Source organism: Aquila chrysaetos, chromosome 5, assembly GCF_900496995.4.
Source record: "Aquila chrysaetos chrysaetos chromosome 5, bAquChr1.4, whole genome shotgun sequence".
Lineage (NCBI taxonomy): Eukaryota > Metazoa > Chordata > Aves > Accipitriformes > Accipitridae > Aquila > Aquila chrysaetos.
The window spans coordinates 65,373,570-65,439,170 of record NC_044008.1 but is presented as its reverse complement, the minus strand read 5'-3'; the positions used below and the strand labels follow the sequence as shown (position 1 = coordinate 65,439,170).

The following is a 65,601-nucleotide window of genomic DNA, read 5'->3' as shown; positions in this document are numbered from 1 at the left end:
GAGCACGCCCGGGACTCAGCAGCAAAATGCTGCAAGAGGCAGCGATGTCCCTGGGATGTCCCTGAGCACTGGTGTGGTTACAGAACCACATCTGAGGGCTCGAGAGCAGTACGTGGCACTTGGGCTTATGTGCAGAGAGATTGCATAAAGCCCTGGGCACTTTCCTTGCCAGCGGCTGACCTGTTTTGAGTCCCAGTGGTGCTACCCGCAGTCACCCCACTGCCTTTCACCCCCAGGGTAGCCCAGCCTCGCCATTTGGCTCTTTGCAGCTGGGTTGGTCACTGGCTGCCGGTCCAGCAATCCTCACCCACGTAACACTCACTGCAAGCTCTGCCTCCGCGGGTTAATACTAACGCATGCTTTTTTCAGGATAAAATCCCAAATGCTCTGGGCCCTTTTCCCCAGCTCTTACCTCACTATCGTGACATTAATATGAGTCCAGCAGATGTGTGCAGTGATGGAGCTGCTGCAGTACAAAAGGAGAGGAGGCTGCTGACAGACGCACAAGATTTATACATCGGCAATCCTCAGCTCCCTTGTGCTCCGAAATAGCTACAGTCCACCAGACCACAGGGTGCACTCCAAAGGACACACATGACAGAGAGGAAGAGAGGGGACAGCACCGAGGACTTCTTAGGGTGGAAGAAGTAGAATGAAGATATGCGGGATCTCTCATCCTGGGGCCCTGCAAGAGGGCAAGGGCTGGGGACATGGACCCATGACTGAGGAACATCTCAGAGTACTGCAAAAGACCAATAAGAACAAAAAAAAACCATTATAGATATATACGTGTGGCAGAGGACACACGATAGCATGCAGAAGCCCTACATCAAAGCCCTACATCTCAGTGTGCTAGGTGCTGTATGTTCCCAAAAAGGAGGTGGTGTTGGCTGGTCACCTCCTCTCTGGCCAGGTCACTGTATGCCGCAGCACTCCAGGGTTACACGCTCCAGAATGCCTTATTTTCCCATGAACATGCACTTGATTAACATCTTGAAATGGTGAATTTTCTCCAAACAGAACTATGACCGTGTCATGGAAAACACCATCCTGTCTGGATTGCAACCAAGAGCACTCTGGCTTGATTTTGGGTACCTACTCCTATCTCTCACTCTAGCAGGGCTGGCTGTGTCCAGAGCTGTGTGTGCCCTGTCACTGACATACAAGTCTTTGTACTTCAGAAGAAAGGAAGAAGATGCTGAGCATTTCAGAACTGGCCTGTTCAGTGGCAGGAAAATAACGGTTGCTAAAAGGATGTATGGATTTTCTAGTTGGGAAGAGATGAAGCAACAAGGTGAAACTCAGCATCAGACCAACAGGATAGGATCAGCACTGGGAGATGCTGCCTTGTGTCAGACTCCAAGAAGATGCTGGAAAGCACATGACTGCAGCTGCAGGGCACATGGCCTGGCAAGAGTCATCCAGGGTGGATGCTGGCAAGATGAGCCTGCAGATCTGACCCTTCCTCTGTCCTCTCTGGGGACTTTGATCATCTCGGCTTGAAGGTGTGCTGGGCTCTCTGCTTTCTGCCCTGTTTTAACAAGTGTGTTTTGCAGAGCTGGGCACCCTCCAGGCTCATCTCAGCAGTGCTCCACTAAGTGCCACCATGACCCCTTGTCAGGAGCTGCACCTCCCCAGTGCTGTCTGTGTAATGAATCAATCATCAAGAAAAGGGATCCAGAGACCGTACTGATGCAGCTCAATTAGTTTATTGATTAACCAGCTAGCACGACAGCTACTATTATGATTCAAGGGCTCTGCAGCAACAGCACGGAGCAAACCCAGTCTTGCATTTCTGTTTGTGCCCATTTCTGTCCAACCCCGATTTCTTCACAGTCTAGCCCCTGTTGCTCTGTTGCCCTCATCAGTGGGGCACAACACACGTGCTCCTGCCAAAACTGCTGCATGTGAGACATTAAACAAATTACAAGAGCCAAGAGCAAGCGTGCGAGCCTTGCCGGAGCCCTGCTCTCGAGGTGGCAGCAGGTACGGAGGAGACCTGTGCCCTGCCAAGCAGACGTGCAGGCTCCAGCTGGAGGCAGGTGGGTCAGTCTGGAGGATGGAGCCATAACTGGTTCCCAAGCCACTTGCCAAAACCTGCCCCCCTTGTACCCCCTGCTCCAGGGAGAGCTCAGATGAAGCGATCTCAGCCATCCTCCTGACCCACCTTTGCTCGGATGCTGTTTCTGTTCATTTACCTGTTTGCCATTCCTAGTGAAAAAACTCCTCATGTCCAACTGTTGAAGATACAATAAAACCTATATTGGGGTTATTTTTGTTAAAAAGCCAATCCAACTTTTACAAGCTACAGCTGACATATATTAAGGGCTTAAACCAAACTTTCTGTGACATTTTGTTGATGTTATCCTGGCTGGTGCTGGTGGATGTAAGGAACAAGGAGAATTATTCCATCTGAATGGTTTTCCTCTTACCTCGTGGGTGTAGGAACTTGCAATGGAGCAACCTTTGCGCACAAGCAGCAGGTTTTCTGTTTTGAATTGTACAAAACACTGAGTAAAGAGATGAGTAAATCCGGGTCCAGGAGAGCCAGCCTGTGTCACCTGTGCAACAATTGCTGCCCACAACTGTGATTCATGCATTGCCTAGAAGTGTCCTCTGTAATTCTCTTCACAATTACCAGTCTGGGCCAGCTGGCAGAGCTTTACCAGTACACAGAGAGAAACTAGAAAGCAATTCCTCCTGCAACTGCGTTTCTGCTTGGTTGGTATCGCCCTTCATACCACAGAGAGCCCAGCAGTGCCATCTATTTTATCCCACAGCAGAGAAATGCTTTGGAATTGTTCTCTGTTTGATTCCGTAGCTGAAGCACAAAAGATCTCCTTGTGTCATCCCAAAATCTGCTTTGCAAATACCTGGTCCCAGGAAGGATGGGGACCAGTGGCACTGATGGTGGTTTGGGTGGCCCAAGCACTATTCTTAGCGCTGTCTTAACCCACTGAGCAGCTTTTGGAGAAGTCATGCACCTCTCAGGGTCTTATTTCCCCTCTTCAATCTGCCTGGTTTAATTAGTTTGTGAACTCTAGTTTGTCGTTTGTGATTTTACAAGATGCTTACACCACAGCCAGTGTGATTGGAACAAGTCACTTTGGCGCGACACTTTTCATGAATTGATGTAAAGCTGATATATGAAGAAGTCAGCATCATGCTGTCACTTCTGACACACAAGAAAATCAAGGCCCTTGGTGGGGAAAAGATTTGCCTTTTGTTCAGGAGCAGAAGTTTAAAACAAAAGGCAGAGGTTCCAGCAAAACCTGGCTCTGCACTTAAAGCAACAGTGGTCTGAAAGCAGGCTAATTCAGTACAAAAATTTATGCATCTTCTGACAAAAACATGGTAGAAATGCTGCACACATGCATTGAAGCTGCTAAGTTACAGGTTTGCTGGATGAATGCTGACCAAGGTGCTTCCACGGAGTGTGCAAAATCCCCACCATTCCTTGGAAAACACTGGCACGATCCGGTCCTGGAAAGGAGGGTCCCAGAGCTGATGGTGTGGTGGGAAGGGTCTCCTTGGCCAAACACTCTTAATTGGCTTTCACAGGCTGTTGTGTTGTGCTTGGTCTCTACATGTTACTCCCAATACGTGGCCTGTGACAGATCTCACCAGGTATTTGTACAGGCAGGGATTTCAGAAAATGCAGCACTATGAAAGGTGTGGCTCATCAAAAAGCCAACACACATCAAAAGAATAGGTAAATCCAAATACTTTGAGGAGGAGGAGGAGGAAATGACTGAGATGCCCCTAATACAGTGGTGTCCCAGTGCCCAACCCCCACCTGGCAAGTCCCTGCAGCCGTGGGGGGAGCGGGGGGGGTGCGAAATCCCAGCCTGGCTGGGGACAAGGCAGGAGTATGTGGACTTTCTTACTTCTCTTTCTGTCCCGCAGCCTCCAGAGGAGGGACACAGCCATCCCACTGGGCTGTGCAGCTGTAAAGTCTTGGGGGACATGCCTGCCAGGTGGGAAGGTTGGGTTGTCGTCGTCCTAATCTAGCTGAGACACTAAAGGAACCGGGGGAAATGTGGATTGACAGGTATAATGCAGAATTGCATTATCTTGTCTTATGGTTCTCTTTTGTGTCTGTACAGCAGATAGACCTCTGAACCCTTGTCTTTAGTCTAGCAATTAAACTTACTATGTCATCATTAAATCTTGTTTAGTGATAAAGCCGAGTCTGATTAACATTCTCGAGTGGAAACCCTGGGGAATGGACAACACACGGGGTGCCTCAGCCAGAGGCCACAGGAGCCAGGGTGCTCCCCGTGTGAATCCGGGGCCTGGCTCACCCAGGGTGGGGAGAGAAGTGCCCGTTAGCAAACATTAGCCAGAGAGTCTGAGAGCCCAACCGTGGTCTGTAAATGGAAATCCTCACAAATGTCCCTTCCTTTGTGGTTTTACAGCACTAGATGATGCTGGAGACCCACTTTGGTGAGGCGGAATGTACACCTGAGCAAAGTCCGCTTAACATAATGTATTGGGGATTGATAATGCTCCACCGTCACGTTGGATAGATGTGCTGGGCAGGGGACAGCGGCTGACAAAAGCCTCAGCACCACCGCCTCGCCTCTAGACCTTTCATCCCCAAGTACTTTCCCCATCACTTACGGGGATCCCATCACCCATCCCCGAGATGCAGCCACCGATGAGCCAGAAGGTGAGTAGCAAGAACATCTCAAAGGGCTTCTGAGGGCTTCTGAGCTGGCTGAGGACCCTTCCGTGATGGCGTTTTAGCCCGTGTTGGATTAGCGGTGGGTACCGGACAGAGCGGGGCTGAAGAGCTGGAAAAGGGAACGCTGTTCCTCATCCACAGAAGGGCTGGGGGCTCTGATATTTGGGGTCTGCTGTTCAAGAGTGGGAGGACCAGCGCGGCAGAAGGAGATCCCCGCAACACTCACTCAAGCTGAGGGCACTGCTTATGCCTGAGGGGAGGGGAAAGGGTGACGTGGAGAAACGGGGCAGGGGGGGGGCTGTTCATCTCCAAATCCGTGCTTTAGCACCATCGCAGCGTTCCCATCGTCCTCCCTCGCCCCCAGCGCTGCCCGCGGGCCCGTACGGGCCCGCGGGCAGCGCTGGGGGCGAGGGAGGACGATGGAGCCGCGGCCCCGACGGTGCGAGCCCCGAAGCTGTGGTAAATCGGGACGCCCCCCTTCCCGCGCCCGCTGCCGCCTCACCAGCCAATGAGCGCTTCTCCTCCCTCCCTCCGCCCCGCCCCCGCGAGCCGACCGCTTTTCCGATTGGCTCCTCTGCCCGGCTCATTATGCGGCACAGCGCCGTTGTGATAGGTTGGGGGCGCTGCCCGTCGGCCCGGCCCCGCCGCTCCGCCTCCGCCGCTGCTTTTGCCTGCGCTGCCGGCGGCGGGAGAGCGGCGCTGGGGCGGGCAGCGGGCGGGCGGGCAGCGGGGCGGGCAGCGCGGCGCGGCGTTATGGGGCCGTGCTGAGGCTCGGGGGTGCCCATGCGGCGCCGGGCAGAGCCGAAGCGAGCCGGACCAACTCCAGCCATGCATCCCGGCGCGCCCGCGGGCACATGGGGCAGCGCTTGAACCGCTGCCTCGATGTCCCCGTCGCGCTGCCGCCGCTGAGGCGGAGGCTCCTGCTGCTCTTCATCATGCTCTTCCTCTGGCTCTATATGTTTTACTCCTGCGCCGGCTCCTGCGCCGGGCTGGCGACCCGCGGTTCCCCCGCACCGCCCCGCGCCGCCCCGCCGCTTCCCCAGCTGCTACCGCCGGTTCCGGGGGAGCCGGGCGAGGAGAGCAGCCTGGAGGAGCAACGGGCAGCGCCCGACGCCGTCAGCCCCATCTCCACCTTCTTCAACGGCTCCGGCACCAAGCGGCTGCCGCAGGCCATCATCATCGGCGTGAAGAAGGGGGGGACGCGGGCGCTGCTGGAGTTCCTGCGGGTGCACCCCGACGTCCGCGCCGTCGGCGCCGAGCCCCACTTCTTCGACCGCAACTACGAGCGGGGACTCGCCTGGTACAGGTAGCCGCCTCTCCGCCTGCACCGCGGGGCTCCCGGGGAGGAGGAGGGGGGGTGAGGGGGTGGCGGGAGCTGGGGGGGGGGGGGGGGGGGGGGGGGGGTGTCCCCCGTTGCGCCCCGGCGGGGAGGTGCGCGGTGCGGGGGTTGCGCGGGGTGCGCCCGCCCCGGGCTCCGGAGCAGGTCGGGGGAGCGCCCGGGGCGAAATGTGAATGTTCCGCTGAATACACACACACCCCCGCCCTCGAAAAAGCGACCCCGAAAAAACCCACCCAAAAAAACCAAAACCCCAGACCCGGCGCGGAACTTGCTTTCCCCGTTAGCCCAAGCGGCGGCGGGGGGTTTGCAGGCTTTGTGCTAGCCACGGCGTATTTCATCTTGAAATAAAGGTTAAATATTAATTTAATTTTTTTTTTTGTAACACTCTTATTTCGTTGGGCTCCCAGGGCTTTTGGTGGAGCGTATGTTTTTTTCCCTTCGGGTTGGGGTGTTGCTGAGGGATGGCTGGCGTGTCCGAAATCCCCTTCGGGTCGGGGGGCAAGGCTGGGCAGGGTCCTGCCCCCAGCGAAGGCAGGTTTTGGGGGGGTTTGACCCCTTCTGGGAGCGCGGCGGCAGCTCCGCGTTCGAGATGAAACTTCCTCGATCGCTTCGCAGGGCTCTTTCCCCGTTAACTTTCTCCTACCACTATAATCAGCTTTATAGCTGATAAATTGCTCAGGCTTGCAATTTCCAGCTTAGCGCTGGGGATAAGATAGTGGTGCGATGTGCGACGGTGTAACGTGTGCTTTGGGGACGGGATGAAACTTTTTTGGCTGGGGGGGGGGAGAAATTATAAATTACGGGGTTGCATCCTGCAAGGGTGGATGGAGAAGTAATTTTGCGAGGAGCAGCCCCACGCGTGATGGGATGGGTTGTCTGTGTGCGGGAGGCGATGCGTGCTCCTCAGCTCTGGTGGGACGCCGGGCACGGGGTCGAACCGCGTTTATGTTTCTCTTCATCCTTTTATGAGTGAAGTTCCTTTATCAAGAATATTTCGAATATGTCTTTCTGCTGAGTGTTTACAGGAATACTAAACGAGCAGAGCTGGAAACTTTGAAGCTAGATGGGAGCTGTGAAGTTCTGAATTTTAACCGCTTTGTAGTCTTGAAACTCCCACCCTGCAAGTCCGATTAGGTTTATGTCTCTTTTTTTAATGTTGCCATCCCTCAGCAGTTAGTGAAATGAATGCAGGATAAGATGTGGCAAGGAGGAAGTCGTTTTTGAAAGTGCTTTCGTTTTATGAAATTCTAGAATTTTGGTGGAGGATGTAGAGTGTCGTCCCGTAGCAACCAAGATGAAATCTTTATAAATTCAGTTGGTTTTAAAAAAAATATTAAACTTGCGTTTTGAAAGGAGAACTTGCATATAACAGAAGACCTGTCAGGATTTATTAGCAAAATGGTGTGTACGTGTTGAACTCTGTTTTTAATTAGGCACCTAAATTAGACCATAAAATGGTTGATTAATCTTTTACAAGTAAGAGGTGGAAGGGGAGAAGGAGAGAATAATGCTTATGATTATGTTAATCTGTTATCCCAGATGCAGTGGGCGAAAGTCAATATTTAAAGGCTACACGTTATTTTTAAATTTGGAGAAGCTGGCATCAAAGTTGCATGTAACTTCTTAAAGTTTCACCTTATCAGCTGCTTAATTTTAAGTAGTGTGGGCCCTATCCTTGCAAACACACTGCTATGTTACTAGATAGCGTCTTTGCAAAAGGGGTGTTTTAACTGAAATCCGACAAATCTTCAGGTCTGAGTGCTGATGCTCCCAAGCAGTGAGCATTACGTGATGCTGAAGGTCTTGAAATCACTCGGGTACGATTCACCCTGAGGATCGGAGCGTGTTTGTCTGTCTGCGGGACCAGGATCCGGATCGATTGTGGGGGGGGAGGACTAAATAATGCAAAATATATGGGGGGAGGACGTATTTGCTCAAATCAGCAGACAAGTTGTTTGGTAATTGTGCGTTATTTCTAACTTCAATTTGAATTAGATGGCAGAAGTTTGTTCCTGTAAATTTCAGCGCTAGAAATCAGAGACTATATAGCTCAAAACTCCCACTGACTTCAGCGAATCTTGGCTTCTCCACACTCCTCAAGAGTGTGCTTATTTCTCCAAACTCTAATGAGACTTTTATTTATTATCTTAATGTCAATAAGGAGATGTGTTTGTATTTTCTTTTTAATGGCCCAATAAAATCAGATTAAAAATGCTATAAAATATCTGCTGTGCCAGCCGTCGCGCAGTGAGCTGGGCAAGCCTTGTCTGTTTTCAGACGATTTTGCACAAATTGACTGAACTTTGGAACGGGGGAGTTACTTGTGTTCTCAGCACCCGGTCCTTGCAGTTTAAATGCAATTGCCTGGCTTTGAAAAGATGGAGATGCAATTTTTGACCCACGTCTCATTGAAAGTATATTTTATTCGACTGGCTTCTGGCTAAATTTGGTCATATCTGTTAGGAGGTTCTGTTTGTTTGTTTAAGTTGTTCCTGTCATATAATAAAGTGTTCTAATGTAACGTTTTTTCAGATTTCTGAGAGGCACAAGGCATCACAAATTTGCTTATTTAGCTTGATGAAGGCTTATGTTTTGGGCTATTTGCATTTCATCATATTTGTTAACTACTGATCTCTGTCTAAAGTTTTCATCTATAGAAAATAACTTTTGAAGGAGGGAATGCAAACTTTTTTTCTTGCTCCATTTTCTGTCAAGTGAAATGAAATCTGTTTGGTTTTTTTTTTTCCTTTGTGTGAAAGGCAAAATAGCATCAAGTGGTGCTGAATGCAGTTCCTAAAAAGCAGAGGGAAAAGAGGGAAAAATTAAATTGATTTTTCAATAGTGAGATAGCTAGAAATCTAATGGAAATAACTTCTGTACGCACATTGCGGGGTTTTCCCCCCGGTAATGAATACAGCATGTTAACTGCTTCAAGTGAAAATATGTACCATGACAGAGGAGAAACGGGATCCAGCCACTATTGCAAACTAATTTTAAGTAGCGCCTGGAATTTTTGGATAATAAAGAAGTTTCCTCTTTGCAGCAGTAAGGAGCTCAGCTCTGTAGCCTGTGCGCGCATGTGTCTGGCTGCCTGGACAAACAGCCTGCCTGGCAGCCTGTTGGGAAGTTGTTGTTTTCTTATGGGTTTACTATATGGGTTGGGGGGGGGGAAGTGTTTCTTGCAAGCCTAGAAAATCAGTTGTTGAATTTTTTTTATTGCCTTATTTCATGCAACAATGATCCATTTTTAAATGTACTAGAGGCTTGAAAGCCTGTTGTCCTATAATTAATATAAGGTAAGAAAAAAAGATCATGTCATTAGTGTTATGTGTTTGGGGGGGGCGTTCTTTTTTTTTTTTTTTTTTTTTTTTTAATCATTTTAGGCCCAGTGGGCTGTAGTACCCAGTCCCTTGTGCCATGGGCTGAGCATTCCCAGCCCCACTCAACATCATTGATTTATATTTTGAGTCTGAAGCCCTCTGCTATGAAACCCCGTGCCATGGCTACGCCGGCTGTAACCTCGATAGCAGTGCTAGCCTGAGCTCCTCTGCCTCTAGCAGCACAGATGGGAGACCTCTTTTTCTTTTTCCTTTTTTTGGGTGGGGGAATTCTTAAAATGCTGGGGCTCCCATCTTCCTGCTGTTTCCAAGCTGCCTTAATTCATTCTCCATGCTGAGACTGGGTGGTTTGGGTCAGCAGGATCAGGCCCCACGGTGTGGTGGTGTACAATAAACAGCTTCAGACATGCATTTCTTAAACTCCCCAATCACCTAAATAAGCACTGGGGACCTTTATGTGCAAAGTGCTGCTTCACAGCAATTCCTGAATCATGAGAAACTTCCTCATTTTTTTATTTTTCCCCAGGAGCCTCTTTTTTTGCCCCAAACAGTGTGGGGCGGTGCAAGCAGCGCACTGCTGATGCTTCCAGTGGGCCAGGCTGGGAGCAGGGGAACAACAAGGTGATGATGGTTAAAAGTTCAGGGGTGAAAGCCTTGCTGAACCAAGGGCAGATCTTGAGCAAGGCAGGATTTTGCCCCTGCATTTGCCCGTTTTCTCTAAATCCCAACTTTACAGTGGTAGTGAGGGTTTAATGCCTGCCACGTAATTGCCACTGAGCTTCGCAGCCTCCCTGGTGGGACACGGATCCAGCAGCAGGGAGGTGTCGGCACGGACACAACCGGGCGCTTGCAAAACTCGACGTGTTGTTTCCGCCGGGTGTCGCAAGGCTCATTGGCCCCAGGAAGTTTGGGAACGGTCTTGATTCTCCCAACCAGACTTTGAGTGCAAATGACCGTATCTGAGCAAAGACCGGTTCCTCCAGCGCATTCCTGTGAGCTGCGTTGGGTTGGAATGAGCGTATCCTAAAGGACAGTTGCATTCTCTGGGATGGCTTTGCCAAGCAGCTTTCCCGTTGAGATTTTGTTTCCTTGACGTAAAAAAAAATTTAAAAATCAACTACTGACCTTGCATTGTGTCGCACTTAAGCGAGTGGGGACTTTTAATGGTCCCCTTGACACTTGCGCAGGGTTCAGTGCCCCCTTGGCCGTTGCAGCAGCTCCCCATGACGTTGCCTTAGCTGCTGTGCAAAGTTTGGAAGAAAATGGCCCCAAAAAAGAAGGGCTGGGCTGTTATAATCAGTCAGCGAGGCCCTTGTGTTTGCATGGGATCATTCCTTTAGATCTGAGGAGGGTTGAGTTGTTCAAACAGATGGCAAAGATTATTCGTGTTGCTGGGGTTTCAGTGCGCTGCTCCGTTTCAAGCGTGTTGCCCGATATGACGCACGTGACAAGTTCTTCCCAGCACGACGCTGGGGGGGGGACGACATTGTCTGCCGTGATCGGGTTTCATGGCCTCACCTGTTGAGCTGCTGAACTTTTCGAAGTTGACCATGCATTGGGGGTGACTTATGTGGATGGTGGATCTGCCTGGCTAATCGTGTTAGCGCAGCACCGCGCGGCGTGCCGGGGAACGTTGTGCTGCTTCTTGGCATGAAAATGATGGGAATGAAAACCCACGGGCTTGACTCTGGGTTTGGGATTTTTTTTTTTTTTTTTCTTTTCAAGTGGACTATGGCAGATGCCTGTAACACACACCAAGCTTTGGATACCTCAAGGCGCTTCCAGTGAAGGCTTTGTTTTTAAAAGCATCCAGCAAGCCCCGGATGCAGTGGCTATAAAAACTCTACCCGAACCACCGTTCTTTCGAGCTGTATTTCCAACCTGGCCTGATCATGGACTTGTCTTACCATCAGACGTCGGTTGCTAAACTGCTCTGTCTGCTTGAGCCTGGATTCGGTGCTATTAATCCATCCCAAGTAGGAAGAAGTCTAATTTAGTGATCATTCAGCGTGAGCGTTCATGTCTTCTGGTGGTATGACCATGGGTGATCAATGGGTTCAGGGGATAATGAATCAGCCAGGGCCATGCAGGACAGTTAACATATGGGCTCAAAGAACAATAAATAGCAGGGCACATTATTTCAGTGGTGTAATTAGGAGGTCAGGGGCTATCGGCTGCTACCTGTTGTCACCATGTGGTGTGTGAGGAGGGGCTGGAGGAGAGGCTTCTTCCTTGGTTTGTGAAATGACTAAGTGCTGTGTTGGGTCCTGACTTGCTGCTGATGACTGTACCGGGGCTTGCCCACGCCGTTGCAATTTCAGGTCTTTCAGCAGCTCACTGTGTGTTTCTTAATTAGCTCGAGAGAAACACCATGTGCTTTTTAAAGGAGCTCAGCCCAGCAGCCGTCACCAGCAGCAGCTGGAAGGCAACTGAGTAAATGGACCTTATCTTGACTTTCTTAATGGAAACAAGGGCTCCCATGATGAAACATATTGATTATCAGCAGGCTCAGAGGGAAGGGGGGGTTAATTCAGGGTGGGGGGGTTACTGGTGGCATAGCTTTGCCATTACAGAGTTGCTCCTGGACTGGAGGTGGTTGCAAGGAGCCCAGAGGCAAGTTGGGAAGGGCACTGCATCGTGCTGGTGGTCAGATGAGAGGAGGAAGCCAAGGTCAGGACCGCATCTTTCTGCCTGGGGATGGCAGGGACTGCTCAGACATGATGTGCAGTAGACCTTAGTTTGCCCATAAAAGTGATGGGAAGGAGGTAACGTCTCCTGGTACCGCGTTGGCTTCAAGCATTCCCCATGGTGATTTTCCTATTGTAATAGCTCTGTAGATGGAGGAGAAAAATGGACTCAGTGATGGTGATTTTGCATGTGGTGCCCTCATACTGGGAGGGGTCGAGGGCCGTTGAGGGGTGAGGAGGGGTGCGTGGGAAGCTGTGAGCTGGCTTGCTTGGCTACTGACCTGCAACACCTTGCGTCCCGTCTCTGCAACCACGTGTGGTCCTGTCTCGGGAGTCATTCAGAGAGGATCAGAAGCTTGGGTGGTTGGGGGTTTAGATGATGCTGGTGGGAATGTTAGAGGAAAATAAGTGTAGAAGTGCTGCTGGCAGAAGACCTCACTCTGACTTCTAGTAAATGAATTATTCAATTTTTTAAATTTCTTCTGTTAAAATATGTGAGCATGGCAGCGCCCTGCCACATGGTGAGCAGCAGGGAAGAGAGAGCTTTATTTAGAGAAAAATAATGCCGTGTTCTGCTAAATGCTTTACATCTGCGTTAACCTCCTCAGAAATACCCTGGAACTAGCCTGCTTCAAAATCAGTTTTGTTTCCTCCTCTCCCTACAGAAAAGGGACAGAGAAAGAACATCTCTACTGAGGGACGCTGTGACTTAGTGCTGGCTTCAAGGGAGTTGTGGCACTTTATGGCAGCAGAGGATCTGACCCAGAATTTAATTTGCAGCCAGTCTTGGATGCAGGGCCACGCAAAGCTAACCCTGCTCTCGACGTGGCTTTGTACAGCATCACCCAAGGAGCTTGGCTCTGCTAACCTTTGCTGGAGGGGGTCGTCCTCCCTTCTCCTTGCCTTCTTGTAAATCTTGCGCTGCTAAAATTCGTAAGACCAGAGCTGTAGTCTGGCCAGTCGTCTCAGCTAGTACTGCTGGGGACTTCTGCAAATCCACCAAAGTGGTTAGTTTATAATAAAAACGAGCAGTTGTAACCTCTCTCTTGAATTGGCACGGCCTTTCCCCTCCGGTGTGCGTTCCTGGCAGCGCAGCAGGCAGCTCTTCCAGAAGAAAGTGAGAATTGTGCATGGGCTTTCATTTTATATGCTGATGTGTAATATTATAGGTGGATGTATATATTTTATACATCCCTTGCTGAAAGTGAATGCAAGGCCAAATCCTGTGTTACCACAACCACAGTCCGGCAATACTGAGCGCAGCTGGAGTAGAAACACTGATTCTCTTTAAACAATGCACTTTTCACGTGGGAGGTTGGCTCTGATGAGGAGATGAGTCTTCAGCAGCATGCTGGTGGCCAAGAGTGGACAAGGTCCCCAAAGTTGGCTGTGTTTTATGCAGTCCAAAGCCCTGCCTAGGGAAGGCTCCAGGATCAGGCCCTTGGCATCTGTCCATGTGCCTGTGGGTGCAGAAAATGTCTCCACAGAAGCCAAAATCCACTACAATGATTAACTTTGATAAAGCAGCTAGACAACCTTTATATTAAAGCCCCCAGCTTGCAGCCTGTCTCGAGTATTGAATGCAAACTTGTCTTAAAACTTGAAAGTCTACAAAGTACAGGCGAGCGGCACGTGGACGGGTAGGAAATCTTTAGAAAACTGCTGATTTGGTGAAAGAGTGATTAAATGCGGGAGAAGCAGAATGCACTGGCATTGAACTGGGGTTAAATTGCATTAGTATTTTTGATTTGGAGCTGGGTCCGTGGAACTGCAGCAGGCGGCTGAGCCTGGGCGATGCTGTGGCTCGGTGCAGAGATCTTCCCGTCACTAGGGGGAGGACGAAACCCCGGCGTTTTATTAACAAAGTGCTTTGCTGCTTCATTGAGCTATTAAATATTTGTTTTAAAACTGGCAAGGCCTGCAGCTTTGGCATGCCTTTGGTTTGTTTTTTTTTACAGGTGTATTAGACTTGGAATGAAAGCAGGAGGTGCTGGAGTAAACGGCAGGTGTGTCTCAGCCCTTTGGTCCCAGCAGTGGCTGTACGTGGTCCTCAGCTGGTTTATATGCAGGGCTGAGAATGCAGCTGCTAAATGTGAATTGTGGAGGGACCCCATGGCTTTGCTGTGCCCTGTGTCTCTGCGTGTTGGGGTGAAGGCAATGCCGAGATGCCGTGCCTCTCTGCTCTGAACCTCCTGCACCCGCCTCTGGTGCCACATTTAAGGAATTGTGCTGGAACGGAGCTGGATCTGTCTCCATCTTCCACCCTCCATCTCCATCTGTCTCAAGTGGATTGAGATGGGGGAAGTTCCCGAAGGTCTCACCTGGGAGCAGCAGGGCGGTGGGCTTGGTGGGTGCCTGTAGACATCCCCGAACATCTGCCCTGGCTTCACTGCAGCTGGACTGAGCAAAGTGAGCTGCCTAAGAGCCAAACAGGCTGAGCATTGCCCCTTCTTGAGGAAGGGCTTAGCAAGTCTGTCTCCTTCCCTCTTCCCCAGCACTGTGCGCTGAACTTGTTGCAACTGAAGACAAAGCTTGTAGTTTTGGGGTTTTTTTTTGGGGGGGGGGGGGGGGGTTGTTTTTTTTTTTTTTAATTTCCCTCTTGAGCTGGTCTGGTAGCTAATGAGCCTTGGGCTGTCTGCATGGCATTTTGAAAAGCAGAGGGAATAGCTAATAGGGGGCGTTGAGCAGTGAACGAAGCCTTGGGAGAAGATATCAGCCTTGCCAGAGCAGAAGTGGAATAGCCGGTTAGGGTTTCAACCTGGGTTTGCTGCAAGCCGAGAGGGACTGGGAGCTGCTGTCTGCTCCGAAGCCTCGTAATTACAGGCTGGCGCTGCCCGGACAGCCGGACGCGCGGGAGGAGCAGCCTGCCCCGCGCGAGTGTCTCGGCACACACCGGCGCCTTGGCCGGCTGCCCTGGCTGCACCGCGGCTGCTGGCTCCCCCCAGAGACGATTTCAAGGTCACACTGCTAAATGCAGTGTAATAATTAATTAAGCTATATATAAACAGCAAGCTCATGTGGTCCTAAAGCAGATTAAGAGCCCGGGAGTTTCCTCTCGCTTGCCTTCCTCCCCACGGTCTTCTCCTTCCTTGGTTCCTGTGCGGGTGAGCCCTGCAGTTGTCGCACGCTCAGCCTTCCCAGCAAGGCTTACCAGTTGGGTTAAGCAGCTGCACAACTGGGTCTGAGCCCAAAAATGATGGGGGCAGAGCAACGCCTGCGCTAGGGGATTCCCTGGCTCACCCAGTTCCCCCATCAAACCCAGTCCTCTTGCTGGGGCTGGAGGAAAGTACACGTGCAAAGTCTCTGTCCTCCCGGTGGGAATCACTTCACTCTATATCAGTGCCTGATGCTGGGAATAGCTTAGTGCTGGGAATAGCTACTGGGGTTTGCCTTTGGCAGCAAGCGTTTTCAAGACTCCTGTTGCTTTGAGGCTCAGTGTAGCAAGAGTGGAGCATTCCACATGATGGTGGGGAAACTTCAGTGTGGGGTTAAAACCTCCACAGAAAGAATGTTTGTGTGGGGTTTGCAGCATGGAGGTGGAAGAATAAGCTGGACTGGGTTTCCTAGAAGAGCTACAGCAACTTAAAGTTTGTAACGAGGCTTGAAACAACCCGAACAAATTCTTGCCTTGCGACTCCTGTGGATCTGAGATTTGTATGGTGTCAAAACTGATGCTCTTTGTTTTTTTTCTCTTGCATCTATCTAAAACTGGTCAAAACTCACTCCAACCCCAAAAGTAAAAATTTATGCATAATGTTTAGTTTAAAGTCCAGGTTACTTTTAATGTAGCTGCAGAAACACCCCAGGAAAATTTAAAATTGTGTTTCTTAATCAAGCAGAGGTGATATGTGCTGTTGAGGTAGTTGGAGAAGAGCAGAGCAGCTTTCAGCACTTCCAGATCAGTCTGGGTTTTGCAGCTGGGGCACGTGCATGCCACAAACCCATCAGCAATGTCTGATCCTTGGCTTTGCACAGTGAAATCCTTGGAAAACTGAACACACCCCAGGGCCGGCTCTGGGAGTAGCGGGGGAGTGAGCATCCGCGCTGCCTGTGCTTGCTCTGGGGCCTCTTCTGCTGCTTCCCTGGCCATCTCCTCCTGCACATCCAGTTGAACGAGGGCCACCACCGGGGATGGGGGCTGGTGGAAAGAGGTGCCCAGGGTTGATGGGCTCCATGCAGGAGGTTGCGTTTGGGTAATGCAGGTTGTCCAGCTCCCTGGCTTTCTGAGGCAGAGCTGGCTTGTCTCAGTTTCCAAGTGCCAGGCTGTATCTACATCCAGGAGATGGAGGCAGAGAGAAAAGACTTTGTGAGGGCTCACAATGGAGTCCTGAATCAGTTCAGTCCGGGTCGGAGGGGGCTGGGCTGTCTCTTTGGGAACCCAAGGGTGTAGAGATCAAAGGTGCGAGTGAGTCAATTACAATTCACGATTGGTTCATCCATATGTTTGGGTATTTGAAAGGCTTCAATGGTAACCCATTTTATATCTCTTATGCCCATTGATTTGTTAATCTGACACTTGGTTTCATCTGAATAACAATAGCTCTCATTCAGAGTCCTCAGTGTTCAGGGAAAAGTCATTTCACTTGGGTTGTGCTCCAAGGCCTTAGCAGACCGGCCCACTGTGCTCTTTATGTAGAAGGGCTTGAAGGACTACGGGATAATTCAGACCTATCACCGTCTCTGGAAGGAAATCGGCTCTCAATGGAAGCAGGGTGGGATGCTGAAGGTCGATGCTGGATTTTGACATGCGTGGTTTTGCTCCATAAGGTCCTTTCTGATTGCCACTGTAGCCGTGGACCTGCCATAGCAGCCTGTGGGGTGTTAAGAGGTGGGCAGGGTTACAAAGAAAGACAACCCAAAGTAATCAGAAGTGGAGAGCAAGCATGGAGAGCCCTCTTAAATACAGCTTGAGTGAGTGTGCTGGACTAGATCAAATCATTGGTATGGCAATGTGAAGTCTCTAATTACATGAATACCTTTTTAATTAGAAGCAGTGCTTTGCATCTGTTGTACTTGCAGCAGAGCATCTCCACCAGCTGAGCCTGCTCTTTAAAGAGCTCTTGACTGTATTTTGTTGACTGTTTATGACTACATCATGATCCCATGTAATGACTGGGGCAGGAGGGGAGTCTGCAGACAGACCTGCTCCTTCATGTTTCCCTAATTGGTGCCTGTCTCCCTCCTTCGCTGGGAGTTTCACTCCTTCCCAAGGCTGGTTTGGTTCATTCTGCACTACCCTGAGTCCTGCAGCATTGCTGGGGACCTGCATTGGGATGTGGTAGCACCATGAACCTGTAGCTCAGTTGCCTCAATGGGCATGCTGCTTCTTTGTCCTGGAAGTTATTTTATTTTCTGTCTTTGATGTTTGGTGTGGGGGGTAAAAAGGATAGGGAGAGACTCAGGAGGTTCATACTGGCCTGATTGGAGAAGTTGGGGGAAAAAAATCCCATTCTGGACAAATGCTTCTTACTCACTGCCCTGGTCTGTTTACTGTGGAGCAATTTTAATTTCCAGTGCTACTCCTTTATGAGTCTAAATCACTAATCCGTTAACAAATGAGTTGAGGTGACAATCCCATTTGTGTTAAAATGCATTTAGGGATCAGTACTGAGAGGATCACCCGTGTATTAATTTGCCAGGCCTTTTGTTCCAGCGGGTGGCAAATATAGCTCATCCCAATGGGAGACACACTGACTGGGCCAGTGTCCAGATTGCTGATGGTTCGGGTCGTGGTTGGTGCCACCCTTCCCTTGCTGGGAAGGAGGCAGAAGACTTTCATAAATTAATTAATAGAATCATAGAATGGTTTGGGTTGGAAGGGACCTTAAAGATCATCTAGTTCCAACCGCCCTGCCATGGGCAGGGACACCTTCCACTAGATCAGGTTGCTCAAAGCCCCATCCAACCTGGCCTTGAACACTGCCAGGGATGGGGCATCCACAACTTCTCCAGGCAGCCTGTTCCAGTGCCTCACCACCCTCACAGTGAAGAACTTCTTCCTTACATCTAATCTAAATCTACCCTCTTTCAGTTTAAAGCCGTTACCCCTTGTCCTGTCACTACATGCCCTTGTAAAAAGTCCCTCTCCAGCTTTCTTGTAGGCCCCCTTTAGGTACTGGAAGGCCGCTCTAAGGTCTCTCCGGAGCCTTCTCTTCTGCAGGCTGAACAACCCCAACTCTCTCAGCCTGTCTTCATAGGAGAGGTGCTCCAGCCCTCTGATCATCTTCATGGCCCTCCTCTGGACTCACTCCAACAGGTCCATGTCCTTCTTATGTTGGGGGCCCCAGAGCTGAACGCAGTACTGCAGGTGGGGTCTCACAAGAGCGGAGGGGAGAATCCCCTCCCTCGACCTGCTGGTCACGCTTCTTTTGCTGCAGCCCGGGATATGGTTGGCTTTCTGGGCTGTGAGCACACACTAGCGGGTCATGTGGAGCTTCTCATCAACCAGCACCCCTAGGTCCTTCTCCTCAGGGCTGCTCTCAATCCACTCATCGCCCAGCCTGTATTTGTGCTTGGGATTGCCCAATCAATTGAGTGGCTCAGCTTGGAATAAAGTCTAAAGCAATGTTAAATTCTTGACCCACTCGATGGGATGCTCAGGGTAATGAGCAGCCAGCTGGTGCGTACAGGACATGCTTATTTGGTTGGGCTCCTTCCCACATAGCTCGTCCTCTGATGAGTTTGTAAGAACAAACTGGCCATTACTGGCCACCGGGAATGTGACCCGTCCTCTGATGGTCAGAGGGGACATTGGCTTATCTTTAAGACAGTCAAGGAGGAACCTTGGTGCTGCACAGTTACATGGCTGGTTTGGGTGTTGCTGAAGAGGCAGGGTGGAGTCATGCAGCTGGGGTTTGGCAGCAGCTTGCTGGCATCACTTGGCCTATGTTAGGAACATGCATGCATTATCAAAAAGGGCAGAAGAAAATTGAAACTTTCTTTTTTCCATAGTGAAAATGGAAAGCTGGCTGCTTTCTGAGCTGTAGTTTCAAAGGCCTCTGCTGTTCAGGTGGTACTGGATGCCCACAGGATCCCCTTAGGTGCAGAAGGTGGATTCCTAGAGATCCCACATGGCTTTTTTGAAGACGTGTAGATGTATATCTGTCTCAAGGCTTGTTTCAAGCCTGCCCTGATCCTGCCACCGTGAGAGCTCCCCTCCCACGTGCTGTGGAGCAGCTAGTGGGCTCTGGCTCAGCCATCGTGTGGAAGATGCTCCAAGAGCTCTCAGTGCCCGGAGGAAAGCGCTGCTGGGGGAATAAAGCAGTTTCCCTGCTCCCCTCCCTTCTTTGCTATGCCCACGGTGAGGAAGAGGAGCGGGAGCAGAGCTCTCACACAGCTGTCCCTGGCACCAGTCCCTTTTGGGGCTCTTAACCCAGCACAGTGGTTTAAGCCCCCCTTTGGCATGTCTTACCCTGAGGGCAGATGAATTGCTGGCATGCTCCCCCAATATCGGTTATGAACCAAGGTCTGCGAGCTGGGGCGTCGCTCAGGGCAGAAAGGGGCTCCGGGGCTTATCGGGAGGCTTTTTCCTCTAATTGCAGCTGTAAAGCCCCAGCACAGGAAGGCTGGGCTTGATTAGGAGAAATGCGTGTCAAGGTGGCAAGCAAAGACCTCCCTGTGCAAACGCTGGGCTGCTCGCACGGGTGTTTAACAAAGGGCGGCATTATCAGTGTGACTTGTTACCTGCCTGTGCAGACACACAGATTAGGGCATTAATTTCTGTGTTGGGGGAAAACACAAAAGACCTCTCAGCGGGGCTGTGATTTATGAACGTGGCAATAGGGGAACGTGGTCCTACCCGTATCTTGCTGGGTTGGTTTTGTTCAGTGGCTGTTGACTTGTGCAACATTTAGTTTAGGGTTGGCTCTTTGGTTTGTGGATTGGCTTGGAGTTTTTTCCCCCTTCTAGCAAAACTGGAGCAGGTGAAATGCAGTGGCTTGGCAGTGCCCCAGGGGAGCGGGACAGTGTGGAAAGGGGTGATGAAGTTCATCTCCTTGTAGTCCTGTCCTGGGTGGAAATTTTTTCGGTGTTTCTGCACGTTCAGCCTTGGTGTACCAGGATCGGCCACCTGCATCCAGCTGCTTTTGGTGGTTAGAGAGAGGCTGCTGCAGTGGTCACTGTGTGCTTACTTAACCAGCAAGTCAATTTATATGTGCCATAAAAATCCATATCCATATAGACCCTATGGACCCCCCACCCTAGAATGGACCCAGCCAGGGGTTGCTTCTCTTGAACTAAAGCCTTTTCTGGGAAACTTCTTCCTATTGCAGCATGGCTACAGAAATACTGCAGCGGTGCGTAGCTGACATCCAGATGACTAGGGGGTACATGAAGTGACCATCTCCCCCTGCGTTAGACGTGTCCTTTGGGTCCAAACCAAGATGTAGTCTGCTCGCTGGGCTCCCCACCACCAGCATATGGCATAACGGGTCCCTGGAGAAGGGCCTGGAAGAGCAGGTACTGTAGGGATGAGGCTGATGGGATAACCTCCCACGGGCTACCTGGGTTAGGAATACCTCCTGGTGTCCTAGCCGGGGACAGGACCCCCAGGGTGCTCCAGTGTGACAGGTCATGGGTAGCGGGGTGTCCTGTGCCAGGTGTGGGGTCCAGCACCACGGTGCATCCCTTTGGTGGAGCCAGGAGGGTGCTCTGCTCCATGTGCGGTGATGGGCAGTTTGGCGCTTGGATGAGTCACGGTGCTACTTGGTTTGGGCATCTAATTCTTGAAACGTGCTTCTGGGACACCAGCTGAAAGCCAGCAAGCTGTATGCAGTCTGCAGTGCCAGCTCTGTGCACCTCAACACCCGCTTCTGCCTCCCCCAAATCCCCATGTCCATGGGGTTTAACCTGATAGAGATGGCTCCCTTTGCTGCAAGGAAGCATTTTCCCAAGACCTATGAGGAGGAGAGATGTCCACAAGACCAGTGAGTAGCAGTGCCTGTGGGCTTGTAACATCTTTGAGACGATTAGTGCCATTGCTGCAAATTAAGAGAGCAAATTGGTGGGTGTGGGAGCAGTCTGGGGCTATGGACTCTGGGCTGGGCTGGTGGGTGCGTTGCTGATGGCTGGACACCGCCGGCACTGGCTGATCCTCCTGCCGTGTTGATGGTTGTGGCTGAGCCTTGATGGCAGGGAAGGGTTGAGAGGGAAGAGGCTGTGGTGTGAGCAGTGGGCACTGGTGCCACTTGGACGTGGCTGAGCTGCTGTTGCGTGGCGAGAGAGCTGACGGCAAGTGGTGGGCTTTGTGATGAGAGCTGTGGGGCACAACCTGGTTGTTCTCCTGTTGGACCTGAAGCCAAACCCCTGTGATCTGGGTCCCTGGGGTTGGCTGAAGCCAAGTGATAGCCATGTTGGCCCCACGTCCTCTGCTGCAGGAGACACTTCTGTCACCTGGGTACCATGGATGTGTTTTGGATGTCTCGGCAGCTATGATTTCTTTATCGGCTTTTAAGTCTCTTCCAAGCCAGGCTTCCTTTGCTTAAGCCTACTCTGAGGTAGCAAAAGCCTTGCAAGAGCTGCATTTTGGGTTTGGCCTTTTTTTATTTCTTCCTACGGTTAAGCTCATAACTCCAGACCTTGACTCTCTCTCTTTGCCTTTTTTTCTGGATGCGGACATTACTTCTGTGTTCGCAGGTGCTGAGCCAGTCCAAGCTCAGCAGATACTAGTTTCAGCTTCCCACAAAGGGCAGGATCAGTGCTTCCCAAGTGAAGCTGAGTTCAAGAATTAACATCCCTGGTACAAGTGTTAAACTAGCAGTCTCTGCAAGAGGCTCTGAGAGCAGAGCTTTGTCTTGCAATGAATCTGTAAGTGGATCTACCAAATCTTTGCATAGCAGGAGCTTAGTACACATAATGTTAACTCAAGGCTATAAATTTTTGAGGGAAGAGAAATGGCTGATCATTCTGGTTGTGATAGAGTAAGAGGCAGAGGCAGTCCGGAGAATTTATTTTTCCCCAGGAGTGAGTTGTGAGCACTGAAATCTCTGCAGATGCCTAAAATTCTTCCTCTTTCCTTCCTTTCAGGCTGTTGTCTGTTTAATTTATACAGAAAAATGTTTCTACTGCTTTTCAATAAACTCTTGGACACTGTGAAAGTAATCTTAGCTTGTTCCAGACCTGCATCAGTGCCAACTCTGGAGTAGCTGCTGACTTACATCCATGCCAGGGTGAGCAGAGCTGAGCTACCTGCTTCTGGTGAAGGTGGTGAGGAGTTATACTGGTGGCCTTCAGGTGCCAAAAGAAAGGGAAGGAGATTACGCTGGTGCAACTGGGGCACTCCTGCAGGGATACATTCCAGTTAAACACTCCAGCGGGGTGTAGTAAGAGGCAAAGTGGTGCAGGAATAAAATACACAGTTTGGCGGAGACAGTTGGCCCGGCGATCTGCTGGAAAGAAGTCTTTAGTCCCAGTTTGCCAGTTAGCTCAGTCATGTGTCCTGCTGGGTTTAGGGTTTTTTCTCCCCCCTTAAATCATGAGTTTCACAGAACTGCCCCCTCCCTGCTCTGCTTTTAAACAAAACCAGTCTTTTTTTCCTTTTTGGGGGGAAATGGAGACAGATTAGAGTAATCTCACATGACTTGACCAGTGGGCAGTGAAGTCCAGTGATGCTGGGCGATATTCTAAAGAACTCACCCATAAACAGCAATTAGCTTTTAATCGCGCGCTGCTCCTGGCCCCCCGCGCCCGCCAGGAACAGCAACGTGTGCTCTTTGTCGGCCGGAGCGGCACCGGGGGGACCCACGGCAATGAAAGGGAACCGGGGGGTGACCGAGAGGAATAAGATGCTCATTTCAGCCCCACCCCCTTACTGCACTCAAAAGCTCTTATTTTCAGAGCAAAGCACTATTGAAGCATCGGGACAATGGAGACCAAATCCTTCTGGGGGAGGGGAGGTGCTGGCAATTGCCTCTTTTGTTGTTTTTACTTCTTTACTTGCCTATGGCCTCCCCCATCCCACCCCTCCAAGAAATCCACATAGATGCTCGCTAGTTGATAATGCAATCACTTTCTTGGGACCTTGCTAATAGGATTATAATTATTACTGGAGATGAACTGGAGTGAATAGAATATTTACCACTTCATCTTAAATTATTGTAAATCCCTCCAAAGCAGCCCTTTGATATGTAAAGTGCTGCCCCTCTCCCCCCAGTGAAGATAATTATTTAGTGGAAGTTCAGAGCTTTTAAGTACGATGGGGGACAGAAAGAGCCTTCGCTGTTTACATAAAGAGGAGGGCCTATATAATGAACTGGTGAAGTTGATGAATATCTTGCCTGTCTCCAGCAAAGGAGGAGGGAAGGTTCTTGCTGAGCGGTTGTAACATCTTGGGCTGTTGTTGGGAGAAGAGGGGAGGAAATTGAAAATTTGGCCCTTTCTAGTCCAAAGAAAGCCTCACATCCTTGCAGCCCGTGTTCAGTTGGTGCATGAATCCACCTGGTGACAGTGGCAACGCTTTGGGTTTATTCCTTTAGGACTGGAGGAATTTCTGTTTGAGGAATGACCAAGTAGGCTGGGAGACCTCAGCCTGGCAAAGAGATGTCTTGGGGAAAAGATACGGTATTCTACAAAGTCAGAGATAGAGGGAGGGATGGACTGGTGTGATGGTGCAAGGACTGGGGCTATGGCATGAGGCCAGGAGCAGGCGCACAACAGGTAAAGCAAGGACCTAGAGCAGGCTGTGCGTGTGGAGGGTCTGCGTGGGTTCGGGAGGAACCTGGACAAGGGGTTGGAGGAGAGATCAGTTGAAGGTTATTAGGTGGACAAACTGCATCAGGCCCAGAAAAGCCCCTGAGCGGAATTTGGATGGAGGCTGGGAGAGCAGTGGGGGACAGGTGGTGCTGCTTGCCCTATTCTTGCTCTGCCCTAGTCCTCCTATTGCCAGGGTTGGAGATGCCTGGGCCTCAGGGTCTTTGGCCTGAAGGAGAGGGCTGTACCCTGCGGGCACATCCATGTGAGCATCTGCAAGCAGGATACATTTCTCCCAAGCTTTCAGGCTGGTCCCATTCCCTTGAGCCCTTCCTCCCAAAGGCTGCCAGCATGGACCATCCACTCTGGGGTGAGAAGGGGGATTGCTCCAGCCAGCTGCCTCCAAGACCAACTTCATGCCTTTGCATCCATTGCCAAGGACGGGCATGTCCCAGGAGTGATGGCTGCATCACCCATTGGTCTCAAAGGAGGGTTTGTGGCTCTTTGGCCTCTTTATTATGCTCTCTGGTGAAAGTACAAACCCTGTCCCCATGCAGACAAGACTCCCATGGAGTGTTTCTGCTGCTGTAAGTTATTCCTCCCTTACAGGCTGCAGCTATACAGTGCACCATATAAGGCACTTGTTATACAAGGCAGTAACCCTGTGAGGGATAACATGTCATTATCTTGGTTATGAGTCTGTGCTTCTAATTAAGCCACTTAAACCCATGATGTAGAGGAGGCATTTGGGAGGGAAGTGGGTTTTGGCTGGCACAGGGTGGGAAGGGACCTTTGCGGCAGAGGCTGGTTCAGCTCATCACACCCATTGCTGTTCCCAGAGGCACAAATCCTCCAGGTTTTGTGCACGGATCAGGCCCTACTTTCTCCAGGTCAGGTACTCAGATGCTGCTGCAAACCGTCTGCTCTTGGCTGCAGCCAGGCAAAGTGCCCCGTGTCCCTCAACGGCAGCATGGGGAGGGTCAAACCTCTGTGGTGGATCCTAGATCTGATTTCAGTGCAGTGACTTTGGGGGAGGTGGTTAAAGTCTTCCATAAAAAACCCAAACCAAACAAAAAGAAAAATCCCCAGCCCCTTGTGATTGCAGCAGCTCGTTGTCCCCTCCTCGAGGCACGGCTTGCTTTGATTTGCCGGGGCTGTTTGGCGCGACCTGGCTCTGCCTGCATGGAGTGGGGGCGAAAGGACCATCTGCCGATGCCCCATGTCTCCCCACTCCCCCAGCCTTTGATGGGATTTTTTTATCTGCATCAAAAGAACTTAGATCAGACTCCACAGCCGGGCCAGAGCCTGTTCCTGTGGCGTATGTGGTGATGCCACCCGCGGCCACTGTCTCTTTGGCTCCATTGAAGCCCCGGAGCAGCTTCGTGATGGGGAGCCCTCGCACGCCGTTACCCTCCTCTCCCTCCTTTAATCCCCAAACTCCCCAGCAGGTGAAGGGCACCTGGCAGATTTGGGGGCAGGGAGCAAGGAGAGTGAGAAAAACATTAATTTCAAGCCCACATACTTTTTCCCCCTTTCCCTCCTCCTTTACCTACCCCTTCCTCACCCTCAAAGTTCATTAATTCCCATCATCTGGTTTGTGTAAACGTCGTGGCGAGTGTTTGACGGAGCTGGATAGGGTTACACCCGTTTCAAAAAGGCCGAGGCTGGTTCCCAGCCGTTCCCTTTTATTGTTGTATAATTTGCCAACCCAAACAACAGGCTCCTGCTCGAGACAAAGGCGCACATGTTGCCCTCACCGCTGGTCATAAAAAGAGGAGAGGCTGTGTGCTACTGTACAGGTCCTTGGTGCAACGGCAGCCTGAGCCAGGGAAAATTTTGGTAAGAAAAATGTGATGTATCAAATAATAAACCAGCAAGTGTTCCCACCCCCAAAGAGGAATTTGCTATTGCTGCTTCTCTCTCTGTTTCTTCCTCCCGCTCCATCTTCCTCCTTCCCCCATCTGGAGCTGCTGCCACCAGAAAGGGGAGTCAAAGCCAAGTGGGTAATTTTGAAGCCAGTTGACCTTGATGCTGGTGGCAGGCTCTGTGATGTAACTAAATGCTTTATTACTTTAACAGTCTGTCCCCAGGCTTGTCAGGTTCTTGCTTTTAAGGAGTATTTCTGGGATTTGATGATTTTGTGATCAGCCCTGCAGTGAGGAGGGCCAGGTAGGGTCAGGAAGGGTCCGGTGTGGTGGTATTCAGAGCTGAGCTGGTGATGCTCTCGGTTTTTGCTTCCCAGAGCACTGCAGAGCTCTTCCTCACTGTCAGGTGCCTGTATGAGGCTACAAGTGTGTGGTTTTAATCCAGCCCTTGGCTGCTCTGCTCACCACTGTACATTTTTCCTGCTTTCTGACAGCAACCTGCTGCCTCGGAGACTGGGAACAACTGGGTATCGCCTTGGTAGAGTAGGTGGGCTGGAATGCAAAGCTGCCAGCAATGGAGATGCCACCCCCATCCTTTCCTGGGTGTCTACAGCTCTTTTTCAAGATCCTAGATTTAGCAAGTGAGCCTAAATTTATTTATTGGGACAGGGGATGAGAGGAAGAGGCAGAGAAGCAGGGGGATTTAGAAAGAGAATTGGCTGTGCAGGGCGGGAACGGCAGTATAGCCCTCCTCAAAAGTGTGTTTGATTTAAGGCAGCGGATGGATGGACTGTAGTTTGAAACAAGCCCTTTGGCTTCGGTGGGATTCTGACTGGAGCAAAGCTGAGTGGGACCGTGCTGGAATGGGGACAGGAGACCAAACCACCCCTGGGGACAGGAATAGGACAGGAGAGGTTGCAGCAGGCTGGAGAGCATCATTGTGAGAGGGGACAAGGCTTCAATCTGCCTCATCTTCTGCACTTACTTCCTTTAAAGTTTTTCCGAGCTGGTATCAGCAGGCTTGTTTGCTTTCCAACCTGCAAATTAGAAACGCAGCAAAAGTCACAACAAATGCATCACGTGCACCAAATTGTACCATGTTCTGGGTCGTGCTGCTTGGGCTTGTTGTCACCTCGGCTTTTCAAATCCCCTGTCATGACTCTGGAGGCTAGAAATGTGTCTCTTCCCAGAATGGAAGAAGAGGTTTTGTGTCTACCTTTTGCATTTCTATTCACCTTCTCACCATAAGCTTTCAATCTAATCTATGTGGTTTCTTAGACAGCCTTTTGGGAGGATTTGGGGGAGCTTTCCCCAGAAACAGTCAGGTTGCCAAGATTTGGTTTTCTGGGAAGAAATCGCCTTTTTTTGTCTGGAAACACCAGTTGGGAATTTGGGTAGAAACTGGCCAGAAATAGGTTGGATGCTCTGCTTCTGCACCACCAGGCTGAAAAGGAAATGGTTCTGAATTACAGGCCTGAACTCGGTGTGAATGTGACTGATGTCCAAAATAGTTTGACTTGCTTTTTCTCCCCTTTCCCCCATTTTCCTTGCTTCTAGGGAACTGCTGTGGGGGTAAGTCTAGAAATTCCGCACCAAAGGAGGTTCTTGCTGTATCTGCTGGCAGATCTGCTGTGGGGACTGCTGCGAGCGCTCCCCGGTCTGCATCTCATAGCTGCATCCGGATGCTACAGTGTTTTATCCTGACCATAACAACGCTTCTCTTGCTTTTACAATACCCTATACACAGCTGTCCATCTCCTCTAGGAGAGTTTTGTCGTCCTTGCAGAGGGAAACTGAGGCAGCTCAGAGGATTGAGCAGGGTGTGGTCTGGAGGTGGAGGGGTTCGAGACTGGAGTGTGCCATCGCTGCAGCACGGGGCACCCCGATTTTAAAACTTACCAGTGGGACTTCAGCTCTTGAGCACGCTGGGGTGAGGGGAACATCTCCAGAAGCGATGCTGGGTGACTCTGGGTGCGGGGTAGGAATGTATCTGGCACGAAACCCTCCCCAGGAGGGAAAACTCACCACCCGCTCAGCTCCAGGACTCCTGTTTGGCAGCAGGAGCACCTGAGTGTGCCGGGTCTCTGCTGGGCAGCCTGACGGTGACCTCCACGTGGGCAGACGGCCAGGGGTGGTCATCTCCACAGACTCCCAGGCTGTGGCAGACCCCGGAGGGGTTTATCCCAGCGGGTGTTTGCCAATGGCAGGAGGTGCGTGGGGGGGACCGACAGACGTCCCCGGGGATAAAATCGGTAACGACTGCTGGGCTCTGCCCTGCGCGCTGGTCTGTCCTACCTGGGGCGAATAATGCAGCAACAGGTTGCGGAGGTCCCCTTGACCCCCCCAGCCTGCGGCCCCTCGCCGTTCCTCCTTGAGAAGTGGCAGCAGATTAGCCCAGAGCCCCTCTGCGCAGACAAAAGCTGCCACAAAGGGCATTAGGCTTCAGGATTGGATTACCGTGCGGCCACCTGTCATCCCCACTTTGTAAATTTATCTCTCTCTGGGTCCAGTTTTCACATTGGAGAAGTTTGCACTTAAAAAAAAAAAAAAAACAAAATCTCGCACCAGTGCCTCTCCAAGCAGCAGCCTGTCTGGGTTCGTTTTAGCATCCCTTCTTATTCTAGGCTTCAGAGCTGCGTGGGGCTGGGGATTAGGGCTGTTTGAATAAAGAGAGCCTTTATTACATTAGTCTAAGTGGTTAATAGGTAAAGTAGGCCAATCCATCTTTAGACTAAGCCTATCACTTCGCCTACGAAGGGTGCAGGCTTCACTGAGGAAATATTCATTAAAGGAAAAGCTTTTCCTCTGTCCCTCTTGACATGTTAATAGCTCAGGGTTAGGGGCTCTGCTCTCTGCCTGTGGAAAATTCATAGCTGTGCTCACGCAGCAACTCCCTCCTCTCGCTGGGACCCCCGACACTGCCGACAGCATTGCCGAAGTCAGCAGAGCAGCGCTGAGCCCTGCCAGCGCTTTGCTGGCTGGGCTTGGTGGGGACTAAGGGATGCCGGGAGTCTGCTGGTGCTCCTCGTCCTGGCTTTCCTTTTCCTGGCTTTTAGAAAGCAGGTGCCTTGTCCCTTCCCGAGCAGGGATGTAGGGAGAGGGTTCAAATAACAGGTAGAAGCAGTGCTTCAGTGCTGGGACTCTCTGCTGTGGGATGTTCTCAAGGCCAGAAGTATTCATGGGTTTGAAAGGATTAGACAGTTCATAGACACTATGAAATGGGATGATTTGGATGCAGATGCTGGCTCCAGAGGTCTTTGAACTCCAGGTTGCCAGAAGGCAGGAGGATAACAAGGCAGGAGGGACTGCTTGCCAGGCTTTTCATACTATCTTTACTTTCCACTACAGTATCCGCTACAGCCCTCGGCGGTGTCTCCATCCAGCCCGGTCCCGACTGGTGCAGCAGCTTTTGTCCAAGGGCTCAGTTGAGCTCCCTGTTTCCCACAGCCTGACTCCCTTTATCATCTCCCTTTCCTCTCCTGTATGGGCAACGGTGGTAGCTGCACCTCTGCCATTCTTATCTTGCACCAAACAGTGCTGGCAGAAGCTGCCCAGGTCTCTAACGTGCCTGTGAACCTTCCACGGAAAAAGAGGACTCCACAGCTGTCACGAACTGCCACAGGGCTGAACTGTGCATGCACCATTGAGTTGAATGTGGGTTTCTGCTATTATTTTTGCCCAGAGGGGTTGCATCCTGCCAGGGCATGGTGGCTACAGCTCTTCTGACCATTACAGCTCCTCTTTTCCCTCCTTCTACAATGGCTGTTGTTTAGTGCAGCCCTTGCTGTCTTGGAGCCCCAGGAGCAGATGTGTTCAGAGCTGAAGTCTGGTCCTCCTTCCACCAACATGTATGTCCAGTGTGTTGTGTTGGAGCTGCATTGCTGTATGTGGGCCAAGTTGTCCTTCTCCAGTTGTGGTCTGAATGGGAATAAATGCTTTTCCACCTGTGTGAGTTCAGACCAGCCAACTTGCCAGTTCCTCCTGTCCCTGAAGCTCTGTTGTCTCTGGCTGCCAGCACGATGATTGATGCCTCTATAGGAGATTATGGAAAGCATGAGAAGGCTCATCACAACAGACAGACCTATACAATAAAACTTTGCTTTCCTGGACGTGATGCCGTCAGAGGTTCAAACCACATCCGTGGGCCACAATATTTGGCTTCACTTGCTGCTGTCTAGCTTTTATGCAGCCACTTTTCAAACAAGGCAGCATCTGAGATGGTTTCGAGGATCTTAGTTTTGGGCTATGCCTGGCACCCGTCTGGGTACAACAAAGGAAGGGAGTGCTGGAGCTAGGGCTGAAGGCTGGTTTTGGTGGATTCAGTTCTCGTTCTTGGGTTGAAGGCTCTGTTTCTATCTCGGCTCATCTTAGCCTGTGCTGACCAAGCCAGACACCAGTAGCAGTGTCAATGGTGTGCCTTGTCTTGCTTCTCTTGCTGTGATGGGTCACCAGCGAGATGTTCTGCAAATGCCAAGGATTCGGGTTCTCTCCAAAAATAACAATTTTGGGGGGTCTAGACCTGCACAGAACTGAGTGCTCTCGGCTCTATCGGAAACAAGACATGTTGGAAGTCCTCAGCCACAAATCAAGAGTGTGGGTTCAGGTGCTGACTGGTCTAGAAAAGGACTGACACTGGGGCTGTGGATGCCTCTTACTCGAAGAGGTGCTCCTTGCTGTCTTCCACTTCTGCAGAATACTCCTCTTTGTTTGTTGAAATGCTAATTAAAAGCCTGTGTTTCCCAACCAGATCAACTGACTCAGCACCTCCACCCCCAGCAATTTCCTCCTGTTTCATGGCCCAGCCCTACCCAATCCCTCTCTTGTGCAAAGGGGAAAAACTAACCCTTGCATCATTCCCAGGAGACTGATAAATACTGACTGTAGTAGTCCGGGAGGAGAAGTTGGTCTCGAGGTGCAGGGCCCCATACAGCAAGCAATCTGACAGACCTGACCTGAAGCCAAAGGGCTTCAGTGCAGCACAGCTGTCCTGAGCACGTCTTGGGAAGCAGTCTCCTCTCTAGGCAGGTCCCAGCCCATTGAGGACTTCATGGGTTGAAACCAGCCTCTTAAATCAAGCTGGAAAGCGGTTGGTGGCCAGCGCAGGACGTAGAACTTGGATTTAATGTGGCCGTAAAAAGAGACACCACTTAATGAGTAGACAGTCGAAATCCACATCAGCCCACGATAGAATTAAGAGTTGCTGTCTGAGCATTACTGACTGGCTGTGTTCTGCGATGGCGTTACGGGTTTGTGGAGTTGGCCAGAAAGGTGAAGGATTAGTCAGAGTTTTATTTTGGTTACTGTTTTTTTGGCACAGGCTGGCTCCTGACTTTCAGAAGTTCTCGCTTCCCAGATGTCTGGTGGACCAGTGTGATTTTTATCTCCATGTGAAACTCCACTTGCGTGGCCTTGAAATTGCAGCCCTGGGGGTTGCCACCACCCTTGGGCATGGCTGGGGGTTTCCACAAGCTGATAGCCCCTTCTTCCACAGTCCAGCTTGTCCATCACCAATTCTCCCAGTGACCCGTGGAGATCTGGTATGGCGACTGTCTCCCACCATGGGTCTATGGAGAAGGGGCTTTCTGGGGAGCCCCTGAGCACACCTCACCTGCAGTGCAGAGGTGTAGTCATTGGGTGCCCCTTGCCAGTAAACACATTGCATAAAGTTAATTGCAGAAGCTGATGAAGCAAAATACCAGTTACAGTGCGAGATAAATAGCAGTTGCATAAATAGCTACTGACCAACTTTCATAGGCATGTTATGATTTTTGATTCAATCAGACCTCTCATTCCTGGTTTTCCTATTATTTAGCCTCAGAACAGATGGGTCATTTTTTTCCCTTGGCTTCTTAATCAGGGCAACCATTGGCTTTAACACAAATTATCAGTCGCTTTTTTAATTGCAAGAGCCCATGGTCTTCATTGCTGTAGAAGCATAAAAGTGGTAAGGGAGGAGATGGCCGTCAGGGAACAAACAGCCTCTGTGTGCAGTGTCGTACGTCTGAGGGAAGCGCTGTTTGAGGCTTGCAGATCACACACTGGCTGGTTATTTCTCTGTGCTGGGTGGATGCTTTGAAAACTTAATCAAGTTTTATAGCTTCAATTTTGTGGCTGACTCCCCTCTTGCCTTTTTTTTTTAACTGTCTTGCAACCCAGAGCAAATGAGTCCCATTGGGTTATAAAGGGAAAGAATTGGCAAATGGTCTAAGATATTTAGCCTTGCCTAATGAATGATAGGAAAAAATTACTCTTCCTGGTTCGTGCCGCTTCCATCATTTCTGCAAGCTCTCTAGTTTTTCCCCACATGGTTAATTAGAAATAGCCAGGGAATAAAGTGAAATTGCTGAAGGCTTTAGGTTTTGAGGGTATTTTGTGAGGGTACGTCCTACCCATGAGCTGAGGTTGTGTTCTCCATGGTCGTATCCTGTGTCCTGGACCTGCTGTAGCCTGTGTGGCAGTGGAGGGGAGAGGTTGTCCTCGTTGGGTGCTGGACTGGGGTGTGCTGAAGATGCTACCAGCAGCTCTTGATGTTCCTTCTAGCGTTTATTAGGGAACAAGTCTGCACAGCGATAGGGAATAGTAAAGCAATGTGGTTGGATGAGGTCCTGTTGTTGACAAGCCAGGGACAAATTGCACCCTCTTGCTTGAATTGGGAAAAGAGTTGTGTTTGGGATGCAAACGGAAAGCAAGGTGGACGTGCTCCAGTGAGGTCCTGCTTTTCTGTTACACCGTTCTTCTTGTTACTGTGGGGAAGACGAGCCCTGGGTTGGAGCTGAGGGCTATCTGGTGTTGACCTGAGCCAGGAAAGCCACCTGGTGCAGCTCAGGACTCATCCTGACCGGTCTGGAGCCCGTGTGGTACATGTAGCTGCACTCCAGGTGCAGAGTGTAGCCCAGCTAATCCACTCATGGATAACTGGGAGATTACTCAGCTGGATTTCTAATACAGTGGCCTTTAATAATAATCCCCCCCCTAATCCCTAAATCAATGGAAGATGGATTTATCTGTACGCACTAAATGGCCTGTGTAGGCATTTTAGGGAGAAGAATTCTTGTGTATCTATATGTGAACATATACATATATATATGTATGCATATGCATATTTTTGGTCCTGTTACCTGTCGTTCTGACCCATGTCTGTGTGTTTTGCTGCAGGGACCTCATGCCCAGGACCCTGGAGGGGCAGATCACCATGGAGAAGACCCCCAGCTACTTCGTCACCAAGGAGGCCCCAGCCCGCATCTCCTCCATGTCCAAGGGCACAAAGCTCATCGTGGTGGTGCGGGACCCCGTGACCAGAGCCATCTCGGACTACACCCAGACGCTCTCCAAGAAGCCCGATATCCCCACCTTTGAGAGCCTGACCTTCAAAAACAGGACTACGGGCCTGATCGACACCTCGTGGAGCGCCATCCAGATTGGCATCTATGCCAAGCACCTGGAGAACTGGCTCCTCTACTTCCCCATCGGGCAGATCCTCTTTGTCAGTGGGGAGAGGCTGATCAGCGACCCCGCGGGGGAGCTGGGCAGGGTCCAGGACTTTCTGGGCCTCAAGAGGATCATCACCGACAAACACTTCTACTTCAACAAAACCAAGGGGTTCCCCTGCCTGAAGAAGGCGGAAGGCAGCAGCAAACCCCACTGCCTGGGGAAGACGAAAGGCAGGACCCACCCCGACATAGACCAGGAGGTGGTGCAGAGACTGCGGGACTTCTACCGGCCCTTCAACATGAAGTTCTACCAGATGACGGGGCAGGACTTCGGCTGGGACTGAGGCTGGCGTGGGAAAGTCTCCTGTAATTTCTTGCCCAGCACGGTTTGCGTATATAAAGAGATATATATGTATGTAAAATGTACAGAAATCTATTTTATAATAATTTATTTTTAATTCCTAAGCAATTAATTCACTAAGCTGCCTAACCGCACTGGCTAGAATGGTAGCCCGTAACCTGTTTAACATTCCATGGTGTTTAATTCTAATATGTCTCTCCTTTTTTTTTTTTTTTCCCCACCCCTTCTGTTTTCTCCTCTTTTTGGTTTGGTTTGTAACAGACGGTGCTTCCATTTTTCCTAAACAAAATTTGTATTTAAAAAATCAAAAAAAGCGAGGGTGGCAGGGGAGGGGTGGGGAGGGAGGGAAAGCACAAATTTATTTTTGTTACGGGTATCTGGCCTTTATAAACACTTGCTTTCCCTATTCCAGTGTCCCAGTCTCTGCTCCGGTGTTGTGCTCCCTTGTCCCACAGCTTTACAGTTAGTCCCGCAGCCCCGGGGGAGGTTTCTCTGGGGCGGGTGGGGAGGGAGGCTGGTCATCTCCCTACAACCCACATACCTCTGCTGAGCAGCAGTGCGTTTTACTGGTGGCTGTAAAGCGCAGGGAACCCCAAGCCATACAGCTCCTGCTCTGCAGCCCAGGACTCTGCCGGGAGGGTAACGTGCTCGTTTTCCAGCGGAGAAGCCGCAGAGCCTGTTGCATGGGCAGAGCTGTCTCCTCAGTATACTTATCTTTCTTGCCTTTTGTCAAGGAGGCTCTTTCCCACGATCCCTCTATGCATTTTAAATCTTTACTGCAGGACAAATGTAAAAATACATGTATCTGTATGTGACACGCTCAGCGCTGGTCTGAATGACTTGCAAGAAGCGTCGCTCCAGGAGTGCCTGTGCGCACAGAGCACTGCTGGGAGGTGGCTGCGCCGGCAGCGCGGGGAGCAGCGTCCACCCACCAAAGACGCCAGCAGAGTTGCGGTGTCACGGGAAAACCCCAGGTCTCTGCTTGGTGCCATCCCTAGCATGGAGGGTGTCCCAGGACACGGCGCAGGCAGCACTACCATCTCCAGCCCTGCAGCCGCTGGAGCAGCTCCCGGTGCCTAAGACTGGGGAACATCAACCTTGGCCCCCTTGATTCCCATTACATTTTGGTCCAACACCCTATCCACGGTCTCTCCCAAGAATCTGTAGAAAAGCAGGGGGGAGTCTGGGCTGTACTTGGGTTGGGGTGTTGCTGTCAGCCCAGGTGTAGCCAGGTACGCCCCCCCCCTGCCCCGATGCCCCGGGCAAGCGCAGGGGTGGTAGCCAGGCAGGACAGGAGGCTCTGAGCACTTAACCATCAACCCAGGTACAATAACCTGGAGATCCTTCCCCTCAGGTGGAACCAAATGCTTTGGGGCATTAGGACAGGTTGGCAGGGCTCTCCTGAGAGCTCTAGGCACGTTTTGTGTGCTCAGGACGTTTTGATAAGCACCGTGTGTGCCAATGCCTTATCGTTACTGTCGGGGGTTCTGCTAGCTCAACTGGAACGTTTTCAGAGCAAGGTGGCAGCAGAAGTGATTTGCTCCTTGAATTTTTAACAGAAGCAGGGCTACGTTGTCTTTGGGCAACAAGAACCCATGCACCTCACCTGCAGCGCTGAAATGATGTACTGCACTGAGCATGGAGCTTGCTGGATAAATCTCATGACATTACCATGTAAGCACTTGCATAAAGCAGGCGGTGTAAGTAAAACTCGAAACAGCAAATGCACCAATGGGCAGAGCATACGTGAGTTGTGTTAATCCTCTAGTTTTATATGCATTGCCTATATAAATGCACGCCCTGCACATCTCCCCAGTCACCCATAGCAAACCACCTTTGAGTACCACATTGCTGAGCCATGCCCAGCTGTGGTGGGGTGTTTTCAGTGGCATTTCCCAGATGTTTCTTTTACTTTGCAGCCTCCTTGCTCTTGCCTGCTCCTTACAGCTCTCTGCTGCAGCTGTTTGGTGATGAAAAGGCTCTTTGGAGCCTGGACTGCGCTCTCCCTGGGTCTTGATTTAGTCCTGCTCAGGTGGATACCCACCTCTGGGTCTGCTGGAGGGATTTGCAGGTAAAGTGCTGCCCTTCAGTGCTTTGTTTGAACCTAAGGGCTCTTGGCTTGGCTCAGCAGTGTCACATCTCTGAAGGGATTTAGGGACTCGCACCTCCCTCAGTGCTGGTGGGGCGTGTGTGGGTTCATACATGGGGTGCAGTGCACTGGGGTGTCCTCAAGCAAAGGGAGATGCTAAGCATAACGTCAGGACTGAGCTGCCTAGCAAACCTGCTGTGAGCAGGGTGCAAATCCCTCCTTGGGGTTTGCCTCCAAGCACATCATCCTACAAACAGGAAAGTTGGGCAAATCCTCTCCTTTTTGCCCTGAGCCATTTCTAGCAACAAAGCGATGCTTTGGCCCGATGCAGTCCCACTTCCAGAAGTCACAGGCGTGAGCGTGGGGCCTGCTGAGCTGCGCAGGTTGACAGACCACACACACAATGCCCGTCCTGCAAAACACAGCTGCAAACCTTGAGTGGTGATTGGATCTATGCATGTTTGGGGTCTTTGGTTTTAGCTCCAGCCAGGTCCCTGGCTCTGTTCCCCGCTGCCAGGACAGGCAATGAATGCACGAGCGTGTCTGCTTTATCACAAACCCTGCTGCTGTTGGGTGACTGAGGGGAAGGGGCTGCGGGGGTGAGGGGTGGGGAGGAGAAGAAAATACTTCCTGGTGGAAGAGTGGGTTTTGGTTCTCAAAACCTCAGTCGTCCTACTAGCTGGCTTATGCAGTGTGTGGAAAGACGCTCATCCTCTCCACTTGGCCTTTGGGTAAGCTCCCAGCCGCGACCGCACTGCTTCCCCAAGCGGTTTCGCTGGCTGAGCCCTTCCGCTGCGTGGCAAGAGCCTCCGGGATCTACCGCGTTGGCGTGGCTTCCTTTCCGTGCGGTTCCCTCCGGAGCACGTGTGCGTGCCTGCTTTTGAATGCTGGAAGATTTCGCATCCCCTACGTCTTCCTTCTTCCTTTCTTGGAAACAACTTTTTAATATCCCAATGCCTTCCTCAGCTATACAGCAGAGTGTGGGCTTAATTTGTATAATCAAGCCCTGCTGAAAAACGCTCTCATGAAGCAATCTTGTTGGAAAGTAGGAATACAGAGAGTGAATAATAACTTCTAACCTTAAGCAAATTGTTAGCCCTGGCTCAATATCCTTCGTAATGAAGTCTGCACTAGACTTTTAACATAAAGGCCTTACCTAGCAAATAAGACAATGAAGTTGAATTTCCCGTGGTGTACATCTGGTTGCTAATACCAGAATCAGTGCTATTGTCATAATTTAAAAAAAAAAACAACAATAACTTTTTTTGAAGTTAAGCTTGAAGGTGTGATTAGAAGTTCTTTTTTTTTTTCCACATAGTAACATTAATTTATGGCTGAGTTTCATTCAGTCCTGTATTCAGAAGTGCAGTACAGATATTAGTGACGTGTTGTCTGTAACATGGTACTATAGAGTAGCCAATTTGTAAGAAAAAGAACAAAATGGAAAGAAAAAACAAAAAAACGCACAAAAAAGAAAATCTGAAAAAAATGTAAATCGATTATTTTGTGGTATGTACAACACAAATTAATTTTACACAGAGAAAGATGTTTCTAGGGAAATGAAATTCTGGTAATTCATACTATTTGTATGAACAAATAAAAGCTATATTTTACCAAGCGATGGACACGGTTGTATTCATTCAACGCTGCGGAGGTAGAGGTGGCCTCCCCCCATGGGTTTGGTGGTGCTGACCCCCGACACTTGCATGTCCACTCCATTAATGTCCAGCAACGGTGCTGGCCCCACGGCAAAGCCCAGAAGCGTGTGCTGAGGCCGGCAGGATTTAATCACATAGGTGAGCTCCCACCCAGCACAGCGCTGTGTTTGGGAGCCAGAGGCTTCGCTGGGTGGTGAACGTGTGCGTGTTTTGCTCAGTTGGGTTGTTGTGTGGGCTGATCTGTCCTGTCGAAAGCACCTTCATCAAACACCATTTCAGGGAAGCAGACCTGAGGGATTGCCCTCAGCCCTGCTGCAAAAACTGGATGGTCTTGGTGGTTGGTGAAATCATCCTCCTGCATCAGGGATGCTGGAAGACAAATTCAGTGCTTTATAGCTGGTGGTGGGGAACCTTTCCAGTGCCAAGTTTCTTTTCAAAAGCATTGCACTTACAGTAGTGATGCTGATCCAAACCTCTGGGGCCAGTGGTTGCTATTGCTCCCTACACACTCAACACTTTAAGATATAAAAATTCATTATCATTAAATTCAGAAGAGTCCCAGGCCAGTGCTATACAAAGCAGCGCCTAAAGAACATTACAGATTTATGTAATGTAGCAATTGCCACTTAACTAAACTGAATTAAAACAATTTAATTTTTCTTAGCAAGTCTTGCATCCGGTGCAGAGTAATTGATGGGAGTCTTTCAGATTGCCCATTTTTCAGAGACCTTCTAGAAAAGGAGTCAAAAGTAAGCACAAGATTTAATATGGCGATTTAGCAAGAGTTCAGCCTGGAAACCTCCAGCTCGTCAGGATTGTAATTAGCTGCTCCCAAACTCTGGCAATGCCTAACCTCTATAGGTACCTCATTTTGAAAATATATATATGTAGATTTTATTTTAAAATTCCCATGTACCTTTTGAGCGGCACAGCTGGATGTGCTGCGAGCTGACCTCAGGTTGATAGAGTTGAGCAACTAGTTACCTCATTCTCACCTCACCTTGATTGCATTCAAAACCAGGTGCTCTTCTGCTAATTCCCTAGGAGATGTCAATCCTGTACACAGCCTAGGTCTGAGCTCAACCTGGTTTTGCAACAGCTCATAGAGTGCTGTCCCTCATTCTTGTATTTTATAAGAGCTACCAGTTCTGGGATGGAAAGAGTGTGGGTGCTTCTCCTTCACAGGGCAACTGGTGCTGCAGAGGGAAGGGGAGGTAAGTCCCTGTGAAATGGTGTTCAGCATCTGTACTGTCCTCTGCATCTCCCTGTAGGCTATTCCCAGTTGCACCTGGGCTTGTGGATATTGGGGAGTGTTTCCCTGCTCAGTTTGGACTGGGCCCCGTTCTGACATGCTCTTTTGGCAAGACCATCTAAAAGATAAGAGTGTCTGTGTTGTTTGTGGGATCGCATCCTGAATACAGAGAAGTGTATTCAGGTGTATTCTGAAGGAGGTGGCCTGAAGGGTCTTCTAGTAGCTTTGGGGACTTCTGCTAGAGGAGGAAGCTCTTGAAGGAGAATGGTTTGATGAAGAGGTATGTGAGGCAGAGGCAGCCAATGAAAGGTTGTTGCTAATGATGGTGATAACTAAGCTGGATTTAATTTTTTTCTAGGTTGGTGGAAGAAAGGTGATGAGCTATTGCTTTCATCTAAAAATTAACCAGGTCTCCAGGCTGGGCAAATGAATGTGGTGTTTCTCGTGAAGGTGCTTGGGGTCTGGCACTGAGAAAACCTCCCAGATGGGTGTCACATTGCAAAGATGCAGATGCCAGGGATGAGAAAGCACAGAGCAGGGAGGAATTTACCTGAAAGGGAAAGGGCTGCTGCTGTGAGCACCTCCATGTGGCACCTGGAGGGTGTGAAGACCTCTTTGAAGAGGGTGAGGGAAGGTTAAAATGAGGAAGGAAAGAGCTGGGGTAGCTTGTAAGCACTAGGGAAACGTCTGGGCAGGATCTGCGAAGGCAAAAAAGTGCTGTTAAAGCTTGGAGTTGAGTCCGTGCTAAGAAAGCCATTGAAAAAGTTGGTGGGTTTTGTAGGTAGTTCCATGTTTATTGGGCTTTGGACCAAAACGATGCATTTAAAACAACCTTGAAGCTTGAGAGTTTTTACTGGGGCCTGGTTTCAGGAAGAAGTCATTATTAATGAGTGCTTTTTTTTCCTTGGGACTGGTATACAGATGGCTGAGAGTTTGTGCTGCTGGCAGTCCCAGTTCCCTAACCACCAGGATATTGCAATAGGAATTGCTTTGCTTCCCTTTCTGAGTTTTTGTTATTTTTTCTCTCTTTCAAAAATCTTACTTAGCCACTAGATCTGTCCGTTAATAGCTTTATTTAAAGCTAAACTTTATTATCCTCCAATTTCTCTCTGTGGTTAAGAACCATGGTGTTAACTCTTTTCTTAATGCATATATTTAAAAAGGTAATAATACTGACTAATTAGTTATAAATCATTCAAACATTTCTATGCAAGGTAAGTGTTCAGCGCCTTGTTTAATGGCTTCTTTATTAGAGAGAGGAATTCCTGTGTCAAATGTTAGTGTTGGTAGCTTTAGCTTCGATAAAACCTCATGGCCATCATGAGTCCTCAGATCTTTCTGTCAGTCAGGATTTCCCCCATATGCAGATTACAATTAATTTCATTAAAACACCTATTCCAGATCATTGCAGGGTCCTATACCCTAATTCGCTGGGAGGTACCAAAGACAGGGTAGGTTGGTTGATCTTGCTGTTTCTAAACTCTTCTCCCTAAGCTGTTTGCTCTGTTTACTGCTGCTTTCCCTTATTTTCCAGCAGACCATGATTCAGTCCTGCAGGATTTTTAGATCTTAACTTCTGCCTCCACAATTTCCTCCTCCCCCTGAGAAGGGGCTTACAAACAGGATTGGAAGAATCAGCCACCATCCCTGTAACAATTTGGTTAAAAACTGAAAAGCATCCTCCAGGAATATTGTTCGCAGCTATTTATATAGCCAGCTATAATTGGGAGGCTTAATTCATGCTCATTAACTCATCTGAGATGCTTGATGAGAAGCACTGCAGCAGTGCTAAGTGTTACTGGTTATTCAAGCTGCTTACAGCAATGAAGGCATCACCATTTGTCTTGGCTTGATCTTTTCCCTATCCCACCAGGAGCTGGTAGGGAGGACACTGGTACCAGCTGTCCTCAGGAACAAAGTCCTGTCTGGATATTGGGCTCTTGCCAGAAATTACATGCTGTGCCCTGGTAGCAACCAAAATTCTGAACAAAGGAATCAAGTTTTAAAATAATATGCTCAAAAAATGGCTTGGCAGAGAAGATGCAACTGGCTGCTTTGACATCTAGGTTATTTAGCTGGGAATTTATGTGTCAAAAGCTTAAAAGCTTCACCAAAGAAAATTTAAGAAAGCACCATGTTTCCAACTAATTAAGTAATGTCAGCCAAATATAATTTATTTCTTACCATCACTCATGTCTACAGCAGAATTATCTCATTTTTGATTTCTAATGACTTTCTCTCTTGCATTAATCTGGCCATGAATTATTTTTATATAACTTTTTGGCATTGAAGCAAAGAAATTTTTTTTCTTTTTTAATAAGAACAGCATCCCTAGATAATTCTGCATCACCCTTGAAAGGGGGCAGGGAGTCTAGCTTGGGTTTCATGCCATGACTCTAGCCTCCCTCCCCAGGAACCTTGGTAGGCTCTACCCCAGGTCTTCCCCAGGACCTCAGCTTGTCCTTGCTCTCTGAGGCCTCCCTTATTCTTTTTTCTAGTACCAAGTTGGATGTACAGGTTCTGGTTTGGCCTTTTATTCTAACAAAAAAAAGAGGCTTTTTCCTGCAGTTCTCAGGGAATTTTGTCAAGTGCTTTTCACAGAGCATTGCTGGCTTTTCTGTTTTTCACAGCATCCCTGGCTTTTCTCATAGGTAGAAGCTGTTGCAGAAGTTTTAAATTTGGTTCCTCTACCTATCATCTGCGGCTCTGTTCCAGGCATGTGCGTCCTGGTTATTGGAAGTGTCAGTCTTCCTGCTTTACTGCTTTGGTTCACGTCTTGTTTTTTATTAATGGTTTGTTACCCGAAATTCGGCTTGTTTCCAAGTCCCTGGAGCAAGCTCTGAGGATGTTCCCATACAGGACTGGATCAGACATGTAGTTTGCATCCAGTATCCCACCTCTGAGCCCAGGTAGCTCCAAGAGCAAAGAACTGGAGATGAACCTTTCTTTTTGGCTGCTCATAGGTGAATATGGGTGAATCTGTAATTTAGAGGTCCATGCTCTGCCTGGGTTTTCTCTAGCAGTGCATCAGATTCCCTTCCGTGGTCAAGGCAGACCTTGAACATAACCTAAAGAGATTAGCAAATACCTGTTCTTATGAAACTTCCAGTCCCGGCTGCAGATCAAAGTAACTCAGGTAATTTAGAAAGGCATTTAAGTATTGGGTGCTTTACATATATGGGGCTGAACCTCCAAAAAATTCCTTTGTTTTCAACCACTGCAGAAGCAGAGCCTACTACCCACAGTCACCGAGGGCGATCCTACTGCATCTCCCGTGGGAGGAACGCCGTTTCCAGCCAGCCTGGGTTGCTGCAAGGTAACCTGGTTGGCAGATGACCTGGACAGACAGCTAGAACTGCTTTTCCCTTGGGGAAAGCAGGAGGGAGCACACAGCCAGAAATGCCAGGCAGGCAGAGCTCAGCTGGCAGAATTTCACCACCTTCAAAGGGTGAGCCTGGGAGGAAGCTGCAGGCAGTAAACAGATTGCTGAAGGGTGATATGGAAAGTGGGTAAGGTAACCCTGTATAGGGATACCTCAAATATTGTCTTTCTGTGCCCTTTGCATGGGCTGGGGTTGCTTAGAGGTACTTTATATGTAAAGTATTTCTGAAACCCAGTGGGTCATGCCCACCGAGACAATAAATGCATAATTTAAGCTGGATAAGGTTGACTAGCCGCAGCTCTTTAAACTCTCATCAGGACTGAAATTGCACTGCTGGTTAGTTTGGGATAAGAGAAGTCACCTACAGCTCAGTGTTTCCCTAGTGCTTCACCAACAGCTTTCATGGGGAATAGAGATACAGCTGGCTTGGATTTGTCATGGTCTTCCTCTCTCATCTGTGTCCTCTTGGATGACCAGCCAGGCTCCAGTGCTGAATTCCCAAAACTGAGCTCAGGGAAGAACAGGGGGAAAGTGAGCTGTTGAATCACATTCATGTGGTTGCAGCCCATAAAGCTGGAGGACTCTGGTTGCTGCATGACATGTCACTGCTGAGGACTGTGAAAGGTTCTGGCCAACCTGCTCTAGATCCAGGATCCCACATCTCAGTGGGCACAGGACAGACCATGTTGTTTACAACCTGCTGTAGAAGATGCAGAGCTGCTCTACTCTGTCTTACTCTTCCCTCCTCCTAAGCCAAAGCAAAACTTTAAAACCAAAAAGCCCAACAAGGAAAACTCCCCTAAAACACAAAGGAGTTTTTTTTACTCACTTCTCCTCCTCAGATTTTCATTATTTCCCATGGAAAATCCACTTCACCTGTGGAAAACTGCTCTGCAGAAACTTCCATGTAGTTAAAAACTAAGAAAACAACTTTTTGGAAAATGGAGTGGCACTAACACTTTTGCTAATTCTGACCCAGCATAAGGCAGCCAGATGGGGCAGTGGGGATCAGAGCAAGGACCTAAACAGCTGGATGTGCCTCTGCAGCAGGAGGGGAGGTGAAAGCCCAAAGTCCCAGCTTATATCTGAGCACACTTGCAGATGAAGGTCTATCAAGCAGATATGGAGATGTGCTGGGGCCGCTGGGCTGTACTGGTATCCAAACCCATGCTAACTGCTGTTCAGTGATGGACTAAAACAGAATCGACAGCGGATGTGTCAGACTGTACTTGGCTTTCTTTAATCACAAGAATGATGGAAAAAGTAAACTTCAAGCCAAGTACTAACACAGCTCTGCTAGGGGGAAGCTCCAAAGCCCAGATCTCTTAGGGCCCACAGCACCAAGAAAGCATGGGGAGGACAGCCCTGCTGAAGTGCGGTGTCAAATTTAGCAGATACCTACCCAAAAGCTGGGGGCACAGTCATGTGCAGCTGTAGGTGTGTTGCATCTCCATCTGCAGTATGGGCTGTGGGCTGCTGAGGTGATCCTGAGATGTGGACAATTCAGGATCGTCATAGAATAATAGTGTATTAATTTTTTTCACGTCTTTGCCTTAAATTCCAGCGTGGAGGGCCAGATCCTCAATTCAGTGTAAAACAACCTCACATAGCACACTGCAGCTGAGGTTGTCCAAGGGACTTCAGTGGATCCACAGGGTTTATGGCATCCAGTGGGATCTGCTTCTACAGAGCTTCTAGGCTAAGTACAAGTCTTCAAAAGACAGCAGCAAGTGCCTGGGCAGTCTGGTACTTCCCTCCCACGCCATCCTGAGTAGCCCTGTGCTACTGGTGGAGATTGACTCTTATTCCATCTACCTTGACATGGCCACAGATGCATGAAGTGATACAGTTGTACAAGAAATCCAGCTGGCTGTCAGTCCTCAGGAAATTCATATGCCATTTGTTGGGCTGTCATTATTCATCCCTGGAGGGATAACAATACAGGGATCTCATTACACTTCCTCTGTGTATATTTGCTTTTATACTCCTTTGTTTGAGAACATGCTTGGCAACTCAGTTGTTCAAGTATTGTGCTGGAAAATACATAGTATTTATGTATCAACAGTGAATAACAGTCTCCAGAGAATCAGAGGGATGCAATTCCAATGGTACAGCAGTATGGGGGATGCAGGGTGAGGGGTCTTGCACAGGACCCCTTGGCCTAAGGAGGTCAATGTGCTGGGACTGGGGGTATGAAGACTGGACTACCTGTGGAAAGGGAGTATATGAAACATTTGTTGAGTGTCTGTGTTGCCATTTGTGGTAGAGCCCACAAGTAGTCACCAGTGAAAGGGATTAACCCTTGTGCTCACCTGTAGCTCTCTAAAGATGAAGCCAGCAGTCCCTGTTTGGGTCTGCACAGATGACCAAGCCAGGATGTCATTGCAGAAGGTCACATTCAGAAGTTCTGGCTATTTCAGGGATTCAACTTCACTTTCTGCCCTTCTCAAGGAAGAATAATGGTGGGAGACTTTGATCTTCTGGGTGTTTCTTGGCATTTTGCAGGCACTCTAAAAGATTTATAATGAGGTGCTTTTCCAATTCTGTACAATCCCATTTTCAAAAGCAACTTGGGCTCTTGGCGTTCATTTTCCTACAGAAAGCTGATGAGAACTAGGTTCCTATGGCCTCTAGCTTCAAAATATAAAAACAATTTGCTTGCACTGGCACTGCTGGCAGTTAGATGCCTAACAGGGATCTGGGCTTCAGGACCAATCATTTCTGAAAATGTTACCTCAAACATTTAAACCCCAGGTGCTTGGGCAGTTTCTCTGGTTCTTCACAGGTCCACAACCCTGTTAGGAGGTAATCTAAAAAGCAGAAACAAAATCCTGTGTTTTGAGAGGCTTGGTTTGTGTTCCTGGATTGTTTGGATGGGGTGTTTTTGGCAAGCTGCTTACCCTGTCTGCATGCCTCTGTTTTGTTTCCATTCTGAAAGCAGAGCTCCTGGTTCTGCCTTAGCTTACGCTGATGGTGGTATTAATTCTGGTGCAGCACTTGGATACTACAGCTGGATGCATGTGTATCTCTCTTGCTGTTCACCACCTTCACTCTCCTATTTAAAAGTGTAAATAATGATGTGTCCTGGGAATAAACAGTAAGTTCAGGAAAAGCTTATAGGTTAGAAAAGATTGACTAATTCTTGGCAAGGGCAAGTTGGCATAGCCGTGTTGACTTCAAGGGAGCTGAATTGATTAATGTTAGCAATGTGGCTGGCCCTGTTTCTCCAGATGTTCTGGTGAATGCCTGCAGATAATGAATCCTGTCTGGAAATCTGCAGAAATGTCTGAATATTTTGGGGGTAAAGGTGGTGCTATATGGGTTACTATGACCAGCTCCAGGCATGGCTCAATGCAGGGCAATAAGCAGCCTCGCTCTGCTTGCTGAGGCACAGAATGCTGCCAGAGAGACCCTAATTCAGCTGCGGATGAAGCTGTTGCAGCCCCTGCTGAAGGTGGATTTATCAAGTGAGTGATCGTAGCTTGCTGCTTCTCAGTGTGTGTGTGTGTGTGTGTGTGTGACATAAACATCTATTATCTTCATTTGTAAAATTTCTCTGCGGCTCACCTCAGGGCAGATACTTCTGAGAGCTCAATTACAGGCAGTTAGTTGCTTGACAACACTTCTGGCAGATGCTAGCACAGTGCAGGCACTGTATCCCTGTCAGACAGCAGATCTCTCTGTTTATTAATGTACTGTCATCAAGCGGTGCCTAAAGTCACCTGGGAAGCTGCTAGGTTTCTCAACAGGATGGAAAGAGATGCAGCCTAAAGCACAAGATCCTTGTGACTGTTATAGGAGGTCCCAAGAGGTCTTTGGCCACACTGGGATGGAAGGGCAGCATCTCCGTGTAACGGTCAAGCCTTGTCCCTGAAGATTCTGCCATTCAGACACAAGAAACTTCATCCCTGCACTACAAGTGCAAAAGGAGAAGTGACTTACCCAAGGACATGCAGGAAGCCTGTGGCAGAGCTTGCAATCAAAGGTGGATTCCTGGCCCTCAGCCCACAGTTCTTGTTTACAGCATTAAAGCAGACACAAATCCCATCTGAGGACTGGACCTCTGCTCTCCTGAGGGATCAGAGAGCAGAAACTCTCTCCCCGTGCTGGAGCCACCAACTGACACAGTCCCTCTGGTTCTTGAGGGGATGGTCCCTGCTGCCCTTTACCTCAGTGTCTCCCCACCTGGTGGGTGACTATGGCAAGGAAGGATCTCTGTGGGCTTACAGCACCCAAATGATGCCTTTTGAGGCAGCTCTTTAGCAATCTCCTGCTCTGCTGACTGACACAATGAGGGTAGGAAGGGGCTAAGAGTCTCCTGATAGTGATCTGGGATCTTTTAAAGTTTTATTTATTTAAAGAGACTTTCATTCCCCTTCTAAAAGGCAGTGGAAGGGCTCTGCGTGGCCAAATGGCAGCTCCAGTGATCAATCAGTTCCTCCTAACGACCAACATCCTGCAGCGGTGAAGGGTCACAATCAATCACTACCTATTATTATTACATGATGAAATTGTAATTATGGGAGGGAAACACTGCATTACGCTTTCACATCAGTCATCCCAGAGCTGCACGCTTAGGTGGCACCTTTCAGTCAAGTTCAGCGAAGTACTTAATGAAGGTCTATATCACCCACATTTTCCCTCCCTGCCAACAGGCATACCTGCCTTCTGGTTCGACACAGGCAGGAACTGAGGCAGAAACAAGGTGAGGGGAAAGTGTGCAAAAGAGTTTATTGCACCAAAACTCTTCTGAGCAAATCCTTCAAGTGTCCTTACTGTTTCACTGGTGCCACAGTTTTTCTCCTAACCAACTTGTGTCCTTGGTTCTAGACGAATGGTCCTCGCATCTGTGCAAATAGGAATTATTTCTTTTTGCTGGCAATTCTAAACAATTTTTTAAATGAAAACAACTTGAATTTCTTGGCAGAGCATAAAGCTTAAAAACAAGAAAAGAATAACCCCCTGGAGTTCTTGTTGTCCCAAGATGAATTATTTTGCTAGAAACAACCTAAAGCTCAGAAGTGCCTCTTTTGATCAGCACAGTAAAAAGAGTTTAATTCTGTTTTGAAAATACCTGAAAAAATTGCCTTTAGAGACTTTTTATATATGAGAGAAATGAATTAAGTATTTTATAGTCAGCCAAAGAAAATTTTTGTTTAAAATATTGGTCAGAAGCTTCCATCTTATTTCGAAGGGGTCAAATATCTGTCAGAAATGAGCCTTTTGTAGGGTGGTTGGATGGATTTAGATGACCTCAAGGTCCCTTCTAGACTATCTTCTGTGACCCCGTGACATTAATCTCTGTTCTAATGGCCTGATCATCAATTATGACTGGATAAAGGAAAATGTCATTTGATAATACCTCCTCGGAAGCGTTTGCACAGGCTGCTCCCTCGCCCTCACCCATGCAATGCAATGCAGGAATGGGATGTGGGGCACACCTGTACTGATTTTTTGGTTTCCACTGAGGATTGTTGGGAAGCTGCTACAAATTATGTTGGGGCTGGATATGTTCCTGTACTGCCCTGGAGCACAGGGAGAATAAAATGCCCATAAGCAGCAAAACCAGCAGTAACTTGAGAGCTGCTCTGGTTGCATGTACATGAGTAATCATTCCTCTCTTCATCAGAAGACCACAGCCAATGTAACATCTCTCTCTCTCTCTCTTAAAGGAGAGTTTAGTCTCCAGGCCTGCTTTTCCCCATGGAGGGGGCTCCCAACAATGGCAGAAGTTTTCCCTGCCCCAGTGGGGTGACTTTTTTTCCTTCTCTTTCTGCCCCCAATTGCTTTTATATTCACATGATCAATCTTTGCACTGTCCTGTTAGGTGCTTTTGTGATGATAAAGGGTACAATCATTTTTTTTCTTATCTTTTCTTGATTGTTTCCTCCTATCTCCCTCAACTGTAATTGAAGAAAACTTGTTTGTGAAATCTTCAGCACAAAGGTGGCAAGGCTGGGTTAGAAACAGTGGGTTTCTGCTGCAAAATATCCAAAGTGTCCCATGGCTGTCTGTGCGTGGAGTAACCATGCGCTGTGCCAGTAAAGCTAGTACTCAGGCACTTAATCTATTTGTCAACTTCTCTTCATCCTGAAGACTGGACTCGTGTTGAACTCCTGGTAAGCTCTGCCTTGGGGAGCATGCCATTGGGCTGGAGAAGGCCCTGAGCTGCTGGTCCAAAAAACTTTCAAAGTGTTTCTTATCAGAGGATAAGAAACTTTCTAAGCACAGAACAAATCAGGAGGAAAAAAAAAAAAAAAGGCATCATTGAGACAATCTTCCTCTTGCAACAAACTACTGGCAGTTATCATGTCCCCTGGCAAGGGAGTCTCTCCAGTTATTCTTAGACAGACCTTGTTTATAAAAATGTTAGTACAGAGTTCACAATAACAAAACCTTAATCGACCTGGAGTGTGTATTAAATAAATAATAAATGGAATAAAGTATCAATGAGTGGTGTCTATAGCAGACATCTGTTTTCTCACTGGCCTGCAGCCATACCTTTCTGGGCTGTGATCTCATCAGCCAAGTGAGATCAGCCAAGCGAGGTCAGTGGAGTTCAGCTCTTGGATGAATATAAGCATGTGGATGGCAATGCTAATGGGAGTTGTGTGCTGGTACGGCAAGCATCTGGGCTTGCTGTTCACCAGTACCTGCCCTGCCTGAAAGCAGAGGGAATGACAGGCAGGTCATCAACCTCCTAAGTATCATCTCCTTGAAATCCTAGACCCACTGACAAAATTCAGTGGGTTAGGTGTGTGCCGCATGTGGATTAGCAACAGCTTCTGTCTAAAGATTGTTCCTGAAAGTTATGATATACTTCAATGTTTTTATGGGGTGCTGAATGGCAGAAAGGTGCCAGAGTTGCTTCTTGGCAAGTGAACAGCATAAACACCCAAACAAATGTCGATCAGGGCTATTCCCAGGAAGGAGTCAAAGGTGTAGCAGATTTCCGAAGGGTTTTAACAAAAAGGAAAGACAAGGTGTGTTTTCATAGTGATAAAGCAGTTTCAGATGGAGCTGACTGATGTTAGTGGGGCTTTGGCAGGGAGCGAGAGGGAAGCAGCCCATAGGATGACCAGATGTGGGCTCTGAATCTGCCTGATCTACAGGAGGAGAGTTTTTGGTTTGGAGAACTAGATTCTCCTATCTAGAGCACAGGTATGAATAGATGCAAAGGTCTTCCTTGAGGTGAGAAAGCAGGTTTTTTTTTTTTTAGTTTTAGCCCCTTATTCCTAAAAGTAGACTCAGCTTTACTTTCAGTGCCCTTAAAATTGTGGAATTGCCCATTGCAGGCGGTCCATAGCTGTCAGTCCAACATCCCTATTCTCTGCACACTGTGAGCAGAACTGAATACATCTTGCAATGTGAAAAACAGCGTCTGGGTTGCAGCTGGGGTGGGTGGGGGGAAACAAATCTGCTGTCCCAAACAAAATATCCCCTTTCAGGCTAGAATTTCCCTTCCCTGGCTCCCACAGCTGCCCACTGACTGCGCTGGCTTGGGGCTTCCCCTGGGCTGAGCAGAACACTTCGTTGCTTAGCTGCATTTCAAAGTGCTTTTCCTTCCTGCATCTGCCCTCTGCCATCCCTAGTGCCATCAGCTACTCAAACCCAAGGTTTCTTTCCCATCACAGAAGGCTACTTGGGAAAAGTTGCCAGAAAGGCAGCATTCACTGGGCTCAGCCCCTTTTCTCCTATCTGGTTATCTCTCCAGTCCTTTGACTTGCTGGTATGGCAGCTTGCCCGAGGCTGTGTTTCCTGCATAATGCTTGTTTTTTGGGGGCAATGGATAAAACACCTGGCATAATTACACTCATTCAGCCTCTTTGGAGGAATGCTTTGGTTTTGTGAAGAACTGAGGTTGTCTTGTCCAGCCAAGCTTGGACTCTTGGGCTGCCCGAGAACACAGCAGGATGTGTGAGATGGCATGAGGTCCCTCTGTGCTTTTGGGGGTTTAGTGCTGCTTTCAGTGGTTTAGCTGGAGCCAGAGCCTTGTTCCTGACACATCACTTGAGCTGAGTAATATCTTAAGTGATTCTGAGTCTATCTTTGCTGTTGGAAATGAAGGCATGATGGCAGGGTGTGTGTGTGTTTTGCTTTGGATTAGCTTCTACTTCTGAGGCCTCGATTACACATGGGTCATGATTTCTAGAGTCCTTTTTTTTTTTCTTGCAAGCATTAATGCTAGAAATGGAGTTAAATTAGAGAGTTGAGAGTTGCATATATAATAGCGTGTGTCCTTGTGCTAGGGACTTAAGAGAAATGCCAAATATAATGGATTTCATGATAAAAACTGCAGAAAACAGTAGTTCTGTGTGTTGACAGCTCCTGGAGTGGAGCAGAAGTTGGGTTGATGTTATCATCTAATTAATTAGATGTTTTGAGCCCAAAAGACTTCACACTGGAGATGTCACTGGCTGCATGTAGTTTTAAGGGAGGGTTCATAAGTAGTATTTGGCGTTTGAAAAAGGCCAATTAGTCTAAGTGACACTTTATCCAAAATGACAGAACATGAGCAATTGCTGGGAGACGGGTTGCTAATGGGTGGCTTTCAGTTCATGTATGTCTGCTTCAAAGCTGTCAGAAATCTTATGTTGAGATGAGCAGTTTCTTGTTTCCGCCTCCTTGGTGTATTGTGGGGAAATGGCCGTTCCTCTCCGGTATGCTCCAAAAGGTGCAGACACATACCTGCCCTGAGTGGGTTGAAACGGAGCCAGAGCCCTTCACCTGCTGTCGGTGAAGGGTCAGGGCAAGCTCCAAGGGGCTGAGCAGAGAATTATCCAAAGTTCCCTCAAACCCAGGGTCTACCCACTACTGTCATGTTGAAATACCTTCCCTTTCTCCTCCATGGTTTTCCACCTTCACCCAGCTTCTGCAGCCCAGATGGTCTCCCCTCCGCAGCCCCTTTGGTACTCAGCACTAGAAGTCCTTCCTCGCCAGACATGGGGTCATTCTGCAGCGAAGTGGCAGGGCACATGGAGAGCAGTACCTAGGCATCAAAGTCCTCCTCAGGTGTTTATCCCTGCTCTTGTTGGAAGAGGTCAAAATGAGACACCTTCATACCTTGGAAGACCTGGGTTAGAGCCCATGAGCAGAGCGGGACTGGAGACTCTTGGGAGAGCTGGTCTCTCCTGGCCGCTGAGACAGGTGGCTCTGGAAGTTTTGAGTCTTGGAGATGGACATCTAGGGAAAATGCAGGTCTTTGTTTCTCCAAACTGATGAGAGGCAGAGCAGGGCGGCTCCAGGTGTTCCATCTACACTGCGCGTGGGGGTGAGTCAGGTCAAAAGGTGTACCCATGTCAGGCTTAATTCGATGTAATGAGCTGTGGAGATTCACCAGTCTATGAGGGAACGTGAATGGTCTTACAGGATGCTCACCCACAACATGGCCACTGTTTTTGGAGGAAAACTGTCACACGCTCCGTCACCTTGATGGGAAACAGCAACCAAGCAGGACCCAGCACTGGAGAGTCCTCTGCAAGAGCCATGCTTCAGCTCCTAAGCACTGCCGAAGTGAAAATGAATAGGAACCTCAGGGTTGATGATGATCAGCTATTGAGGCTGATAAAACTCCACCAAGGTTATAACCCAGCAGCCAGGAGAGACAGCAGTGAAGCCTGGGGGGAAATAGAGATGGTGTTCCTCCAGCACAGAAGTAACAAATAAGGCTCAGGTGGGTCCTTTACCTTCCTATGGCACTGTGCTGAACTCCATAACCTCCCACTTCTCCAGAAACTTGCATTCAGGCCTAATCTTCCTTTAAATTTATCTTAATTATTAATGCAACACATCTGTTAGAAATCATATAAGCTCAGAGTAAGGGAAGGGATTAGGATAAGGTTTTGGGTACATTCAAAGTGCTTCCTGTATTTAGTATTTCTAATACTGAAATGTTTAAATGAACAGAAAGGTTTTTCCAGGGCCCTGAGTCATCAGCCCATTATTGAATTTAAGGTACAGTATGACTAATTAAGATTTAGGAGATTGCGTTGTATATATAAGTCCCCTTCCTGTGCTTGCACGTAGCAAGAGACACCATGTCAGACAACCTTCACGGGTCTCATCTGCCTGGGCTGTGCGCTGCGGTTTCTGGACAAGCCCCTGAACTGGGATCAGATGCAAACCCCGAGGGGTTTGGGTGTCCATGTGCGCACACTGAGGCAAGGCTGGGGTCCCAGGGAGAAAGTTTCAACCCCAGTTCTGCCATTGGCCTTAGCAAATGGCTTACCATTCCCAGCCCTGCAAATGGGAATCCTTCTTTAGGCTGTCACAGAGCTTTCAAAGGCTCTTGCCTTTTACTAGTGAAAAAGAGCTAGAGTGTAAGGGTGGACAGCACAACTGAAGAGGAATTGTACCTCCAAAATATCAAGGATTGAGCCAGAAGCAATTTTATACAGCTGTGGAGTCCTAAATCCATGCTTAGGCTCCCTCAGCAGTCAATGGAAAACTGGGGATGCTTCCAAAATGTGGCTGAGGTTAGCTGTCTGTGGAAGCATAGACCCAAATGTTAGGTATGATACATCTAGGCCAAAGCTAATTATCTCAAAAAGAGTAATTCTGCTGGGTGCAAGCAAAATACTGTTTGGCTTGCATTTACATGTTGTCTGAAATCATTTGTCAACAATCTTCTGTAATTAGATCTTGATTTAGGCTAATCACTATATGCCTTGTTAACTCAAAGCGTGTATTTAAATCCCGATTGAACATAATAGGACACAAGCACGTGCTAAAGAAATACAAAATACTTTCAGTGGCTTCACAAAAACACCGAACTAAAATACTCAGTCTTTTTACTGTTTCAACCATTCTTTTCACTGGCAAAAAAAAAAAATCCATTAATCAAATATCATGAGCTGTCTCCAATTATTTTGCCAAGCTGGGAAATTAGTGAAAATTCCACTCTGGAAATGTGAAAGCAAAATGCACCAGTACATTAAAGTGTTTTAAAGCCACTGCTGAAAAAGCGGTGACATGGTGGCTTTGTTCCAATTTTCTATCTATTTGTTGGGGTTTTTTTTTACCTTTTGTCCCTACAGAAATTCCAGGACTGAGTCAATTTTGCAAAAGTCACTTAGATTCCAGAAGGACTGAATTTGCAGCCTTGCTAATGTAATTAACAACTATTAAGCGAGTGTGTGCCCTGAGCAGCTTAATAGGAAAATCTAATAATGTTTCCTATTGGAATGTTCCCCGTTAAATTGTCAAAGTGCTTTAGTGTATGTTTTCTGTAGGCAGCATTGTTTAATGGAAATGTTACACAAATTAGTATTAGGCCCTTGGTGAAATGGGATCTTTAATTTAATTTGATTTTACAGCCAGGATGCAGAACGATTGCTGCTTTGGCCTTGCCAGCGTGCAGCCGGGCAGAATTAGGTTTTGCTGGGATCACCTTTGTAATGACTCCTCCAAAGTTCTCGCCTACAGAGTGGCCGAGGCTCAGTTATTAGCTGAGCTGTAAATGGCATTAATAATGTCCTTGTGGAGCAATAGCATGGCAGGATGGTCTCCATAAAAATAGGAATCCTGTGGCTGACCAGTGTTTTATTTTTTAAGGTGGGTAATAAAAGAAGAAAATGGAAAGCTTGTGCCTTTGTTTTTGTTTGCCCTAATGGGTGATGGGAGCGGAGGTGCAGATGTTTGTATAAAGCCCCGCTTGTTCCACGGGAGCTGCTGCCCGCCCCGCTTTCTGCTTGCTGAAACCCCTGTTGAGTTCGCTTGGGATTTTAGCAGTGGTGGTTAATGGAGCAGAGCCAGTGCCGGAGCTCCCTGGAGACCCTCGAGCAGAGTCCCCTCCCTGACGTTGTCCGTGTCCTGAGGTTGCAGAGAAAACAGCTGGATCTCCCGCCGAGGAGGGACAGGCAGGACAGGAGAATACAGCCACTGTCTACACTGCTTGTGTGGTTCCCATCACCAGCCGCGAGTGCCCATACTCGGATAATGTCTCTATCGTCCCTCTTTTACCCCTGGGGGGACTGAGCTGCGAGAAGGGCGATGCTCCCTGCCCCTCGAACCTGGCAAAGTGGTGAAATCCCAAAGAAAAGGAGCTGCTTCTCTTTTCTGTAACTACACAGTCTTCTTAGTCAGGGAGTCGGCTGGATTACCGGGAAGGATGCCAGGGCTAGTAAATGCCCAAATTTAGCCTCTTCCCCGCAAAAATCAGTGTAGCAAATGCTCACACTGCATAAGGGAGATGCTGGGATTGGCTCAGGCTGGGGTGGTGCAGCTCTGAGAGTTCAGTCTCGGCAAAATATTAACTAAAAAGGCAAGGTTTCTTCCTCTTTTAGTTGTTTCTCTTCTGGAGAGAAGAAGGGATGAACATCCCCCTGGATTTGAGGAGAGCAAGGAGGGCCATTTGTTTAGGAAACTCACTGAGATGGTGCAGCGTATCTGCAGTTTATATGTAAAGGGAAAGGTCTGCCTCTCTCTTCTGGCTGCTGCTTTAACTCTCCCCAGGAGGAAACTGCCAGGCCAGGGGTTCTTAAATTTTTCATCATGCAGGCAAAGCTGTTTCCTTCCCTAGCAAGGAGAATATCTTCTTCAGAGCAGACTGATTAATTCTCTCCTATGCGCCATCTTGTACTTTGGGTCTCACAGCACAGTTCCTGCAGTCCCTTGTGCAGCGTCGGGCGCTTCACAGATGTGTCTGAAGTCAAGGTCTCCTCCAGGAGCGGCTCCCGGTGTAAATCAGGCTGATTGTGCCGCAAGAATAGCAAATTACTGAACACTTTGCTGAGCAGCCCCCTTCAGCTCTGCTTCCCTTAGAGCACCAATGTGCATGCAAGCAGAAAACCCTGGGCTGTCCAGCCAGTATCCAGGCCAGCCCTGAGCCCAGGATAGCCAGGTTTGATTAGGATTTAATTGCAATTTCCCCTAAAGCACTGGCCCACCAACCCACCCCTACATGCTATAGTGTCTGAGATTCTCTGGGACCGTCTGTCTTCCAGAAAAGCCCTGTGAGCAAGGCAGGGGGTTTTCTGGGTATGCATCCCCTCCTGAACAAAGGAGCTGAAATGAAGCTGAGAGCCCAGGAGCACCCACAGGTTTCCTGGCGCAGCGAGCTGGGGGCTGGGAGTCAGCTGCCCTGATCTGAAAGAAAATTGGACTTTTCTTTCAAAAAAAAATTGATAGGTGGGGGAATTCTGACAGACAAAATTTTCTCGCTGGCTTTCAATGGCATTTAAACAAAGCTAGATCTAAATCAATAGCATTGGTATGTAAGGGCAGGGGAGTAAGAAGGGGGGTAGAGAAGGCAAATTATTTCGGTAGTTCTCGATGGAAAATGGTTTTAACAACAAACCCATTCTGCCCGCTTGTAAAACAATGAACTTTAAATCCTGGTATCCTCTGAGACAAAAGCCCCTAAGCAGGGGCTACTTTGACCAAAATTATCGAACAAGGAACTACACTTCTTGTGTTGTTCCCATTACCAGCTATGAGTGCCTGTAGCCATATAATGTCTTTGCTGTAGACTTCTGCTGTTGCAAAGGAAAAATAGTTGTTGGTTCCTCATACTGATGAGTCTGTAAGACCTTTGCTTCTTTTTGGTGGTGGTTTTTTTGTTGGTTGGGGTTTTTTTCCCATGAATATTAAAGCAGTTTTCAGAAGTTGGCTGGGATCACTTCCACTTTAAATTAGGGAAACCGAGGCAAAAATGGGGCTGTACCTTGCCCAAGATCATAAAATGAATAAATGACAGTTTGGGGTAGAACCCAATTTTTTCATGCTTCAGGCTGGCTGTGCAGAGCCTTGAGAGGGCACTAATGGTGCTTCCCTGGAAGCACAGGTGAGGACCATTTCCCCCACCTGTGAGGCAAGCTCTTTTCTAGCAGCAGGGCCATATGCCCCACTCCATACCATTTAACTAACAATTTACGTCTTTGCTGGAATGCCTTACACATAGGCAGATCTGGCAGTAATGGTACTTGATAAAATCCTTCAATTTTCTTGATTTGGTAATTGATGTTAGCAGTTTAATGCCTGCATGGAGCATGTTTTCATACTGTCAGCATGAATCACGTGGAAATGATGGATGAGATGTTGGGTCCTTAGAAGGAGTAGGGGCAAGAGAAGAAGCTGCCTTTCTCTTGAAGTATTTGGCTCTTATTTGCTACCTGCAAATGCAAATAGTCATGCTAGGACTTCACTGGTCATGAAACGACTTGGTCTAGGAGCAGCATAGAGAGAGACCTTGTCTCATGGCTGTGGTGTTGCTATCTTGGGTCCTTGCCCACGTTACGCTTTTCTTGGTTGAATATTGCCACCCAACTAAATTTAAATTAATTTATATCTTATTGGACATCGTGTTCCCTGAGAGAAAGCTTTTGTGAGTGCTGGGTGAAACAGGGATGGTGGGTCAGAGAAGAGTGTTATGGCAGTGTGTGTGCATCCTTGCTGGTGTCATCTGGACGTGCTTGTCCTTGCCGCACATCTCCTGAAGGTATGAGATGGCTAAAGAAACATGATCTCTGCAGGACCTCTGAGTCACTTCCATAAATATGAGATAAGAAAGTTGCCGTTCAGGAGGAAAATTAAAAGAAACTGTTGTCTGGGGTAGCGGGACACAATGCACCAGCCGCATGCTGGCCATGGCACATGTTGTGGCTGTGGTTAAGGCTCTCCAAGGAGATGTTGTTAGTGTTTGTCCTTGCAGAGGTTGCGGCTGACCTTCCTGATGCAGGGTTTGGAAGCTGCCATGGTTTGAATCTTCCTGTGATCTGGGGCAGGGAAACTAGAAGTAGAGGAGTGAGAATAGAGGATGGAAGGTGGAAAAGAAGAGAGAAAGTGGAATATTCTGCTAGTTTTTATCTGCACCAAAACCCTAGTCTGTGTGTGTGCTGTTTGATTTTGTCAGAGATGCTCTTGTCACAAAGACTTTGTTCTGCAGGGACAGTATCTGGGTGATGCTGATATGAGCAGGAGTTTTGGATTTGCGATGGGCTATCTGGTTTGAATCAAATAAAGAACCACTCTGAATCCCTGCCCAAAACACAAATGAAGCCTGCAGCATGTTAACAAGATGAGAAAGTCTGGCCAATTCATTTAATCTGTTCCAGGCTCCTTTTGGCTTCCAGGTGTTCATCTCGGATCACAAGCCAAAACATCCTGGGAGAGGCTCTTGCTGTCATATTTCCAGCCCATCTGATAAGGCTCGTGCCTCTGAGCCGGCATGCTGCTGCAAGATTCCCGCTCTGCCTTAGCCAGGGATGTCAGGTTAGGGCTTCAAGACCAGATCCAAACTGTAAATGTAAAAATAGAGGTTGTGTCAACCAAATGCCTCACCAACTGTAATGCAATTGACCTCATAACTCTCCTTTGGGACATGTGCTTTGTTTCATAAATGAGCAACTAATTTTCTTGTCCAAAGTCATATCAAATCCTCATGGCTGTTTCTCTATTTAAAAGGATGTAGGGGGCTGTGCAAGCAAGTGGGCAACCCCATCTATACATCAGTCAGTGCTAAAAGAGGTCCAAGCTCACCTCTGTCCCATGACAACCACATGCTATCGGGCTGACAGAGCCATGCAAGGACTGTTCAGGTATGCCCAGGCTCTCAGGTGGACTTAATGAAGCAGCGAGAGCCCTGTGCTAATGTGGGAAGTGGTTTGGGGCTGGTGATGGTCATGCTCTTTAGCTTGAAGCATGTCTGCTACAGTCACATCCCTTACAGCAGAGCAAGAAGCACTGAACTTGGACTTCCCTGTTCTTCCTTGGCTCTCTGAGCTCTGACTTGCTTTGGAGAGAGCAGAAGACTTTGTGGCGGGGCTCAGCAGCCCTTGCTGGAAGGAGGAAGCCCCCTGAGCTGTGCTTAGCCTCCCCAGCAGCAACCTCCTCTAAGGAGCCTGGTGGGATGGTGATGGGGGAGCAGGGGTAGGGAGGAAGGGGGGAAGACTCATCCCTGATGATCTTGAGCACTTGATGGGTGTTGGACTGCCCCAGACAAGGCTAAATCTCAACCCAAGGGACTTGTCTTTGCCCCAAAAGCCTGGCTTTTCTCATAGTTAAACTGAAGATGCTTCAAACTGACTTTTCAGTGTTTCTTTAAATTATCTGTGTATTCTCCTACCAACACTACAAGTAGTTGCAATTTTTTTTCCCCGAAGAGCTGAAACTAGTCACTTTTTTCCTCTAGGCTTCAGAGGAAACAGAAAGGTACTTAACTTATATTTTATTCATTGCAGTCACTATCTCTTGTTAATTTACTTACATTATTTACAGAATTTTAAAGTATTTTGTGTGTCAGGCAGCATCCCAGGCCCTATAAAATGCTAATTTTCAAACTGTATCAGAGGCAAACATCTTTCCTGGGCCTCTAGGTAGACAAAGGGTCATCCCCATTCTTAATTTATTTTTCATGATTCTATATATAAATGCAATAAAGCCTGCTTGAATGGCAGATCTCAGGCAACCCACTTCTCCGTGTGGTTAAATTTTATGAAGATCCATTGTGGTTGTGTTACTGGTACAATAAATTTAATTTTTGATCTAGTGCCCTTAATTACTAAGGATGACTGAACCTGGTTTAAGTACAGGAATAACTGTCTTGGAGCTTTGCCCTAAATGGGAATGAAACATAAGGTTCAGAAGGTTCAAGTAACTTTCTGAAAAGAAACTAAGTTTTATTTTCACAGTTGCTTCTTTGCACTTCCTGATTCCAGCGAGAGAGGAAGTGGGGGGAAACCCAAACCCCAGAAGGCTCTTAATGTTTTAGGTTTTAATCTCGTGTCTGTGAGCTCTCTGCAAATTGGTCCTGTTCCCAGCCTTGGGATGTTTGAATCTTTCGAAGTGCTGGGACAGTTGACACCATAAAATTGGGCAATACATGAAGATTTAGGGACATTTTAAGATAGTCTAAATCACTGTGACATGCCTGAACCATGTGTTTCCTGCTGGTCAGTTGTCTCTCAAGGTTTAAGGCCAGTCAATAGGAAACACTTGACATATTAGATTTCAGTGGCTTTTAGCCTGGCAGAGTATGGCCGGACATATAGCACACCCTATGAGCCCCTTTGTCTCTCGGTCACAGTGGCTATTGCCCTTGGTGTTTGCTGTACTTCTCCCAGATGTCCCTTAGGTGCCTCAGTGGTCCTCTGCACAGCTAAGAGGGCATGGGTGGCCCCACCGCTAATGGGAGCCGGGCTCTGCTAATTGCTCTGGAAAAGTCCTAGGGGAAAATGAGATCTTTTGATGTGAAGCATTGCATTCCTGCTTGCTGGACGTGCAAGCAGATAACCTTGCAGGTCTGAAGTTGCTTCAGGAGACGGGAGGCCAAGGCTCTGGATGCAGAGCGAAGGTGCCATGCAGATGGGTGCAAGGGCCAGGCATGAATCTGGGAGCGACCAGGGCTGGATTTGGCAGGCAGTGCCAGGACACCGCAGCACCAGCAAGCTCACCTTTGCAGACAGAGCCCTGGGCTCCTGCCTTTGTTTACGAGGCAGAGCATTTCTCCTCTGCTCCTCCTGAGGTCTGCCTGAACAAGGATGCCTCTTCTCGATCTGTTCGGTCTCCAGCAATGCTGGTGTGTCGAGGCAGTGGCTTCACCATTCTCTATGAGCGTCACGTCAATGAGAGGTCAGAGTGTGATAAATAAAGTGACTTAATCTCAAAATTAATTTAAAGGTGGCATTATTCTGGCTTTTCCTACCAGACAGGATGCTCTGATGTAGTGCCTCTGATCAAAAAATGTTGGCAGACTTGAAGACTTATTTTGAATTTTGTAGCCACTCTAAGAAGCAGCACAGCAGAGATATCAAGTTGCAAACACATGGTCTTGGCAATTATTTTTCAGTGCTTGGAGTTTCATGAAAGTTTCAAGATTTTTCCAGTGAACGCATCATGTTATGTAATGTATGCTAGCGCTGTGAGATGCCTCCTCAATTAAATGCAAAGTACAGAGCTTTACTGGCGAGATGATCTTGCGTGAGGTAGAGCAATGCAACCTGCAACCTGAGCACAGGCAGCCTGTGGATCACCTTCAAACCCTTGCTCCTTGGAGGCTGAAGCCAAGTTCCCAGCATCTCACAATGCAGATATCTATTGCTTCATCTAAAAAACTAGCTCAGTGACATGAGCAGGCTCACGAGCCCGTGTGTATAATGGTGTCAGCAGAGGGAGACGTGGCCCTGCACACGGCACTCGTGATATGTGATATTGTGATACGATAGAGCATGGCTCAGCCCCAAAATAACACTGGGGCATCCTGTGGTATGTGAGCAGCTACTCCTGGAGCTCTCAATGCACAGCTCTGCCAGCAGCCAGGCAGTGATCACCATCACTGGGATAGGGTAGACCAGGACATCATCTTTAAGGCCTAGCTTCTTCCCTCCATACCACTTTTGCCATTCCTGAGGTTGTTTTAGATGTAACTGGTAAAGTTTTGGTGAGGTTGGTTAAAGTGCCAACACATGTTCTTGGAGGGAGCAGCTGTGATGTTTCCAACTGTGATGGTATCTTTTCTGGAAAAATGACAGATACTTTTTTTTTGGAAATAACTGGGAAACCTCAGAGGTTTCCTACTGCTGAAAGCCAGGGAGGTCTTACAATGGGGATCTTAATGTCCTTTCAGGCCTCACTTCAGAAATAAATGCCTGAAGGACAGTCCAGTCCAGTCCAGTCGACATTGTGGTCCTGACCGCTGTCTCCAAAAGAACACAGCTGAAATCCTTTTGCTTCTTTGAAGTTAGCCACTGTGTTCCCATGGAGGTGCACACCTCTGATGGACACTAAGAGGACAAGGGGTTCCACTCTGTTCAACTCTAAGAAGACCCGAGTGAAGTACAAGGCTCTGCAAGACTGAGGAGACTGTTAACAATAACTAGCTCATGTTTAGGGGTCTGTCCTTGATGTTAGGCTTTTTTTGGGGGGGGGGGGGAATGTTCTTTTCCAAGTTAGCAACCTGCATGCGTGTGGTATTACACTGCTCAAAAATTCTTTGCATGTGCACTGTAGCTAGGAGGAATACACTTAACATACAAAAGCCATCATTCTACTAGGGAAAAAAAAAAATCTTATTTACAAGCTTATTTGACAGATCTCCCCCCGGCCCTTCATCTTAACCAAAAATTGGTGTGTTAATAAATGCAAGCCCCAAGAATCTTGAATGCTGCTCAGACACTTGTGAACGGCTTTCTCTGCAGCCAGTGTGAGCCTCCCTGGGAGCCTGGATGCGGCTCGCCCAGCACCCAGGAGCACACCCTGTCCAGGGCTGGCTCTGCCTCCTCCATTGAAGTCAGTGACACAGTCCTGGCTTAGGATACATTAGACTTATCTGCAAAGCAGAGCTGGTAGAATATGAACTTTGATAGGAATTAAGAATATGATAATTTTATAAGTCATTCTGTATGGAGCCATTATGAAATGGGGAAAGGCATCAAAAGCTGCCCATTTGAAAATTACTGGCCCACTGCAGGCAAATTTAAATATGTTCCTCTTCCATCCACAGTCTTTGTCACCACCTTGGTGCCATGTTCCAGTGAACCCATGGATCTACACCACCACCCATCCATCAGGCCTTCTTTTCACCATATGTAAAAGACCATCATCTTCTCCAAGCATTCACTTCAGGTTGACTTGAATACGCTTTGCCAAATGTTCTCCCTTTTCCCCAACCTCAGTTTGTCTTTTATTCCACTATGAGGTGAGAAAATCCTTCCTGAGGGTTTGGCAAATACACACAACAATGGCATTTGCCAACATTGGTTAAATCTGAATAAATAAACCCATCTGCTCCCAAAAGGAGCCTGCTCATTCTGTGATGTCACAGCCTGGCCTTGATGACATCGGTTAATCATCACAGGAATTACTGTGATGCCCCAGGCAATTACTGGCTAAAGCAGACGGGAGCTAGTTGCTGAATGGAGGAAGAAAAAGATTCTCTACAGATAAAAGCATGGGAAAAGAAATAATGGAAATTGCATGATAGGTTAAAGGAGCTTTTTATGTGCAGAATGTAATATTTCCCTGTCTGTGGGAGAGATGAATTCTTTTTTGCAAGGTAGAGAACCTCCAAGGAAATACACTCTAAATAGGCTGATGTATCCAGATACAATAGCAAGAGATTGCTTTGTTAAATGGACTGTAATTATAAATCCATGTACCTGGAGATAAATGAAGGGGGGACACTGTTTCTTTCAGGGCTACCCTGGAATGTTTCTGGATTCCAGAAACCTACTTTATACACATGAAAGTTAATGTATTCCACGCTGGATCTCCCATCTGATCATTTCCATTGCACTTGCTGAAGTGTATTATACTTCCAGGATGTAATTTGCTTCAGTGAAATTGTCATTTTTATTCCTAAATAACTAGCGACCACTGGGCTAAAGACAGCTCTCCAGAAAGTGACCTTGAAGATCACACACCATTACCGATGCCTTGTTTAAATTGCAGAGAAATGTTAGGACTGCATAATAAGATGTTGATTGTCAGGCTGAGCAAGCAAGCTGAGATGAAGAAGATGTTGGGAACTACTGCTTTGCCATCTTTGCCTAGACTATTCAAAATGCTTTTCTTGATTCTCTGTTCGTCCACTATCTTTCCTCTGCAAACTTCCTGGAGATAAGTTTCAGCTCTTCTTGGACAAATATTGTTCAGAATAAATAGGGAGGCAGAGGAAAAGTGTTTGTTTTATATCTCAGTGGGGTGATAAAAATAATCTCCAGGTAGGCTGCAGCCCCTGGACCATTGTTGTTTTGTGTTTTTGGCAGAAACAGTTTGGGCTGTATTGATTTCTTGTGAAATGAAATGTTAACAAATGTGTAGCAACAATGGAAGATGTTTCCTTCTCTTGCTTGTGAATTTTCTGAGTCCAGAGGATTTTTTAACCTTTATTCCCCAAGCCCCTGGTTGGAAATTCAGTGAGGTTCATGGGAAAATTCAGTGCAACAATTAGCTGTGTGTTCAGCTGGCTTCTCCCCCCAGATGGAGGCTGTAGTATCTCTGTCATGCGAGCCTGCTTAAGGTGTCTGAAAATAACAACAATTAAATATCCACAAAACTTTGGACACAAGGGAGCATAGAAGTAATGTTGCTAACAATTTTTTCCTTAAAAATCCTTATTATTTTAAAATTTATTAACAAATATTCTCTTGGGGGGGAGCTCCTTGGCAACTTAGTCTCATTTCTGCCTTAGCCTTGGGTTTTTTTTTTAGCATGCTATAAGCCCATGCAAGCATTGCAATACCCTGCAAGCTGAGGCAGCTGCTGACAACACAGCCTGGGAGCAAAGCTGGGTACCACACCGTGCTTTAAGGGTGCCAGCAGCTGCGGGGAAGAAAATCTGAAGCTTGCTTTGCTGTTTTCCATCTCCTAACTGAAAAAAGGCTAGTAAGGGGAAATTAATGGGGATCAGCCCCTCCTGGTGTCCACAGAATGCTTGGTTTTAAGCAGCAGTTTTCATCCAAATCTCAGTAAAATGCATCTAATCCATGTACTTTGTGTTGTAGTAACTCAGCTCATAAGCTGCCCTCCAGCACTGCTGCTGCGTACCATGCTCTGATGCATCAATCCCATAATATTCTGCTTCTCCATACGTGACCTCCCTGCATTGTATGGCTGTTTGCAGGGTTATCCAGGTGCACCGCACTGTAAGTACAAGCTCCCAACACGCTCTCCTTCCTGTAGTTTACGGCTTTCACTGTTCTGGCAGGGAACAAAAGGATCTGACCTTCCTAAGGGCGAGCAGGGAAGTTACTAAATAACCAACTTCTCCCTTCCCCAAAAGGCTGTAAATTGTGCTGAAATAGTGGTTTCACGATATGCCAGATGAGAAGCTGTTGTAGGCCACTGAATGATTTTTAATTGGACGTGAACCAGAGGAAATGCTTTACCCTGGAAAACTCCCACCTTCCCTCTCTCATGGAGCACACACGTTTGCTGCCTGCTCTCTCCAGCCGTGCTCTTGCTGGAAGCACTGGCAGTGTCCGTGGGTTGGGCTGGGTCATGGTCCACCCCAGGAAAGGATACCTCTTCTTCTGAGGCACAGAGATACCATCCAGCTCTCAAATCGCTGCTAGCCTCTCCTTTGAAAGCTCAGGGACAGCTCAAGGTCTTTGGACTTGCTGAAGATTTGGCCACGTGGGAAGGACCCAAGTGCTGGGGTTTAGGTGGGCACAGCATCTTGTGGATTTGGGTTCGTTGGTTTGTTTTGGGGACAGGTCCTATGAGCTAGAGAGATAAGGACAAGTGGAGGAAATGAGTCTGCTCTGTTGAGAAGAACATCATAAACGGTAGCAAAACAAGGCCCCAAAGCCAGCAGGTAAATGAACTGGGTTTGTGCCACCTGTCCTTCATCTGCAGCTTATGTCCACGTTCTTGCCTTCCTGAAGAAGGCAAGACAACAAACACCACAACAGACTTCTCTTTTTGCCTGTGTAACTTTTCTTAAACACCATAAAAAGCTCCCCTTCTTTAGAATATAGTCCTTCTCAAAGGGCATTTACACACTCTTTCTCCTCTTGGTTTTTTCCATGCTTTGACATCATTACGTGAGGGACATTACTGAGCTCCTAACTGTGGAATAAATGGTTCTGAGCCAAAATGTTCTGCTGAAAAAAAAAAAGTATTTTCCATGGCTCCATCTAAATGCAGCCAACTTGATTTTCTGTAGCTCCAGTTTTATAGGAGAGATTTCTGAAGTCCTACCCTGAGGTCACCAACTTGTGGGAAAGGAACACGTGGTCGATCAGACTTGTGATTTCTCCCTCCCCAGCCAGTAAGTATCAGTGCTACTTTTCACACTATTGGGGAATGACCCTAATTAGGCTTATTAAAGTTAGTTCTATATTAATTGTGTGGCCATGATCCTACAAACACCTCTGCATATGTACAAACGTTATTAATGTTAAGAGTCCCTGCTAAAGCCAATGAAGCTGAATCCATGCTGAAGGTTGAACGTGTTTATTAGGGCTGGTGAGAACAAGGTCTGTACCCAGGCATTCACTCCATTTTAGTGTAAGAGAGGAGTTTCTGATCACTGATGCAGTGTTTTAGATAGATTGTCTAGAGATAGAAGCAAGAGTTTCATATAAAATAAGAGCTGAACCAATTATTTCCTCAAATTAAAGCACAGTCCCAAGATTATTTTTTTTCCTTTCAAGGAAAAGATGAGTTTAACTTATTTTTATACCATGTTATTGTGGCTGAGGACTCTACTGGTGTCTTCAGAGCTCCTTATAAAATGCTGCCACTGCTGCACCAGTTGCAGTTTCCTAATGCATTTCAGCTGCAAACCAATGTAGTCAGTTCCACTACCAGGACTGTTTTGCAGCACAAGCAGGAGCAGCATTGTTCACAGGGCGTTGCTGAGAGCACTCGAGCACAACTTTACCACCCCGAAATGCTGTTCCTGCCCATTCTGGTACCATGGAAGTAAGTGGTAACTGCAAGAGATGACAAGGGGCTTGAAACTGTGCCAAGCCTGTGTGCATCCACCTGACCTGTAAATAACGCTGGCCTTGCACCCTCCGGGGCTGGCACTCTCTCTTGGCTCGAGATCAGATGTCCCCTGGGGACTGACAGTAGCCTGTCTCTCAATTTGCTCTCAGTCACTTCATGCTTCAGTAAGACAGAGCACTTTTCTTCATGAAACTTTTGAGTCTTCTGCTTGTCAGGTCTCTGATGCTGTGCTGTGATCTTCAGGAAAGGCCTCCCGGTGTATTTCTTTGTTCTTTGACTAATTGGAACCTCAGGAAGGAGATGTGCACTGTGGACACGAGTGTGCTGCAGGTTTGATTCACTGTAGCATGTCCTATTGAGAACTTCCCAAGGTTCACTGCTGCCATGACTCACTGTGTATTTTCTCTTCTGGTCTATGGTTCATTAATTCAAGAATT

At 48.3% G+C, this 65,601-nt stretch overlaps 1 protein-coding gene across 1 annotated transcript; it reads left to right on the top strand.

Moving 5' to 3' along the window:
- Positions 1–5,392: 5,392 nt before the first annotated feature.
- Positions 5,393–37,102, top strand: LOC115342071 (heparan sulfate glucosamine 3-O-sulfotransferase 3B1). The gene is made up of 2 exons (XM_030015878.2): positions 5,393–5,993; positions 32,757–37,102. Exons 1-2 carry the CDS (start codon positions 5,542–5,544, stop codon positions 33,373–33,375), a joined length of 1,071 nt encoding a protein of 356 aa, XP_029871738.1. The 5' UTR covers positions 5,393–5,541; the 3' UTR covers positions 33,376–37,102.
- Positions 37,103–65,601: the final 28,499 nt, after the last annotated feature.

Bases quoted from the DNA above. Each gene is read 5' to 3' on its own strand.
- LOC115342071 (XM_030015878.2), top strand. From the start codon at position 5,542: ATGGGGCAGCGCTTGAACCGCTGCCTCGATGTCCCCGTCGCGCTGCCG. The intron at 5,994-32,756 runs GTAGCCGCCTCT...GTTTTGCTGCAG, and splicing joins CGGGGACTCGCCTGGTACAG to GGACCTCATGCCCAGGACCC.